Genomic DNA, 72089 nt, shown 5'->3' with positions numbered 1-72089 from the left:
GTGTTTCTTTGAAGAAGGGTCACCGGGCCTGTAACTATAACTTTGATGCCTTCCAATCATGTGTCCAGACTTGCTGAGTTTTTCTAGCAATTCCCGTTGTTTGATTCTGATTACGAATGGCCAAATGAGCTTCACTGCACTGCATGATTCGATAGAGCAACGATTCAGCCATTTCCATGTTACCTCTGTTGTCTAAACAGAAAATCCATCTGACTTCCCCTGATAACTCGCATATCGGTGGCACTTTCACTGTTGACATGCACTAGATGTGCGATCCAAAATTTTACAACGTACGCATCAAACCCATAATTGCTACGTTTCCATCTGAGTACCAATGTTTCTGATGCAGAGGAGAGAATGGGATGCCACGGCTTTCTGCAAAATTCTGAAATATCTTGAGCATTATGTAATGTTGAAAGTCATCTTGGAAAACTTGACAAGCATGAGGCTTGTTTCAATTAATGAAGAAAGCAACTTTTATTGTTTCACAGAGATCTATTAAATTGTTTTAGAAGAGTGATAGAAACCATAGATATTTGTTTATCTTGCACTTTCAATCAACATCTCACCTGCAAAATCGTGCATGGCCAATGATATACTTTTGAACATTTCATAACTACTATAATTCAGGATATTGCCCAGCCAATATTTGCACAAACCAGAGGCGATGATCATTATATAATATTTTCAGTGAGCTTGTTGTTTGTAGAATAAATATTGGCCCAGTGATCACTTGCTGCACACATCTCTGCTCCTCTTCAGAGTAATTTCCAGGCTCTCGTTTCCATCCAGCTGAACACACAGATAGAGAAACATGTCATTGTGTCTTCCAAATATGGCCCATCATCAGTCTGACATTGCAGAGGCAGAATTAGTCTTGCCCCTACTCCATGGAGTGAGAGCTTCATATCGGGATTGATTGATTCATGTGCGGTGAATAGAGCCAGAGGCGACTTGAATGCGTGGACTCAAATTATTTTCTTTATCATTTCAGGCAGATTTTAGAAGCTATTTCAACATGGGACGTCCTAATATTTCGCGAATTCGCCGACTATCGTTTTGAATCTGCCAAATATTTTTCTCGAATATAAGCTGCAACTGGTCGTTATTGAGCAGCGTTTACTATGGCATTGAAAGGAATATATTTGCATATATACTTGAATCATTGCATGCTGTGTGTTTTAATGAGTTAAAAGTGGGTATAAACAGAGTTCATCGGAGTTATTTTTTATGTGTGAATATATTATGTAATTCATTTCTCAGTGTGGAAGTTTGAAGTCACAATAGTGGACGATGGTCCTGTGGCTTGTCAATGAGGTATTGAGGAAATTCCATTTGTAATTGCTTTGCTTTCTCATACCGCATGAAAGAGGATTTTAAATTTGTCAAGCCAAAGAGTTCAATGAAGTGCTGTCTTGCTGTTTATTGAATGAAATGTTCTCTCCATTAACATATCCTCCATGAACTGGGAATATTTCTGAAAGTAATGTTGCAAAATGTAGGATACAATTCATCAATAAAAATGCAATGATTACAAGTATGTTTTGGGATTCTGAGTGCGTTTGTTGATGTCAGTGCCACAGTGTATGTGTGTGAGTGTCAGTGAGGAAGTGAGAGTGGTTGTAATTAGCCATGCTTGTGCAACTGCATCTTTGAATATGAGAACACTTGTGCTTCTGCCAGTGCATTGGAAAGCTGATTGCAGGAGGGAAGTACACAGGAAATGGAAGGGAACTTGGAAAGTTAACATACAGAAGGATCGTGGCTTACAATCTGCTTTTCTATAAATGTAGCAACGCAGGAAACTTTGGAAAGCTATGATTTGAGACACGGCATGTTTGAGTGTCAGAAATGTGTAGGATAATATTTTAATGTGTAAACAAGCAGGGAGTGGTGGGTGAGAAAGACAGAACGAAAAGGGAGAGACAGAGATTAAAAAAAAAGAGAACACATCAGGAGACGATATCTGAGCCTGTGTCTCTGTGCAGTGGAGTCTCTGTTTATTTTAGATGTTGAATGTGTTGAAATAGGGTTAAGCCATTCCCCACTTTCTCTCAGTTGTCACTTTTGTTCAAAGTGATGGAACACTCATGGTCATGTTGATGCGAGTTCCCTTTTGTGTGTCATTGCATTTTGTTGTGTTTGTACCAGTGTGTCTGTACCTGACTGAAATGCGATACACTTTATCCGGGAGGGAAGTTTGAATGAAACAATAAGCTAAAAAATGCGTGAGTCAAAGGCTTGGAAGTTCTCTCGCTTTCTCTCTCTAACCACTCCACCAACCCTGTCCTCCTCTTGTATTCCAAATGACACAAGCCAACCAATACGAGTCCATAAGCGGCAGATAGTTTTTCATGGATAAAGCATTCAAGCCTGTGAATTTCCCAGGTTACATTGAATCGTTGTTCTTCAAACCCTGCACTTGTAGAAATTTTGTTCAATCAATCTTGCCCCTGTGATATGTGCAGAAGGAGATGAACAGACCCAGTGTTGGCCTGACCCCCCTCAAATATTAAATTCTTCCGTCATTTAGAATCTGACTCAATAAATTACATAGAATTGTAAATTGCGCAAAGTGCATGAAAATTCATCGTGTCTCCTAATAAAAACAATTCAATTGGAGGTGCCTGAATGCAGTTGCGGGCAAATGTTCGATTTAATGTGTACAATGTCAGGAAACAGCCCAAAGATAAATCAATTCGACATTGCAGTAGAAACTCATAGATTTTCTCCACATAAACATCTTTCACTCTGAGGGAACCCGAAGTACAATTGCAATCATCTCACTAGTGTGCTAATATCTGTATGCCTGCATCTCTCTCTCTGATGGTCGCTTGATGGCTTTCACGCTGCAGCATCTCCTGTGCAGTGGCGTTGATCGGCCAGCAGAGGGCGGCGTTGTATCACTTTCAACACAAGGGAGCAATTGGTACAGAGTCATTTCTCTTCGCCTCTTTCTCTCTCTGCCTTCTTCTTCTTTCCTCTTCACTCCTCCATCTCTCTCTCTCTCCCTCTCCCTGTCCCACTCTCAGCTCGCTCTTCCTTCATTTCTCCCTTACTCCATGTCTCTCTCCATGTTTCCCGTTCTCCACACCCTCTGCCCCATCTTTAAGCCTTCCTCTCCTCCTTCTGATCCCGCACTGTCTCTCACTCTTTCACTTTCTCGTGTTCCTTTCTGCCCTGTCCCTCTTCCTCTCTCTCCCTGAGTATTTCCCGCAGAGCTGCTTGAGGTGATGTGCCACACGTCCATAAACCATGACCATTTTCCCACATGTCAGTCATGGCTCAACAATGGCGAGTTTGGCCCCTGATATACATTGATTCCAGTTTTGCAAGAGCTCCTTGATTCTACACTCGCTGGAATGTGGTTTTGATATCAGCGGTTATCACTCTCACCTTACTTCTGGAATTCAGCTCTTTCGTTTATGTGTGAACCAAGGCAGTAATGAGGTCAGAACCTGATTGAATCTGGGGGAACTCAAGCTGGGAGTGACTGCGTAGGTTCATGCTGGCAGGCACTGCTTTATTGTACTGTTGATGACGCTTAACATGACATTTACGATGATTGGAAGTAGGCTTAAGAATGGGAATGTCTTTTTCAATATCGCGTTTTGTTTTACATTGTCCGCAACCATGTGATGAAAACACATTCTGTGTAGTCCTTGTTTGAGAACATTGCGTCTGAAGTGGAGGAAAGATGGGTGTTATTTTTGTATTATGCAGAAATATATATTTTATTGATGAAGTCACAGAGTGATCTTCGAACAGCGAATTCACCAATTATAAAACCTTTTCATCTCTTCAGCCACACATCTTACCTAGCGTTAGAATTAGACCCGTTTTAAATGAGCTGAATAATGCACAAATTGAAGAATTGTTGTGGTTCTGTTCGCCGAGCTGGGAATTTGTCTTGCAGACGTTTCGTCCCCTGTCTAGGTGACATCCTCAGTGCTTGGGAGCCTCCTGTGAAGAAGTTTTGTGATCTTTCCCCCGGCATTTGTAATGGATTGAATCTGCCACTTCCGGTTGTCAGTTCCAGCTGTCCGTTGCAGTGGCCGGTATATTGGGTCCAGATCGATGTGCTGATTGATTGAATCTGTGGATGAGTGACATGCCTCTAGGAATTCCCTGGCTGTTTTCTGTTTGGCTTGTCCTATAATAGTAGTGTTGTCCCAGTCGAATTCATGTTGCTTGTCATAGGACAAACTGGAAGACAGCTAACGATCCGCATCCATGAACACCAACTAGCCATGAAACGACACGACCAGCTATCCTTCGTAGCCACACACGCAGATGACAAGCAACATCAATTGGACAGATGAATGAACAGGTAGAGGATAGAGAGAGAAGGAGACCATATGCATGCAAATGGAATCAGTTTAGAACAGCATCATGGTGGACACAAGCATATTGGGCAGAAAGGCCAGTTACTTTGGATGTCTGTCCTTTGTTCTATGTTGTGATCATATAATTCTGTGACATCAGTGCTCAATGTCTTTCTCCGTCTAATTCCCATTGCTTTATCCCTGCTCCGACTTAGTGCAACTTTCCCTCTTCTGCGTCTCTCGATGGTAATTATTTCCAAGTCTTGTTCATGCTTCATATCCCCTCCTGCCTGCCTGAGAGATCTGGACAGAGTAGATCGGGAGAAAGCATTCCCGAAAACAAATGGACAAGCAGCTGACAACAGTAGTTTAGAGATCTGCAAAAGCAGCGAAGATGGACGTTAGGATATGGAAGGCACTGCCTGGAAATTTGGGGAATGCAGATTGAAACTTGCCACAGCATTAGATGAATATGGAAGCAAGTATATACAAGGTTATCCGATTAAGACAGGATACTGGCATTAGGTAATTATGAGTGTTTGAACAGCCAGTACACACAAGATTGGCCGAACAAACTCATTCCAGTCTGTAACGCTACTGCAACTCAGTGATTCTGTGACAGACAGGCTGTCTTCAAACGTATAGCCTCAGTCTTTGACCCTAATTCACGTTTGTTCGCACTGATTGGACCTCAAACTGATCTTTTCTGTCACGCTGAATCATTCTGTTAGACGTTTGTTTACCAGTAACTAGATTACAGACATTTTGTGCGACCGTTCAGGATTTAAGGTGTTAACATATTTATAGATTCCCAGTTGACATGAGCCTGGAGCTGAGATGTGCTCTTCCATGATGAAGTACCCTTTGAGATTCTGTAGAGTCTCTACTCTAATTCCGAATTTACTGCTTTTGTGGATATGTTTTTTTTATTTTAAAGGAGAAACAGGCGACAACATTCGAGCACAGAATTTACCACGGTACCAGGTGTTTCCTGTTGTGTGAACAGAAAGGCAAGACGTGCAGTGACGGTTCTGTGGTTCTGCAGACTGAGAAGCTGCCTTTTAATACACTGAACCTTCCATAAATCTTGACAAATTCCAAATTATAATCTGTAGTAATATATGCTTCTGCGTGTTTTCTAACAACATGCTACGGCTCTTCGATGCAATTAATTCCTTGGTAATGTCCGGCATTTATGATATCAAAATGCGTGTTCATGCATATCTCCTCTGTCTGAAAGATCAGGTTTCTTCAGATGATTGGCAATTTGCCCTGTAAACCAACACAACCCATATATGATGTGAAATTCTGCAGCGCATCTGTGAGACATGGCTCAGGCGCTGTCCTGTCGATGAATAGTTCAAAACAGCACAGGATAAAACGGAAATCGTTGATAATGTGAATGAATGTAGTCAATAACGCTAAACTGGACCCAGTTTCGAAACCATGGCCACACGATCAAAGTTCTGATGGTGGAGGCAATCTGAATTAAGAATACAGAAGAACTGCGGAAACTTGGGGATAAATATGATTTTAATATTTCGAGTCCATTGACTGTTATTCCGACTTGAAGAGGGCTGGATAATGCTGATTTATGTGCAGTTCATCTGAGATGCTCAAGGGAAAGAGATGTGGAGAGTAAGCAGAGAATAAGACAGAGACGGGCCTTATAGCAGTAAAGGAGCGATGTGGATTCGAAATCGGTATTGATGATAAGTGTGACGATCAGGACGTCACTGATCAGAGCACATACAGTTTCATCCAAAACACTTATGTATATTACAAACAACTGAGTTACAGCACTGATGCTGTTGTAACAACATTGATCACAGACTTTCAGGGAGAGAAAATAACGCACACACTTCCACAACTTCATTTTGCATTCTGTGATCGTCCCATTTTGTTCCACGTATTTTGTGATCTGCACTTCCATAAGAAGTGGCCACCTGCAAAAGGGTAATTTGACACGATGACTTTATATCAATGTCTCTACACTTTTCATGTCCAGATGTAGTGCGGAAAATAGGCCAGACGTGTTCTTATGTTAACCACAGGACAAATCCAACCAGGCCAAATATTGTCGAAACCCGTTTACTCTCAGTCAGTAGTCTTGTGATTGAAGGGGGTCATCAACGATGCTGTCAAACAGGTACCACATGGCAATAGACTGCGCACTGATTCCTAGTCTGAGTTCCACCAGGGCAACTTATCTATATTTCAAACACCGAACATGCTGCAAATCTCACCATGTCTCGCTGCATCTGTGGACCGAAAAACTTAGTGATGGAATAATCCACAAAATGCCGGACTTGGTGCAGCTCCAACAAAACTCAATAACCTTGACAGCATCCAGAACAAAGCAGCCAAGTGACTGTGACCACATCCACAAACATCCACTACCATCACTCAGTAACAGCAATGTACACTATTTTCAAAAGACATTGAATAAATTGACCACGGCGCCCCAGACAGCAGTTTACAAACTCACGAGAAATTCTACCCAGAGAATAAGGCCGGCAGATATGTGGAACAGAACAAGTTCTCAACTATGCCATTCATTATCCTGACTTGGAAGTATTGTCGACATTTCTTCCTTGCCGTTGGTCAAAATCCTGGAAAATACCTTCCTCACGCCATTGTCGGTCGAACTTCAACATTTCGTGTTCAAAGTTTTAAGAACCCAGTTCATGACGAATTTCTCAAAGGGAAAAAAGCGATGGTTAAAAAATGCTGGCAGAGACAGCCCTGCCCGTATCCAGTGATAGAATTTTAAACAGAACCTGTGAAGTTGATTACAGGGAAATGGTCTGAGGTTCTGCATTCCATTCCACAATTGATTACACTAGAAGATCTGGATTATCCCTCTTTCTGCTCCACATGTCACAAAGTGCAATGAAAGAGTCAACTACTAATTCAGGGTTGATAGATTTAAGTCAGATGTCAGTGGCAGGTTCTTTACGCAGAGAGTGGGAAGAGCGTGGAGTGCCCTACCTGCTAATGTAGTCAACTCAGCCACATCAGGGAGATTTAAACAATCTTTAGATGAGCACATGGATGATTTTGGGATAGTGTAGGGGGACGAACTTAGAATAGGTCACCGGTTGGTGCAACACCGAGGACCGACCGAAGGGCCTGTTTGCGCTGTATTCTTCTATGTTCTAACTTTACCTTTTGCATTTAGCTTCCACAGTTTTCACGCTGGTAGGTAACTGATGCTTTTATTCTTGAATGTACCCAATGACATCCCAATCTTTTCGAGATTTCCACTCACAATTCCCTGAGTGACAAAATCTCTGAGCAACCCGACGAAATGGCAAATCTGTAACCCAAGACCATGACCCATTTTTCTTGATACCATAAGCCAGACGAACATCAAACCTGCATCCTGCATGTCAAGGCCGTTAGAATTATTTGTGTTTCAATGAGATACTCACCAATGATTGTGGACGCAATGAATACAATGTTTCCTTCCAGGACACATCTGCTCTGATAGAAATCAATCTGGTGGATTTCTTTGCAGCGATTCCAATGCAAGGCACTGTATCTTAGGCAAGGCGATCACAACGGCACATAATACTTCAACGGTCTCTGAAATGTCCTGTAGAAGTGTTTCTTTTAAAAAAAAACCTTTGTTTTTGGGCTGAACGTGTTTTTCACAGGTCAATTTCGCACGTACCTTTCAGTCCCGGCCGTTTTTTTTGCTCTTAGTTAATTGTGTCCCGGGTCATCATGTTTATCTTTGTTCATTATCACTAACATACCTTTAAATATTTATTTTACTCACTGGTGTTCTATTCTTTCCTGTTTTCTGTCCAATGTCGTTAACCTCACACTGATCCTAGTTAGATGGCATCTTTCACGCATTTGCTCTTTGACTCAACTTGTCTGGAAAGCCTTGAAGCCTGTTAGCATGGTTCTGATCAGCAAACCTCTCAAAGTCACATTTGATCGCCTCATCCAAAATCGCTGAAGTGCGTGTTACATAGCTAATGTCCCACCTTCGATTTCCCATACACTCCATTTATCACCTCTTTCCACTGAAAATGAACAACTTTTTCTCTCTGTGAGACAATTCTCTGTCCTGGCCTGTATGTCACATATGATAGCGCAGGCTTCAGTTCTGTACATCAACCTCTTGCGCTAGATTTGATCAGAAGTGTTCAAAGATCCATCGATACCTCATGGACCGATTCTCCCATATTCAATATAACAGTTAGCCCATCAAAATATTGTGGAGATCTCAAACCACGACTTCTCTTCCATAATTAATTTCAATTTTGTCTGCTCCAATTGATACTTGTTATCACATTGTTTATGGTGGGCACTACCATTTTCAGAATATTGCAATTAATCCGTCAGCCTGTACATCCCTGTTTCTCCCTTCCTCGAATTTAGAACAGACAGTTCATATTTTCCATTCCTATTCTTCCAGACTTGTTTCTTTTTCAGAATCTGGAACCTTTTGCATTGTGACAAACCAAAACATGTATTATACCTATTGCCATCTCAGTTAGTGACAACAAATGCAGTTTACCAGGCTCCACAAATTCCCAATGAAAGCCTTCAGTCTGAAACGTCGTTTCTTCTGCTCCTCGGATACTGTCTGACCTCCTGTGCTATTCCAGGGCCATACTGTTCGACTCTGGTCGCCATAATCTACGACCGCACTTTCTCTGATGAAGTGACAACCTTGTTGCATTTTTGTACAGCTTCGTCTACTCAGAGAGTTGTCGTGGCGTGGAATGCACTGCCTGTAACTGTCGCAGACCCGCCAACTTTAAGGGCATTTTAAAGGTCATTAGACAGACTTATGGATGAAAATGGACTCCTGTTGGATAGATTGATTCCACAGATCGGCTTCGGATTGATTCCACAAGTTGGCGCAACATTGAGGGTCAAAAGGACCTGTATTGCGCTGGAATGTTCGTTATTCTACGTTCTCTGCTCTGCTTGTACAATCACAGTTGCCATGATGTTAGGCCCTGCAAGTTTGAAAGATGAGGCCTATCAAGAGGAAATTTGATATTTGGCAAATTTGAATAATTGCGAAACATTGTTGTATTGCACTGTATCCGTCCCATAAGAGCTGACAATCCAAGGAGGGAAATCAACATGATTTGAAATTTGAGCAGATTTTGCATAGGGAGAGGAAAAGAAAACAATTATTCCCTCTCGCAACTAGGTTGGACAAATTCTACCGAATGATCCTGATGAGTTCAATATTGGAAGGTATAGTGATGGAGACGAGGGAGCATGTTTGCAGAAGAAACATAGAAAGTAAAACTGTATTAAAAATAAGATAAGAGTTTTGGGGAATTTTAAAAGTTTTTCTAAAAGTTAATTCAATGATTAACACATTTAGAATAACAGAAAGCTCATTTTTATAAACAAACAAGACCGACATTTAAAGAAAACAACAAGCTGAGCAGCATGTGTGGACACACAAAGCGAGTTAATATATTTTGAATCAAATGTGATTATTCTGGGTAATGACAGTTTTTAATACTGTGAACAAACCGGGGAGGAGACGAGACTGAAACAGATGGTCCGCGTGCTCAGAGGATAAGACAATGGACTGGTTGTTATAGTAATGGACAGAATTATGACTCAGAATAGGTGCTCAGGAGTGTTCCGAATGAGATGAATATGGGTCTGCTGTGTTGAGACGAATGTCGACAGGAAAGGAATATATAAAGCAGGAAAGGTGTTATTTGTAATCTAAAGGAAGGGTAGAGGTTCAGCTCTGAAGTTGTTAGTCTCCATTTTTAGTTCTGAAGAGTGTAAAGTGAAGAAATGGAAATTGAGCTCTTTCTCCAGCTGCTCGTGGAGATGTTGAGTTGCAGAGTATCTTCAAAGAATCTGAGACCAATAACCTCCTGTGGGTGTGTGATTCTGTGGTATGGATTCCGGAGTGGGGACTCGCTTCCAAGTCAAAATCGGAAACGTCATTGATCTGTTAAGATGAACTAGTGTTTGGAACCCGGTCTCATTGTACCCATTAATGGTCACATCATTTCTCATTGGTGGAGAGGACAGAGTTTACTTCATAGTCGGCTCACGTCAAAATGTATTGGTTGATGGAAAGAAACACAAGCCCCTGGACAAGCCCCTGATGAAGGAACCAACTGTTAGAGAAATCGAGGAGTCACTTGATATGTTAACTGCTGCTCAGTATCTGTGAGACAGCATTCAGCAAATATTCAGATTTGATCTGGAACCACCAGCTGGGACGATGTTTGTAACTCTGGTGAAATTACTTCTTCTGCAGCTATTGAACTGTGAGTTATGGTCTCTTGAATACATTTTCTTAACCATTGATAGGTCAATGATTAGTTACATACATGTAGCAAAAATATAATGATCAGTCTATGCGAGATAAAGTAGTGGCATAATCAGGAATGAAAATTATTTTGTCTTCATTATTTTCTGACTTTTTATGGAACTGTTTCTGAGGCTTCAGAGTTCCCCAACCACAACCCCCATTCACCCCAAATCCTTGCACTTATTCGTAGTTTCCGTACTGCTCACAGAGTTGAAAACCTCATCAGACAATTCGGGTGTGTTTGGAAACAGTGCCCATTGCTGCTTCAACAGTGTGTGTAGTTGGCAAACCTGTTGAACAATATCTACCCAATTTATTCGTCAATATTTGCGAGACTGTAAAATAGAAACTGATTATTTTTGCTTTTCTAGGAGATTGATTTGCCACTCGTTTTAGTTATTATTTCTTCTTTTTATATTCCAAAACTTTCTCGACACTGATGCATTTATACAGAGCCATTGCAATGTCAATGAAACAAAGGGACTCTGGGCCAATTTTGTATATTTTGTTGTTGAGATAGTTCTGCAAGTTTGGAACCGTGACAGGCAAATTCCTCTGAGGAAAGTGTAAGAAACATTGCTGTGATAAAGGGCTCAGTTGGCTGTTCACATCCTCAGTGGAACAAAGGCTGTGTGTTAGTTTGTTATATTTTATTGTTGAGACGTTTCTGTAACTTTGGAAATTACAGAATTTATTTCGAGAAATCTGTTCGAATTGTAGCTCTAATAAAAGGCACAGTTAACTGGTCATCTTCAAATTACCAAAGCAAACATTCACACTGCATTCTGTCTGCAAATGTTGCTAGATCTGCGAAGTATTTCCAGCTATTTCTCCTTTGTTTCTGATTTCCAACATACACAGTTCCTTTGTTTTCCAGTTTTGTTATTCACAGAATTTGGTCGAATGATTGACACTGGCCAAGCCATTATCAAAATCTCTTCTTCCTGTACTGGGAAAGGTGTTGAAGAAATTCAGTCAAATTACTCTAAACTTATTTTACAGAAAGATGCTTCTTTTCTCTCTCCAAATAAAAACTATATTTATAAAATCCATTTACATATATACCGAGTCACTGAAACAGATCACTACTGTACCGTCGTTAAAAAGTGTGGTGCTGGAAAAGCAGAGCCGGTAAGGCAGCACACGAGGAACAGGAGGTTCGACGTTACGAGCATAAAATCTTCATCAGGATAAAGATCTTATCCTTCAAACGTCGAAACTCCAGCTCCTCGGATTCTGCCCGGCCAGTTGTGCTTTTCCACCATCACCCTTTTAGACATTGATCTCCACCATCGACAGTCCTCACTTTCTCCGACTTCTGTACAATTCTGTATGAAGGACAAACAAACACTGGAATTTGACTCTCTACAGCAACACTCTAAAGGCATGTCTTACATGGACAAGATTGTAACTAAATATACTTGAGACATCAGGAGGGTCTGATAACTGAACGGACCCCCATATACCGTCTGCAGTAATACCTAAGACAGTAGTCTTTCTCCACTGCCTTAGTGGCAGCTGCCCCAACCTTTAATACATCCCTCAACACTTAGTCCTGGTCCTTGGAATGTGCCTCTGTGCAACCCTCGTTCGGGATCAAATCCTTGCTCTGGAATACCAAAGTGTTTAATGCCAACAAACGTGCATTCTTCAGCGATTTGGTGCTCTTCCAGGTGCAGTTGTTTGTTTCAGTGTCGGGTTGTGTCATGGGGAACAGACCGTAGAGCACTGTGTCCTGAGTCCTTCTAGCTTGTGAGTGTATGTTGCATTTTAATGCAGCAATGTAAGCAGCGAATGTCTGTTAATATCGCCGGGTTGGGTGTTGCTCACAGCTGTTACTCTTCAGGAGTCAGAAAGTGAATAATGCTGAAAATCTGGCACCTGTTCTCCACTTATAGTGAAAGGATGGGCATCCCGCTTCAGAATATTATATGGAGCAGCATGTCAGCTCAGGTGATTCCAGCCTCGGGCGAGTGACTGTGTGGTGTTCACACATTGTCCCTGTGTATGTCTGGCTCTCCTCCAGGTGCTCCGGTTTCCTCCCACAGTCCAAAGCTGTGCAGACCATGCCAAGTTGTCCACACTGCGTTAGGTGCATTAGTCAGAGGGAAATGGGTGTGGGTGTGTTGCTCTTCGGAGGGTCAGATGGACCTGTTGGGCCATTTGTCCTGTTTCCACTCGGTAGAAAGTCGAGCTGAAAAAGATTCTGTCTATGCTATGGCGTAGCATGTTAAGAGAGTTCGTGTACACAGAAATGTATTGCTTTTTGGTAAATTGGGCATCTCAATCTCTGGAAAATGTTCTCCTATTTATCCAGTGACATGAATTATTCAAGATATTGAAGCCTTCTTTTTCATTCTTCCCATGTACGTATTTCCATGTACATTAATGAATTAAGTGCTTGCATCAGAATCTTGTGGACTATTTTCATAAACCATATCACAGCGGTTAAATCAGCCTCTCGAGATCGAAATGACGGGTTAGAGTAACTGGTGTGCCAAGAGTCTATTGATGTACTGCATTTCGACAATTCATTTTACACCCAAATGACGGGTACAGTGACACTGAGAGTGAATTGCAGTTTATATCCAAAGACTAAACTGGTATTATTTCCTTTAAAGTTTAGTTGCTGTCTGTTTTGTCCTAAGATAAAAAAAAGACATGCACATCAACACTGCTCAAGTCGCTCAAAGACTCGATTCCAGTTTCAAAATTATTTTATAAGATGATATATGACCAAAAGAGGTTGAATATAAATTTATTAACATGAATTTTGTGGAGTACGCATAACCGCGTCATACTTTAAAGAAACTTCAAAAATGTTGGATGAAATCAGGAGATCTGTCAACATAAATGAAGAGGGAAACACAGAAATGTTTCGAGTCTGATACGATCGCTCAGAACAGAAGGATATAAAATAAGGAGTCACAACATAGTGACAATTTTAACTCTGTTCCTCTCTCTGCATGTGTTGGGGGTCTCCAGCATTCTCCACATTTGTTTCAGATTTTCAGTTTGCACTTTTCTTTTCTACCATCAGCCTGGTGTCTCAATTATGCTGGCTTAATTTGTAAAATTGTTTACGTTGTGAATTTGACGACCAGAGACAGTAACCTGACGTTGTTTCATATAATTTAAGAAAAAGCATTTCGGTTTCAGTTGGATGGAGACCCGATTGGGGACTGATGCAAGAATAAATTCCCACAGAAATGTAGGTTGCTCAGAACCATTGAAAGAAAGATTTCTGAGTTTAGTTTGTGTAACATCGAGATTAACAGTCTTAGTGGCTACTAAGAAGAGACAATAAATTTGAACGAGAAGTAAATTTACTCTGGTTCTGCATTACTTGGAGACTATTTGGTTTCATCGCATGCTTTGAAACTTTTCAATTTGTGAAACAGTGAGACAAATTGGATTGCTTCATCTCATATTAATTTATCTAGAAGTAACAACATTCTTGGATCAGATGATAGAGCACGAGATGGTGAAAGGCTCCCTCATGATGTTTTGTCGATCTTTGTTGAACAGGTGAGGTGCCGGCAGACTGGTGGTTGGCAAACCTGGTGCCACTGTTTAAGAAGGGCGGTAAAGATATGCCAGTGAACTATAGACCAGTGAGCCTGACCTCAGTGTTGGGCACGTTGTTGGAGGGAATCCTGGGGGGCAGGTTTCACATGTATTTGGAAAGGCAAAGACGGATTAGGGATATTCGACATGGCTTTGTGCATGAGAAATCATGTCCCCCAAACTTGATTGAGTTTTTTGAGGAAGTAACAAAGAAGATTGATGAGAGCAGAGCAGTAGATGTGACCTATATGCACTTCAGTAAGGCGTTCGACAAGGTTCCCCATGGAAGACTGATTAGCAAGGTTAGATCTCATGGAATACAAGGAGAACGAGCCAGTTGCATGCAGAACTGGTTCATAGGTAGAAGACAGAGTGTGGTGGTGGAGGTTTGTTTTTCAGACTGGAGGCCTGTGACCAGTGGAGTGTCACAAGGATCGGTGTTGGGTCCTCTACATTTTGTCATTTACATGAATGATTTGGATACGAGCATAAGAGGTCCAGATCGTAAGTTTGCAGATGACACCAAAATTGGAGTTGTCGTGCACAGTGAAGAGGGTTACCTCAGATTACAACAGGATCTTGACCAGATGGGCCAACAGTCTGAGAAGTGGCAGAAGGAGTTTAATTCAGATAAATGCGAGGTGCTGCAAATCTGATCAGGACTTTTACACTTCACGGTAAGGTCCGAGAGAGTGTTGCTGAACAAAGAGAACTTGGAGTGCAGGTTCATAGCTCCTTGAAAGTGGAGTCGCAGGTAGATAGGATAATGAAAAAAGCATTTGGTTTGCTTTCCTTTATTGGTCAGAGTATTGAGTACAGGAGTTGGGAGGTCATGTTGCGGCTGTACAAGACATTGGTTCGGATATTGTTGCAATATTGCATGCAATTCTGGTCTCCTTCCTGTCGGAAAGATGGTGTGAAACTTGAAAGGGATCAGAAAAGATTTACAAGGATGTTGCCAGGGTTGGAGGATTTGAGCTCTAGGGAGAGGTTGAACAGGCGAGGGCTATTTTCCCTCGAGCAATGGAGGCTGTGGGGTGACGTTGTAGAGGTTAATAAAATTATGAGTGGCATGGATAGTGTAATATGCAGTCTTTTCCCTGGGGTGGGGGAATCCAGAACTGGGGGGCATAGGTTTAGGGTGAGAGAGGAAAAATATAAAAAGACCTAAGGGGTAACCTTTTCACGCAGAAGGTGGTATGTGTATGGAATGAGTTGCCAGAGGAAGTGGAGGAGGCTGGTACAATTGCAACATTTAAGAGGCACTTCGATGGGGATATGAGTAGGAAGGGTTTGGAGGGATATGGGCCCAGTGCTGGCAGATGGGACTAGATTGGGTTGGGATATCTGGTCAGCATGGACAGGTTGGACCGAAGGGTCTTTTTCCATGCTATACATCTCTATGACTCTATGACCCTTATTAGGACAGTGCATGAAATATGAAATTGCAAGGTGCATAAACCGCTTCAATATTCACCTCGTGCCCAAGAAATGAATAGCTGACTTCTTAATCCACTATTGCCCTTTTATATATTCTATATTAGTCAAGAAGAAATGCAAGGATCACTCCCAGGCACCCATGTTCAACTCAATGTTTTCTGTTTTACTAAGACTTGAATTCTTTATTCGCGCCATATTTCTACTACTTCGGTAGACCATGAAATCTAATTGATCCTTTATGTAAAGAAAAATGGATGTTTGAAGTCATATCAAATTCGAGGTTAATGCATTGTTTAGTTTCTAAATTTAGTAATGAATATGTGTTCAGTTTTAATCTGCATACAGAAATGTCAAGTATTCTGCATTTTTGCTGCTGTCAATAATTTTGTTTCTTTATATTCCCTGTGTCGATTGACACTTAACTGAATTACAAAATCTCAGACAAATTCAGATTTTTTGAAATCTAAATGAACGCAACAGTAAAAGAAAAAATGGTATTCATGTCCCTCATGTGTAGTTGAAGCAGACTGGAAATCAACTTGCCTTCTTCCTCGATACAGCGAATCAGCTGGAAGTAGGCAGTAATCTGTCTTAGCTAAATAATGCACTGGCACTGGACAGGTTGTGGAGAAGGTTCACAGCATTGATTCTGGAGAGGACAGCTTGAGAAGACTAGGACTATATTTGGTATTTAGAAGAATGAGGGGCGAATCTTACAGAAAGATAGAAAATAATGATCGGAGTAGATATGATGGAACCATGGAGGTTCACCACACTAGTGGGTGAAAGTAGAACTTGGAAAGTAGCCTTAAAAAAAGGAGGATCAGGTTTCAGACTGAGATAAATAGGAACTTTTCCAGCCATTCTGTTGTGAATCTGTGGAATTCCCCGCCCAGTGAAGCAGTTGAGATTATCTTGTTGGATGAAATCAAACGTAGATTTATGGATTATTGAACAGTACTGGAATTATTGGTTGTTGAGAATCGGCGGGTAAGTGGAACTCAATCCACGAAAAGTACAGCCATGTTCTCATTGAATGGTGGTGCAGCCTTGATGGGTCAGATGGCCCACGCCTGCTCGACGTTCTTATGTCCTTACACAGGTGTGAAATATGTAGCATACTAATTGTACCGACTCTCACCTCATTCCTCGTTGAAAGTTGTGACCTCTGCAATGTTGCAAGAGAAATTTCATGTGAGCCAGTAAATGCTGCAAAAGTAATTCGAAAGGACATACGTGTTCATAACCAGACAGATTTATTCCACAGTTACATGTGTCTGAAACTGCGATGAACAGTCTTTCAGTAGATTTAGTTTGTACCAGTTCTGCCATCAGTTAGAATGTTCACAATGATGCCACTGATCTCATATGTGTTTGTTGTTTTCCAAAGCTCTCCAGTGAGTAAGGATCTTCAAACGTCTGATGATTGGGCCAGCGTGCAAGACATTGTTTTAGATTATTTTCTGTTCATTTTCTGTCATGCATTACATTAAAAAATAAAGATTTAACATTGAATTGTAGGGATATTGCACACGCATGATAAAGAGGTGAACGATCAGTCAAGTCGGTGAATGCAGTTTATGAGAGATGTTGTACAGCAGGGATTGAATAAATCCATAGTGAGCGACCATCTATTAACACATGTACAGATGACCCATGATGTGTAAAAATCGACATGATATTAATCTGAGATTGAAAACAAGCAATTCGAGGTTTATAGAATGTATAATAAATGTATGGAAAAGCTTTCACAAGAAGCTAAAAATCATCAAACTGTATCACACAGTGCGTGAAATTTGAACTTAACTAAAATTGAAAATATATGTCAGCTTGGGAGAGGGGGAAAATATATTGTGGTAACATCAATAACAGGACAAACTCAGTTGAGTCATAGAGATGTACAGCATGGAAACAGGCCCGTCGGACCAACCCGTCCATGCCGACCAGATATCCAAACCCATTCTAGTCCCATCTGCCAGCACCGTGCTCATATCCCTCCAAACTCTTCGTATTCATGTACCCATCCAAATTCCTCTTAAATGTTGCAAATGTGCCAGCATCCTCCACTTCCTCTGGCTGCACATTGCATACATGTACCACCCTCTGTGTGAAATAGTTGCCCCTTCGGTCTCTTTTATATCTTCACCCTCTCAACATAAACCTATGCCCTCTAGTTCTGGATTCCCCGACTCCAGGGAAATGATTTTGCATAGTTACCCTATCCACGTCCCTCATAATTTTGTACACCTCCATAAGGTCACCCCTCAGCCTCCGACGCTCCAGGGAAAACAGCCCCAGCCTGTTCATCCTCTCAATGTAGCTCAAATCCTCCAACCCTGGCAACATCCTTTAAATCTTTTCTGAACCCTTTCAAGTTTCACAACATCTTTCCAGTAGGAAGGAGACCAGAATTGCACGCAATATTTCAACAGTGGCCTAACCAATGTCCTGTACAGCAGCGACATGACCTCCCAACTCCTGTACTCAATACTCTGACCAATAAAGGAAAGCAAACCAAACGCCTTCTTCACTATCCTATCTTCCTGCGATTCCACTTTCAAGGATCTAGCAACCTGCACTCCAGGTTCTCTTTGTTCAACAGCACTCCCTTGGACCTTATGATTAAGTGTATAAGTCCTGCTGAGATTTGCTTTCCGAAAATGCAGCATCTCGCTTTTATCTGAATTAAACTCCATCTGCCACTTCTCAGCCATTGGCCCATCTGGTCAAGATCCTGTTGTAAGGTGAGGTAGCCCTCTTCACTGTCCACCACACCTCCAATTTTAGTGTCATCTGCAAACTTACTAACTGTACCTCTTATGCTCGCATTCAAATCGTTTATGTAAACAACAAAAAATGTAGAGGACCCAGCACCGATCCTTGTGGCACTCCATTTGTCACAGGCCTCCAATCTAAAAACCAACCCTCCAACACCACTCTCTGTCTTCTACCTTTGAGCTAGTTCTGTATCCAAATGGCTAGTTCTCCCTGTATTCCGTGAGATCTAACCTTGCTGATCAGTCTCCCACAGAGAACTTTGTCGAACGCCATACTGAAGTCCATATGGATCACATCGACCGCTCTGCCCTCATCAATCCTCTTTGTTCCTTCTTCAAAAAACTCAATCAAATTTGAGAGACATGATTTCCCACGCACAAAGCCATGTTGACTATTCCTAATCAGTCCTTGCCTTTCCAGATACATATATATCCTGCTACTAGGATTCCCTCCAACAGTGTGCCCACTACTGCCTCAGGCTCACTGGTCTTTCGTTCCCTGGATTGTCCTTACCACCCTTCTTAAACAGTGGCACCACGTTCGCCAACCAGTAAACACTTACAAAAAGTTTAAAGCGGGTTCATCACCATCCTGTCCCCAGTGCAGTTGAACGTGGGCTAAAAATGCTGAGAGTGATACTTTGTTGGCAATGACGATAGACATTGGAAGACATTACGCAGTGTGTTCAAAGAGGTAGCATCGGCGCCTTGTACCGAATGACCTTCTTCCTGTGTTGTGACCATAGAATGGTTTGTGGACAGTTACATATTGATCTTATTTTTTCAATCCATCATAAAATTTCATCTTCCAGAATTAGGGAAATGTATAATTCCTGCTGAATATTGTTGATGAGTGAATCTCGTAATGCTGTCGCCACGTAGATTGGGGAACATAATAAAGCCGTATATTAAAGATGGTAAACACTTTAAAAAATAAATATACTTTCGGGTGTTGGTTGGGAACTAAGCACTGTTCGACATTGTTTATTTAAGTATTGCTGATCGACTGAAGTTTCTAAACTGCTGAAAGCTTCGGCCGGGGGTGCCTTGCTTTTGTAACTGGGGAGTATTATCGCTCTTTCCGGGGATCATCACAATGTTGAGGAAGGTAGCAATGCAGTGACGAGCAGACCAGTCAGAGAGTTGGCAGCATATGTTCCTGTGTGGAAACAATTTGGTCAAAGTTAGAAGAAAACAGACAATATTTGATAATTGCAGTAATTATATTTCCTGCTTTTGTCACCATTGCATGAAATGAGGTTTTGAACTTTCCAGATATCATATACAGTCATAGTACGGACATAGGGCCTTTGTCCCAAACTGGTCTATGCTGATCAAATGTCAATCCACAAATGTCAAATCCATTTCCCTTCACATGACTCATATCATTCTCAACTGTTCCAATCCATGTAATTGTCCGAATATCTTTTAAGTGTTGTTACTGTACCCGCCTAAATCACTTCCACTCACAGCTTATTCCATATGCTTACCACCCACTGCGTAAAATATGATTATTTGGCTAACTAATGAAAATTATTGCCCGCATGTGTTGCATTTGTCTATTTTATTTCAACGTGCTAAATTGAATTTTCATCTCTCTATTTCAGACAGAGTTGCTGACACTCAGGCCGATAGTAAAGGTAACTGCATGCTCTTTTCATATGGAGTCGAATCTCGATATTCTGATGATTCTGTTCAAGCACGAAATTGTACGAAGAATCTCTTTGCCTTAAAATTCATGTTGAACCGCTGTCTGTTCATACCTAATGGGGGTGCATGACTTCTGAAGGTCTCTCATTTCAGGATTGCTGGGGAGTAGAGTGTGAAGGATCAGTTCCTCCGCACATTGCCATTCTCAGACAGAGACAACACATGGAGATACTGTGAAAATTCAGTTACACACACAGTGCTGCTTTCAGCAATGTATATAAACCATTTCACTCACTATTGAGCAGTGACATTGTGCTCACATGACCATACATCCCACAATATTTCGGGCTGTGACAGGCGGAAGTACTGTTTCATTTTCAGATGTTCGCAGGGAGGATCAGTTGTGTTTTTCTCGCCATTCATTGCTCCCATATGTCATGAATGAGTAATACAAAATCTCCTCACGTTGGCCAGGTTTAGAGGAATTGTTTCTGTGGGAACATTTTTCTGACCCTCGCTCTTTGTGAGTGAGCATCACTTCTAAAATGGCATTTCACCATCCACAACACGTATTGTGAGTTACATTGCGATAGCATGCATTTTTTGCCATGCCATCACTTCCATTGCATTGTGAGCTGGGAATGCAGACAGCAATTGGAGCTTTCACAATTGCACAGTATTCACTTTGGTTTCCATTTCTATACTTTACAGAGACGGTGAGGCTGAGACTTGCGAATGGGGGCAGTCCTTGCGCTGGCCGAGTGGAGATTCACTACAGGGGACAGTGGGGGACAGTTGATCATGATCTTTGGGACCTTCCGGATGCTGCAGTTGTGTGTCGGGAGCTGGACTGTGGGACCGCAGTCTCTGCCCCGGGCGGGGCTCACTTTGGACGAGGATCCGAACCCATTGTGACCTGGAATGTTCAGTGCAGCGGGACCGAGCGCGCTCTGAAGGAGTGTCAATCAGAGGAATGGGATCACTACGGCTACTCACACGAGTATGATGCTGGTGTCGTCTGTTCAGGTAAAAATCTATTACCATTTCTTTGGAGCTTTATCACAAGCCGGAGCTGCCTGAAACCAGAAAGGGATATGATAGCAGAGCGACAACTATCCAAATATTATTAACATGATCATAACTAAACGCCCAATTCATTCGGTACGATAATATAATGCGTGAATATTTGAAGACAATGGGAGAGGTGAATTCCCGTTACCGTTTCCAATCCGGTAAAGGGGCGCGACAGGTGACAATTGTGATGTCACTTGAAGCCACTTTGAGAGAACTGCGCTGCAGGAATGATCATATTTACAACCCAATGCATACTGAGATTCGACATTGAGTTGGATGGCAGAATCACTTTCTGTCATTTATCTTTAGGTTGAAAGTTGCTTTCTGTCTGAACAGTTGAGGGTTGGGGGTTATGGCTGAAAATGAATGAGATCGACAGGGCAGCAAACTGATTGGAGGAACAATTTATTTCCAGAAATGCCAGACCTGTAATTAATCACATAAATGTTTATCAGAAAATAATCTAAGTCGCGGTTGCTACAAATTGCTTTGATTCTGTGCTTTTTTAAAATCTCAGATCACAGAGCTCCGAGGTTGGTACCTCAAAATTCCCAATGCTTTGGCAGACTGGAGGTCCAGTTCGGTGACACCTGGAAAACAATGTGTGGGCTTGACTGGGATTTGAAAACCGCCGATGTGGTCTGTGCACAGCTTCATTGTGGAGTCGCAGTGTCTGTTTCAAGCGCGATGCATTCTGGAGGCAATGCTGTTCTCACGGCTACTGAGGTATTTAAATGTATGGGCAATGAGACTCAGCTGGAGAAGTGCCCTCGGTCTTCAACCACGCACCAGGATTGCACTGGACACAACAATGTCACCCTGATATGTTCAGGTGAGTACAAGCTTACCTAAAGGAGAAACACACATTTCCAGTTAATGTGCGTAAGAGTAATGGCTTTCCTGACATTGCTTTGACCGTGACAAATCTCAACTAATCCTCAAGATTCTCATCTTCCCTGGCACAAAAGTGATGAGGCAAAATTTACACGAAATTATTGAAAATTTACACATTTAAAAACTATGGCGTTTGGATTGGGATAGACATTTCTTCAACTGTCCACAGTCAATATCTGTTCGTGTGGACATTGACTAAACGTCGCTCACGGACGATAATATGAGTCGTTGGTCGATACAGAGACTTTGACGTGAACTTCAGACAGTTAAAGTTATGACAAAGCAATTGTTTATTTTCTGAATCTCCCTGACCCGGTTATATTTTTTTAACAATACTAACAGACTGTATGACATCATTGAAGATCACTCTTGCCAACAAATTTTTCAGCAAGAAGTTCCAGCTCACAAACACTGGTTGGCTGATAGATATGATTATGGTAATTTATTCACCTTTCTGCCCCTTACTTGCGACCCTTCTCAATCTCTGAACTTTCACGTTGCTGTAAATTTATCTTGCCTTTGTAACACGTTCTATTTTGCATGGTATATAAACTTTGTCAACAGTCTGATTCAGTATATTCCAATATGTAATACTGTACACCTGTTGTCCCAAATCATTACATTATTGCCTGCTACACTTTCGATGATCAATTGGCAGGTCTATTCATTCCTTTCGTTTGTTGCTTTGGTCAACAAGTAATATTATCGTATACCTCTATCTGTTCCAGCTCCATTGCTTCAATACGATCCATAACCTGTCCAATACTCATTAATCGAAAATAGAAGCCTTTTTGCGTATCTCTTCGAGTATGCACCTCCTCAAGATCCAGGACACACTTTATGAATTATGTGTTCCACATAATTATAAACAAGGTTTTCCTATCTTCCCAAATGCATAGTAATTATTTCTGTCTTTCTGCCCTAATTTCTTCTATTCTGAATTTTACGTTTAAGTTGCATTTCTGACTACTCTACCAAGTATTCTGTCAACTTGATGTATCTCAGTTTTTGAAGCTCCAGTACTTCTGTCGAAGTGCACTTATTCACAACATGAAGAGGGAAAAGGTGAAAACATCTCAATGCACGTTGTACGTCATTTTCCAGGCTGCCAAAATATACTGCCTCAAACGTCTTTGCTTAAAGTTTCATCTGTCACTTACTTATCTGTTCTGTTCTCTTTGCATGCTCTACTGAAGTTGGGAGAAGTCTTGAATCATGGTTTGAAAACATTGATGCATGGTACCGGGGCTAATTTTGAAGTGTTCCTCTGCATCTCAATGCAAATTCGGAAAAGTCCATGTCACATTCTACCGAACGATACACATTCACAGGTTATAATTGATTTCATTATTACAGGTTCAATGGGAGATGAAAGGTTAATAGTATTGAAACTGTATATTGCCGCCAGCATCTGATGCACTGGTCTTGATTTGGTCACCTGGACGCTCAACATCTTAGTGTACAAAAAAACTTTGAACATCCTAAATATCTCAATTGCCTCAAACTTGTAAGCTCATTTGTTGCCCATGTTTCAGAAATTGCCTTCAAAAAGAATTATTTAATACATTCGCCTGGTGAGCCGCACTGTATTGTAACACCCTGATGGAATCGCCTACCTCAGTGGGTTGAATGACTGGTCTTTGATATAAGGTAATGCCATCAGCGTTGGTTCATCCCCCCCCCCCCCACCCACCCCCCACCCACAATCTGAAGTTGCCATGATGGTCCTAACCTTCTGAACTCATCCCTCGGCTGACGAATAGTGACCATCAGGTTAAATCACCATCAACCATATCTCTCTAACGAGAATGCAGTCACGTATTCATCAATAAATTGAGTTAAGCATTACTGCATGATTGCAAAAGTCTAACCTTCACGAGCAATCGGTACTAAAAGTACACTGCTGTTATCAAACTATGGACTGCATCAAGTAAACCTTTACATTCTCGTTTCATATGTTTTCCAGGACTGAGGTAAATGATCATAATCACTATCTTGGGAATACCCTTTAACTGTGAATAGTGGAGAGAGTTTCATGAAATAATCGTAATTATTTTGAAGACATTGTAACTGTCATGTATTGTATTGGGCAATGGAGGATGAGATTTGATTTATTTTCTCTTTTGAATCTTGAACAAGTGCGTGGATGTTTGCAAACGTTTGTTTCTTTATTTGATCCAAAACAGGAAACAATGGGCCCCGATTGGTTGGTGGGGAGAACAGGTGCTCTGGGCGAGTGGAGGTCCTACATGGAGAGCAGTGGGGAACGCTGTGCGGTGTTTACTTTGGCTTACAAGACGCCAATGTGGTCTGTGAGCACCTTTTATGCGGGACTGCAAAGTCGATCCCGAGAGATGCTCGATTTGGGAGGGGAGCCCGACCAGTGTGGAAGGAAAACTATGAATGCCACGGAAACGAGCGACGGTTGTGGAACTGTCCAGTTTCACATGGGGAAAGCTTCAACTGTTCACATGGAAATATGGCCAATGTCATCTGCTCGGGTGTGTCCTTTATAGCAATTTTTCTTTTGCTAAACAGTGTTTCTGTGTACTTAAAGTTTGGAATTATTTTATTTATACCTTAATGGAATGTCACTGGTGAGCCCATGGCCTGTTGGCCTTTTGTGATTAATCTCGGTTTAACTGGTGCACTATGTTCACTTCAGGAAGTCATTACCTTTCAACTATATGGTTAATAATCCGCAGTCACATGTCAGTCAGAAAAGGTTAGACTGGCAGATGTCCTTCCACAAGGATAAGTATTATCCAGATGAGTTGTTAGGAGAATTGATGATCGTTAGACTGTCACCATCGCTAAGACTAATTTTCCGTTCCAGACGATTAACTCAGTTTGTTCTTTACCAGCTGCCATTCTGGAATTTCGGGCACCCTCAGCACCACCAGGTCTTAATTTCTCCCTCCACTTTGCAAATCAAGAGGCCATGTTTGATTTGGCACAATGATGTTCTGAGATGCAACACTTGAGTTTTCGGAAGTTAATTTGTATTAAATGTACATTATCTTTTTTAAAAAATTCTGAATGCCATCCAAGATGATAATTAATTTCCTAACTCTCTGCCGCATTCTTCAAATGTCAATCCCCTGTCTCTCCACAAATGCATCCATTCTGTCTGGGTTACTAATTCTGTGAGTGCTTCTCAACTCTCTGTACTGTTTTAGATTTGGAATATTTCACGAACATTTTAACGAGTACTATTCTGATACTTAGTGTTTCAGGGAACGCAGATGTGACCAGTGAGACTAGGTTTTGTACTGATGCCTGATTTCAGTTTAACCAAGTTTGTTTTACAGGCCTTTAGTTATGATTTTCTCACTCCTTTATGATCCTGAAGACCTTGTCGGGCCGATCAAATGTGGAAACCAGATTTGATTTCCTGTCAAACATTATGAGCTGCATGGGTTTTGTTTTCAATATTTCTTCATAGTTTCCCTGTTCACGAGCTGAAACTTGGCTCCAATTCATTAGCATACATTTTCCAACATTCCCCTAGAGAATGCATAACCCATCTGAAATACTCGTGTCAACATTTTTATGACATGACATTCTGCCCTCAACTCCTGGCAGGGAATATCAGAATCTGCAGAAATGGCGACGCAGAAATCAGATGTATTCGTACCTTCTAATAAAAGATTTTGACGTATCAATAGCGTGGAGACAATTTTCAAAAGAAAATGGTGAATATTAGCAGTTACGTTAGTGAGTGACAGTATCACGTTTTAAAATCTATGAGCTATCCCAAATTTTCACAAGTGTTTTGAATGTTATAATTCTCAAACAGACTTGTTCCTCAATCTCCATTATCTTCTTGACCGTTGCCTCAGTCATGTTGAAGGTCATTTGCTCAGTGCAACATGTTCTGCCGTCAACAATGAGAGTAGTGGCAACATATAAATGGTCAAAGCATACGAGTAGCATCTGCAGACTGAGAATCAGCCTGAATGAATGAGGTCGAGACTTTATATTCAACGAATGCTAGAATAGCAGCACTTTTATTTCCACGCCTCTCTCAATTTTGTTTAGAGAAGAAATGTGATGACATGATAGAAGTATTTGAAAACGTAAATGGACAAAATATCTTTGTGATTGCAAATCATACATTTTCCTGTGATTGTCAGTTCTCGAATATCTGTGTTCATGTCAATCGCTGTTCTCAGTAACTCTTACTTTGCAGATGAAAATTGGGCGCTAAGACTAGTGAATGGCGAGAGCCGCTGTGATGGCCGAGTTGAAGTTTACTATAATGGAAGCTGGGGCGGAGTGCAGGACACCGTGTGGGATCAGAATGATGCCAACGTTGTCTGCAGACAGCTGGGATGCGGTTATGCCTTAGAAATATATAATTCTTCAAAGTACGGGGAGAGTGATGGTGGTTCGAGGGTACATGTTGTCCAATGTCATGGACATGAATCACAGCTCCAGGACTGCAGAATCTCCAACACATTGAATTCGTCTGTCACCGAAGGCAGTGGCGTCGGGGTCCTCTGTTCAGGTAAGTAGAATCTCACATTTAAACCAGCTCAGATATATCAAGCCAAACATTCATCTACTGAGTAAATTGACAATGTACACCATTTGCTTGTCAGTGTCACTCAAACCATTTATTCATTGCTCGGATGAAAGCAGATCTGAGGTGGGAGGCGGGTGCAGAAGGATGAATATGAAAAATTAACACCATTTTGTTGTCAGATACAAGCATTACGTGGCAGGTCATGTGAATTGGCTATGCTAAATTGCCCAGAGTGTTATTTGCATCAGTCATAGTTAAATGGGTCTGGCTGAGTTAAATTTTGGAAGGTCGGTGTGGACTGGTTGGTCCAAAGGGCCACTTTCCACAATGGAGGGAATCGAATCTTAGATAAGATTAGATTGCTCGCTGGCACAGTGGTTAGCACTACTGCCTCACAGCGTCAGAAACGCGGGTTCAATTCCCAGCCTCAGGGAACTGTCTGAGTGGTTTGAACATTCTCCCCGTTTCTGCATGAGTTCGCTCCGGTTTCCACTCACAGTCCAATGATGTCCAGTATAGGTGAATTGGCCACGTTAAATTACATGTCGTGTTAGATGTAGGGGAATGGGTCTGGGTGGGTTACTCTTCGGAGTGTCAGTGTGGATTTGTTGGTCCGAATATCCTGTTTCCACACCGTAAGTAATCTAATCTAATTAGCGTTTCTTAACCCAAAAGTAAAGTTGACACACGTGCACAAAGAATGCGTTAGTTCAGGTAAAGAGTCACTCGATTTGAAATGGTCACACCACTTCCCAAAGAGGCCAGTAAAACTCCTGCATTTCACCAGCCATTTCTAATTTTGTGAGAGTGACGTTGGCGTTGCGATTTGAAATTTTGATGAGAATGAATATGAACAGATATTGATCAGACAGGCAAAAATGGCGAGGAGTGGGAGATGGAGTTTAATTTATTCTCAAACTGCAAGAAGCATGATTTGGAGCAGAGCAGAAAACTGTGTGCAGTTAAGGAATCCACATCAGAGGATGGATTGGACAGTCATGGAGACAACACAGGGGGAAACGTATGAGAGATTTTCTTGAGATGAACAAAATTTAAGTATGAAGACAGCGTGGTCATATTTGGATTCTTTTCCTTTGAACAGAGGCGACTGAGTATGGGCAGGATTGAGGTGTATAATGAGCAAGAAGGAATCTTTCCCCGATATTATGCAATTGCTTACCTTGCGGCATAGAGTTAAGGTGATGGACAGAAGGTTCAGAGGGACCTGAGGATATTCTTTTTCATCCACTCGGGGCGGGGGTGTAGTCTGTAACTCACTGCCTGTAAGTGTGGGAGAGGCAGAAACGTAAGTGAAATCTAAGATATATTTAGATGTGCACTTGTGATGCCAAGGAGTTAAGGACGAACTCAAGTGCTGTGAAATGAATTGGTGGGCCGAAGGTTCTTTCTCTGTGCTGAAGACTTCTTAAATCTGTGATTCTGTGAATTCGTTCTGGACCTTTATATCTAAGTACACGTGATAATAACCTGAAAGGACTTTTCGTGCCCTTTCAGTATTTACACTTCTAAAACTACTCAAAGTGCTATTGCTGTCACTCCAATATATATGTTATCTTTCAGTTATGTTCTCGTAAGTTATAGTATTCCCTTGTGCGCTGATGAATGAAAGCTGAGACGTTATTTATATTGGACGAACGTACAGATATGTGCACTATAAAATAGGGTGAGCATTAGACAAAGTAACGTGTGGACAGACATATACAGAGTGACAGGATAGAGAAAGCACAAATACAACTATTTTCAAAATATTTCAATGAACGTTCAATATAGAAAGAGAAACTGAACCTGGCAGTACCAAGTGCAATAAGATATTTTGAAACATTTATGTGCTGGACATTCGTGCTAAAAGGTTACACTTGATCGATTAGTTTTGTAAGAAATTATGTTTCAGCACATTAAGTACTTCTCATGAGAACATTTAAAACGGTCATTCCTGTATCTATACACTGTGTTGCCCTGAGTGATGAAGGGAATGTGCATTGAAAGTGTCATTGTTTCACAGAGCACTTTCAGCTGAGGCTGTCAGATGGTGGAAGCCCTTGTGCTGGTCGAGTGGAGATTTACTACAATGGAATATGGGGCTCGGTTTGTGATGATTTATGGGATGTGGTCGACGCTGAAGTCGTTTGTAAACAACTGGGTTGTGGAAAAGCACTGGACATGACACTCCCTTCCTCCTCTGGACCGGGCTCAGGCCACATTTGGTGGAAGGATATAAAGTGTTTTGGAAACGAATCATTTCTATGGGAATGCCCTTCAGTACCATTGGGTCACCAAGACGACTGTTCTCATAAAGAGGATGTGAGAATTATGTGCTCGGGTGAGGCCATTTTTCAATGCTTTTACTTTGCTCGAATGTTGTTGGTGAGACGTCATGCTGACACATGTTCACTGAATTCAAAAGAATGTAGAGCAGCGGCAGTAATTTAAAGAAACGATCTCTGATACTTTCATGCTGCACAGAAAGTGATAGAGCAATTCGTTTCTCTAATCTAAATTACTTTTCTGTCAGTTTGTTTCACCTTCTATTGATACAAATCGCGTTTGTCATGAAAAGTGTCATCTTTGATCTGATGTCACTACTCCAATTGGATGTCAATATTGATCTGTATTTCATAAAGGGTTTACCAAAGATTAATTCCAAATTTATGATCTTTATTTTTGTATCGAGCCACCAGAAATATGAGACCTGTTCGTGTGTCTATCGAACTTTTCGTGACTCGAAAATGAAGGAGTGATTTTTTTCTCTTTATGTTTCCGACCAGACTTCCCTGCATTAGACATAGCTCCTGTACATACCTGTACTGCCTATTTACTACTGTGCACTTGCGTTTTTCATGATTTTTCAGAACAGTAAAAATATTCCGTAATTTGCTTCCAACTGAGCAGTTTGAAACTTCCCTGGTGATACAAATTTAAAATTGATTGCATGTATATATAAAATTGTACAGCCATGATATCAGAACCAGTTCCAGTGGATCGTCACTTCTGCAAAGTGGACAATTTACTTTGTAACACAGGCTTTTTGTTTTCTGTCAGTTTCTGCTTCACGACCATTTCGGGTTCGCAAACAGTTCGCCAGATTCTAGTAGTGTCTTGGTGAAGTCTTTCTAACCTCCATGCACGATGCACACTTGGCTCACTCCTTTTTTCATTGCATTATGCTTTATTAAGAAAACTGATCACAACGATCCGCGGATGCTACGAATCTAAAACAAATAGGAAAATTTCTGGAAAAAGTCATATGTCTTTCAGCATCTGTCGAGACAAAGAGGAGTCAACGTTTCATGTTCAGTGACGCTTCCTCCAATCAGAATACACGTCACTGGACCTGAAGATTTGTCTGTGCTTTCTCTCTTCACAGATTCTGTTGAGTTCCTCCAGCAATTCCCTTTGTTCCTATCATGCATCCTGCTCGTTACGGCAATCACAGGACACACCAGAAACATGAACAATCTAACAATCTGGATATCTGTTATTGTTTGAACAGAACACAAGGAGCTGCGGCTGGTGAACGGAAAACATCGCTGGGAGGGAAGAGTGGAGGTGTTCTACAATGGGACCTGGGGAACAGTGTGTTCAGACACATTGGATTCACACGTTGCCAAAGTGATTTGTAAGCAGCTGCACTGTGGTGCGTTCCAGAATGTTGAATACGACGCTCAATCATTCGGAGCAGGAACGGGAACTATTTGGCTCGATGAGATGGAGTGTCTGTCCCACGAGTCGACACTGTGGCAATGTCACACAGATCCGTGGGGTCAACACGACTGTCAACACCGGGACGATGCTGGTGTAGTTTGTTCAGGTAACATGACAAGCCTTCTCAATGTTCGGGTGTCATTTCAAACATGAATTTCCAATAGGCTGAGCATCTTTCTCCTTCCAACAGAGAGCAATAGAACAAAGGAGCAGACCTTCAGTTCAACTTACTGCCATCAACAACTAGGTGCGTCTTCTTTCTCTTTGTGCCAACTCTTGGAGATTCTGCTTTGTACTGAATTCACTAATAATCAGTTCTGTACCACAGATACGCAAGACAGTGTGCACCTGCATGGAGGAAGCAGCAACTGTTCTGGAAGAGTGGAAATCATGTGCGATAAACGCTGGGGAACGCTGTGTGGCGATTCCTGGGATATAACTGATGCTCATGTTGTCTGCAGAGAGCTGGGATGTGGCTTTGCTGTATCAGCCCGAGATGCGGCCGTTCTCTCCCAGGAGAATGATGTTATCTGGCAGAATGATGTGAAGTGTAAGGGAAGAGAATTCTCTTTGTTTGACTGTCTCTCCGCAGCTCCAGCTAAAAGGAAGTGTCATCACAAGGAAATTGCCAGTGTAAAGTGTTCAGGTAAGATTGATGCTGACTGACTGGCGCCTGTCCGTGATCTTTCATGTCAAAAATCAGGGCAAATACTTGATTTCCTCAGTTACATTTCCTTCATAATTTTTCCTATTTATTGTTCCACAGGATCCGAGTTGGTGACGGCCTCCCCTTCACTTCCACCTGCAGGTATTTATGACTGATACTAAGATTAGTATTTGTTTTCGCGTTACTTTCCAGTAAAGTGACATTGATGCTGTTCGTACTTTCACGATTTGGAAGCTAGTGCCATTGTTTCCTTAATGATGATTATTGACAATTTTCCATGGCAGACCTTAACTGTGCTAAACCCATTTGTACTCCCTCCTTTAAGGGCAGGAAAGTCCACCTATTTCTATGCCTGTTGCCGTCTGTTCATCTTTGGGAGTCTTGTTAATCTGTGAGTTGGTCGCATTACTGGTGGTCATGCAGAGAAAATTGCAAACGAAAGGTAAGCATCACATCTACCGACTGAGCTAACACTGCGTCACTTTCACTGTTGCATATGTTCTCGGTGCTGTAGATTCTTATTGCACTTATCCAGCATTTGACTGAGGTGGTCACGATTGTGCGGCATTTCTTGGCTGTCTGTTTTCTTCGAGGGAGTTTGCCCAATGAAACGCTAAGTTTTAATAAACACGCAGATAAAATGCATCAAAACTGCAAATAGCAGATAAAAGAATATTCTAACTGTGTGAATTATTCACCAAGTCGTTCAATATATTTGGAGTGTAACTGAATTAACGTGTAATGTGGAGTTTCTCCAGTCATTATCATTGGGAAAGAAATATAAAGACTGCACTTTCTTATCTTTCAGTTAACATATACATGACATTCCAGAACAAGTTAATTAATACAGCAATATGTCTCCATTTCTTTGAGATATTTGCAGACTGCGTCCAAATATTTCTTCATTAGTTACTATTCATTTATGGTTCTTCAGTGTCTGGGTGCTGCAACCACAACCCAAGAACATTGAGAGGATTAAGGGTCCTTTTAAGGTAACTTTCAGTGAGGCAACAACTGGCTTCCCTTGACTGAGCAAATGATACTTCTATACTTTGCATAGTAATTTAAAAGCGTTGGCCTGGGAACCATTTTCCACGAGTTGGCAATGACAATCAACACTAAGAACAATCATTTTCTATCCTTTCACATGCTCTTAATTTTTCCTTTACATATAGCCACATAAACTGTGCACTTCGTCTATCACGATCAATGTCATCAAGATACACCTTATTTCATTCGTCTCACGGTTTGGTTTTTACCGAATTGTCATAACTATGCAATTGTTTAATGAAAGTAGTCCAATTCAAATAACATAATTATCAACCTTTTTTGTAAGCACCACAGGGTCTTGAGCATTAATTTGTAATCTCCTCAATGTTATCAAGTTTTTTAAAAGAAATATAGGTGAGGTGAGGCCATACTGGATTTGGTTCTGGGTAACGAACCAGGCCAGGTATTAGAACTAGAGGTACGTGAGCACTTTGGGGACAGTGACCACAATTCGGTGATTTTTACTCTAGTGATGGAGAGGGATAAGTGTGTACTACAGGGCAAGAGTTATAGCTGAGGGCAGGGAAATTATGATGCGTTGAGGCATGACTTAGGATGTGTGGATTGGAAAAGTAGATTCCAAGGCAAGAGCATAATTGATATGTGGAACGTGTTCAAGGAGCAACTATTGAGTGTCCTTGATAAGTACGTAACTATCAGGCAGGGAGGAAAGGGTCGTGTGAGGGAGCCGTGGTTTAATAAGGAATTGGAATCCCTTGTTAAATGGAAGAGGGCGGCCTCTGTAAAGATGAGGTGTGAAGGTTCAATCGGGGCGATTGAGAGTTATAAGGTAGCCCGGAAGGACCTGAAGAGAGAGCTAAGAGCAGCAAGGAGGGGACATGAAAGGTCCTTAGTTGGTAGGATTAGGGAAAACCCTAAGGCTTTCTATCGGTATGTTAGGAATAAAAGAATGACTAGGGAAGGAATCGGTCCAATCAAGGATATTAATGGGAAGTTGCGTGTGGAGGCTGAACAGATTGGGGAGGCACTGAATGAATACTTTTCGTCAGTATTCACTCAGGAACAGGACATTTTTGTCGATATGAATACTGAGGCACGATTAAGTAGAATGGATGGCTTTGAGATATGTAGAGAAGAGGTGTTGAAAATTCTGGCAAGGGTGAAAATAGATAAGTCCCCTGGGCCTGATGGCATTTATCCTAGGATTCTCTGGGAAGCAAGGGACGAGATTGCAGAGCCATTGGCCTTGAGTTTTGTGTCCTCTTTGTCTACAGGAGTAGTGCCAGAGGACTGGAGGCTAGCAAACGTGGTTCCCTTGTTCAAGAAGGGGAGTAGGGATAATCCTAGTAACTATAGGCCAGTGAGTCTCACTTCTGTTGTGGGCAAAGTCTTAGATAGAATTGTAAGCGATAGGATTTATGCACATCTGGATAAGAATGATGTGATCAAGGATAGTCAGCATGGTTTTGTGAAGGGCAGGTCGTGCCTCACAAACCTTATTGAATTCTTTGAGAAGGTGACTAAGGAGGTAGATGAGGGGAAAGCGGTAGATGTGGTATATATTGATTTTAGTAAGGCGTTTGATAAGGTCCCCCATGGTAGGCTACTGCAGAAAATACAGAGATATGGCATTGAGGGTGAGTTGGAGGTTTGGATTAGGAATTGGCTGGCTGGAAGAAGACAGAGGGTAGTAGTTGATGGCAAAGGTTCATCTTGGAGTGCCGTCACTAGCGGTGTTCCGCAAGGATCTGTTTTGGGACCATTGCTGTTTGTCATTTTTATAAATGACCTGGAGGAAGGGTTAGAAGGTTGGGTGAGCAAGTTTGCGGATGATACGAAAGTCGGAGGAGTTGTAGACAGTGAGGAAGGATATGGCAGGTTACAGCGGGATATAGAGAAGCTGCAGAGCTGGGCAGAAAGGTGGCAAATGGAGTTCAATGTAGCTAAGTGTGAAGTGATTCACTTTGGTAAGAGTAATAAAAAGATGGATTACTGGGCTAATGGTAGACTACTTGGCAGGAAGATCCTATGAGGAAAGGCTGAGGCACTTGGGGTTGTTTTCATTGGAGAAAAGAAGGTTTAGGGGTCACTTGATAGAGGTGTACAAGATGATTAGGGGGTTAGATAGGGTTGACAGTGAGAATCTTTTTCCACGTATGGAATCAGCTATTACAAAGGGGCATAGCTTTAAATTAAGGGGGGGTAGATATAGGACTGATGTTAGGGGTAGGTTCTTCACTCAGCGAGTCGTAAGCTCATGGAATGCCCTGCCAGTAGCAGTAGTGGACTCTCCCTCTTTATGGGTATTTAAGTGGGCATTGGATAGGTATATGGAGGATAGTGGGTTAGTGTAGGTTAGGTGGGCTTTGATCGGCGCAAGATCGAGGGCCGAAGGGCCTGTACTGCGCTGTATTCTTCTATGTTCTATGTTCTATGTTCTATAGGTTATTAACATTTTAGTTTGTTCATTGCATTAAAGAGTTTCATTTTCTGCACTCAACATTTTGACTCACATGCACCATTGTGAGCTGAAAATTTTCTTGAGTAAATATTTGAATCAGCAAAATTCGAACAAAATACCCATATTTATACCTACAAGTGCAACTCGCTCTTTCTGTTTAACATGCTAGGGTTCGGTAACTGATGTGACAAGGAAATTAATCATGGCGTGTTCATTTGTTTTTTCCAAGATCTTCTGCCTTCAGCGATCAGTTAACGTTGTGTGAAGATTCTAATCACCAGCATTGTGTGAACTCATTCTTCTCTCTAAAGGTTCTTCAGAAACAAAGACTTTGTTTCTGCGAGTGTTCAGCTACAAATGCTGACCAGTCTGTCTTTTATTCAACAGAACTTTACCTTGGTGGCAGAGGCTCAAGTCTTGGTTTGTACCAAGGAATCTATGAAGAAATTGAGAATGTGCCCCGTGGCAAGAGGACGGGTCACAAAAATGGACCAGGTATGTATTTCCTATTGTACAGTGAATCGTGACTGGATAAGTATAGCTTCCATTCAATTTGCAGTCTTACATGATGAATGACTGAATGAACATGATTAATAGTTAAAACACGGTCGTCGTGTGTGGGAAGCTATCTCATTAACTGTGTCTCTGTCCGCATTTAGTGAGATGAAGAATTTCAATATGATAATTCCCACTGCCCTACATTCCGGATAGATTATTTCTGGCATGTATTTGAAAAAGCAAACTGAACTATCAATTTCACTTCTAACCTGGTTCCACCCAAACCCCTGCAGAAAGCTGGACAACTAATCAATTCGTCATTGATTTTAAAATAATATAAAGTTTGCAATAAGTAGGGATCACACAGCACCAAAGAGTGGAAGCAAAATTGAGGAATCAATGTATAAACAAATATGATGAGTCACAGAAGATGAGTGGTGCTGAAAGTCTGCATATGACTCTGAAACTTTGCAGGTGTTCAGATACAGTGTAAATTAATGGAAAGAAAATGTCTGGTAGATGATAAATGTGAAATTATCCATTTTGTTTGGAATAATATTAGAAATGACTATTACTTGAACGGACATGGCCTGAAAAGTAAAGATAGCAGATTTAGGACTAAATTGAGGAGGAACATTTTCACCCACAGGATTGAGAATTTATGGAATTCCCTGCCTCATCAGATGATTTTAGAGCTGGGGTGAATGATGTTGTGAATATTAAAATCATGAGTAAGTCGAACTGAAGCCAAGAAAAGATCAGTTATGATCTTATTGAACGGCAGAGCTGGCTGGAACGGCCAGATGGAGTTCTCCTGCTCTTAGTTCTTATATCATATTCTTTCCCACAGTGGGTTCACTTGACATTATTCCAGAGATTTCTGCAGGCACGATTAAAGAACAATACTTTCTTTTGTCACCCTACAATTAATAACATAAAACCTTGAACTACAGTCCATAAGTCTACGACTTACAGGAGCAGAATTAGATCATTTGGCTCGTCGAGTCTATTCTGCCATTCAATAAGGGCTGATGTGCTTCTCAACCACTTTGCTTTGCCTTCTCTTTGGATGTTTGTATCCCCTTATTAATCAATAACCTGTGTAATTCTGTTTTAAGATACACACTGATTGGCCTCCATAGCCATCTGTGTTCCATAGATTCGCAAGCCTCTGGCTGAAGAATACTTGCCTTATTCTAAATCTTCGAGGAGAAAGTGAGGACTGCAGATACTGGAGATCAGAGCTGAAAATGTGTTGCTGGTAAAGCGCAGCAGGTCAGGCAGCAACTAAGGAGCAGGAGAATCGACGTTTCAGACATCAGCCCTTCCTCAGGACTCATGCCCGAAACGTCGATTCTCCTGCTCCTTGGGTGCTGCCTGACCTGCTGCGCTTTTCCAGGAACACATTTTCAGCTCATTCTAAATCTTCTTGGTCATGGCTTCTCTTGGAATTCGAGCTTGAAAATAACTGTCCATTTTTATTTTTAGTAATTTATGCTTCCATTGACTCACTCAATCGCATTGAATACTACACCAGCCACAACGTGACTGACATTAATCCCGGATCTGAAAATCTTGAGGTGGAATCCAACAGCATTCCAGGTGTGTATGGCTTCACTTTCTGTCAATTCATTTTTTGTCCTACATTGTCTACACTGTCCAACATTTAACGATGGCAACCCTCACAAGGTAATGTGACCACTGCATTCACACGATAGTGTGACCACTGGCTGTTTCATAAGGAGTGTTAGTTAAAGTGAAAACTGCTGTTTTGATACCACATAATCATGGGCATTGTCTGTCCGGCTCGTGTCGGCCAAAAACAACCAGGTTATCATTCTAATCGTATTTGCCAGCACACCTTGGCCCACAGCCTTGTATCTCTTGACATTGCAAGTGTACCACTAAATACTATTATGAGTGTCTTTTGCCTCTATCAACCTTCCTGGCAGAGAGTCGAATATTTCCTATTTACTTCTCCCATCACTTCTCTGAAATGTATGATCCCTGATCTTTGATCTCTCCACCATAGAGAATGTTCGTTCCTTTCTTCCCCAACTACAGTCGTTATCATTTCATGACTCATCGCAGCCATGCCAGCAACTGTGCATGCTCAGCTGCAAGTCAATCAATTGCAAGATAGATACAGCGGTAGGTCTCTCAGCCCTTCGTAACTCTTCCTGCATTCAATGAGATAATTCTAAACTCTGGTGTGGCCTAAATCCAGCTCCCTGCCTTTGAAACATGTCCATAAATACCTTTGACCAACATTAATCTCTGCCACATTGAAAATTAAGAATTGATCAGACATCAGCTAATGTTTGTGAAATATATTTCCAAACCCTTGTACAGCTTTATCCTTTCTTGACATCTTCACTGAACGGTCTGGCATTAATTCTGTGTATAACACCTCGAGCTAAAATAGTCTAATCACTTGAAGTATTTTTATTTGCATACCCTGTCTTATCCGGGTTATTGTCTTGAATAATTCGACCAGAAAACCTTTCACCTTCTCATTTCCAGGCAAAACAATCCCAAATTGCACCAACTCTGCTCATTCCATCACTTCAGAATTACGATGACCGACCTAACTCTTCTGGTCTCAGTTTCCAGCACTTGCCTTATCTGAGGCAGTAATCTCGTTTTCTAGTTATCGTTATTGTGTACTTCAATTTGTATCAGTGATGCTCATCTTTCCCACTAGGTCGAATTCGTGGTGAGTATGACGATGTTGAGACTGAAGATGCAGAATCTCATGATGGAAAGTTACAATTGGACAGTGATCGTGAAGAACCCCTCACACTTACAGATGATGATAGTGGTCTTTGTTCACTGGGTGAGTTGAATAACAGATACTCACATCTTTAACCAACTTTCTACGCATTCACACTGCCATAATTCCTTTCCATTCCATGATAATATTATATTTACTTGAAAATCCAAGAACAACGTCCAAAGCTACTAGTGCCTTATCCCCATGACTTGTCACTAAGAAAGAAATGTACTATTGGAGGAAAATTTTTATTTCAACAGCATAAGAACCGTTTTTAAAAAATGAATTCTATGCTATTCATCATACACTGCGTCGTGTCAGTTCTTCGAATCGCTGATCTTCACCCAATTTTGTATTTACAAATCTATAAAATTGCTGTTTCAATGCATCATCAACTGGCTGGATGGAGAATACGAAAGATGGGGTTTTCCGTGCTGAACATTTTGAATGGTTTAGTTCTTGTAGCTCACAGGGAATACAGAGCTTTGGACCTTTCCTTGTCATGTGCAAAGAGACGTGCGTTTGATGTGGTTGTTTTCAGGAACTGCACTCACACCCATTCCCGAAGACGAATACATCTCCTGACGCAGAACATTACAAATGCCAATAACTCACGGCTGTCTTTGAAACCCAGACTATCTGATCAGCTGCTTAACCATTTTAGTGTTTTCGAATGGCCATTTGGAAAAGAAAAGCTGCTCCAATGTTCCTTGTGTTCCCAATTATCCGCTTCCATTATTCTCCACCTTCTCTCCTTTTTCACAGAGATGATTAATTACTGTTGTGAGAACCCTCCTGTAACATGTAACAGTCACCACACTGACAACCAAGTTCCTGTGTTTGTTTGAAGAAGGGTCACCGGGCCTGTAACTTTAACTTTGATGCCTTCCAAACATGTGTCCAGACATGCTGAGTTTTTCTAGCAATTCCCGTTGTTTGATTCTGATTACGAATGGCCAAATGAGCTTCACTGCACTGCATGATTCGATAGAGCAATGATTCAGCCATTGCCATGTTACCTCTGTTGTCCAAACAGAAAATCCATCTGACTTCCCCTGATAACTCGCACATCGGTGGCACTTTCACTGTTGACATGCACTGGATGTGCGATCCAAAATTTTACAACGTACGCATCAAAGCCATAATTGCTACGTTTCCCTCTGAGTACCAATGTTTCTGATGCAGAGGAGAGAATGGGATGCCTCGGCTTTCTGCAAAATTCTGAAATATCTTGAGCATTATGTAATGTTGAAAGTCATCTTGGAAAACTTGACAAGCATGAGGCTTGTTTCAATTAATGAAGAAAGCAACTTTTATTGTTTCACAGACATCTCTTAAATTGTTTTAGAAGAGTGATAGAAACCATAGATATTTGTTTATCTTGCACTTTCAATCAACATCTCACCTGCAAAATCGTGCATGGCCAATGATATACTTTTGAACATTTCATAACTACTATAATTTAGGATATTGCCCAGCCAATATTCGCACAAACCAGAGGCGATGATCATTATATAATATTTTCAGTGAGCTTGTTGTTTGTAGAATAAATATTGGCCCAGTGATCACTTGCTGCACACATCTCTGCAACTCTTCAGAGTAATTTCCAGGCTCTCGTTTCCATCCAACCGAACACACAGATAGAGAAACATGTCATTGTGCCTTCCAAATATGGCCCATCATCAGTCTGACATTGCAGTGGCAGAATTAGTCTTGCCCCTACTCCATGGAGTGAGAGCTTCATATCGGGATTGATTGATTCATGTGCGGTGAATAGAGCCAGAGGCGTTTTGAATGCGTGGACTCAAATTATTTTCTTTATCATTTCAGGCAGATTTTAGAAGCTATTTCAACATGGGACGTCCTAATATTTCGCGAATTCGCCGACTATCGTTTTGAATCTGCCAAATATTTTTCTCGAATATAAGCTGCAACTGGTCGTTATTGAGCAGCGTTTACTATGGCATTGAAAGGAATATATTTGCATATATACTTGAAACATTGCATGCTGTGTGTTTTAATGAGTTAAAAGTGGGTATAAACAGAGTTCATCGGAGTTATTTTTTATGTGTGAATATATTATGTAATTCATTTCTCAGTGTGGAAGTTTGAAGTCACAATAGTGGACGATGGTCCTGTGGCTTGTCAATGAGGTATTGAGGAAATTCCATTTGTAATTGCTTTGCTTTCTCATACCGCATGAAGGAGGATTTTAAATTTGTCAAGCCAAAGAGTTCAATGAAGTGCTGTCTTGCTGTTTATTGAATGAAATGTTCTCTCCATTAACATATCCTCCATGAACTGGGAATATTTCTGAAAGTGAGGCGGCAAAATGTAGGAGACAATTCAACAATAAAAATGCAATGATTACAAGTTTGTTTTGGGATTCTGAGTCCGTTTGTTGATGTCAGTGCCACAGTGTATGTGTGTGAGTGTCAGTGAGGAAGTGAGAGTGGTTGTAATTAGCCGTGCTTGTGCAACTGCATCTCTGAATATGAGAATACTTGTGCTTCTGCCAGTGCATTGGAAAGCTGATTGCAGGAGGGAAGTACACAGGAAATGGAAGGGAACTTGGAAAGTTAACATACAGAAGGATCGTGGCTTACAATCTGCTTTTCTATAAAAGTAGCAACGCAGGAAACTTTGGAAAGCTATGAACATAGAACATAGAACATAGAACAATACAGCACAGAACAGGCCCTTCGGCCCACGATGTTGTGCCGAACTTCTATCCTAGATTAAGCACCCATCCATGTACCTATCCAAATGCCGCTTAAAGGTCGCCAATGAATCTGACTCTACCACTCCCACGGGCAGCGCATTCCATGCCCCCACCACTCTCTGGGTGAAGAACCCACCCCTGACATCTCCCCTATACCTTCCACCCTTCACCTTAAATTTATGTCCCCTTGTAACACTCTGTTGTACCCGGGGAAAAAGTTTCTGACTGTCTACTCTATCTATTCCTCTGATCATCTTATAAACCTCTATCAAGTCACCCCTCATCCTTCGCCGTTCCAACGAGAAAAGGCCGAGAACTCTCAACCTATCCTCGTATGACCTACTCTCCATTCCAGGCAACATCCTGGTAAATCTTCTCTGCACCCTCTCCAAAGCTTCCACATCTTTCCTAAAGTGAGGCGACCAGAACTGCACACAGTACTCCAAATGTGGCCTAACCAAAGTCCTGTACAGCTGCAACATCACCTCACGACTCTTGAATTCAATCCCTCTGCTAATGAACGATAATACTCCATAGGCCTTCTTACAAACTCTATCCACCTGAGTGGCAACCTTCAAAGATCTATGTACATAGACCCCAAGATCCCTCTGTTCCTCCACCTGACCAAGAACCCTACCATTAACCCTGTATTCCGCATTCTTATTTGTTCTTCCAAAATGGACAACTTCACACTTGGCAGGGTTGAACTCCATCTGCCACTCCTCAGCCCAGCTCTGCATCATATCTAAGTCCCTCTGCAGCCGACAACAGCCCTCCTCACTGTCCACAACTCCACCTATCTTTGTATCATCTGCAAATTTACTGACCCACCCTTCGACTCCCTCATCTAAGTCATTAATAAAAATGAGACACGGCATGTTTGAGTGTCAGAAATGTGTAGGATAATATTTTAATGTGTAAACAAGCAGGGAGTGGTGGGTGAGAAAGACAGAACGAAAAGGGAGAGACAGAGATTAAAAAAAGGAGAACACATCAGGAGATGATATCTGTGACTGTGTCTCTGTGCAGTGGAGTCTCTGTTTATTTTAGATGTTGAATGTGTTGAAATAGGGTGAAGCCATTCCCCACTTTCTCTCAGTTGTCACTTTTGTTCAAAGAGATGGAACACTCATGGTCATGTTGATGCGAGTTCCCTTTTTGTGTCATTGCATTTTGTTGTGTTTGTACCAGTGTGTCTGTACCTGACTGAAATGCGATACACTTTATCTGGGAGGGAAGTTTGAATGAAACAATAAGCTAAAAAATGCGTGAGTCAAAGGCTTGGAAGTTCTCTCGCTTTCTCTCTCTAACCACTCCACCAACCCTGTCCTCCTCTTGTATTCCAAATGACACAAGCCAACCAATACGAGTCCATAAGCGGCAGATAGTTTTTCATGGATAAAGCATTCAAGCCTGTGAATTTGCCAGGTTACATTGAATCGTTGTTCTTCAAACCCTGCGCTTGTAGAAATTTTGTTCAATCAATCTTGCCCCTGTGATATGTGCAGAAGGAGATGAACAGACCCAGTGTTGGCCTGACCCCCCTCAAATATTACATTCTTCCGTCACTTAGAATCTGACTCAATAAATTACATAGAATTGTAAATTGCACAAAGTGCATGAAAATTCATCGTGTCTCCTAATAAAAACAATTCAATGGGAGGTGCCTGAATGCAGTTGCGGGCAAATGTTCGATTTAATGTGTACAATGTCAGGAAACAGCCCAAAGATAAATCAAATCGACATTGCAGTAGAAACTCATAGATTTTCTCCACATAAACATCTTTCATTCTGAGGGAACCCGAAGTATAATTGCAATCATCTCACTAGTGTGCTAATATCTGTATGCTTGCATCTCTCTCTCTGATGGTAGTTTGATGGCTTTCACGCTGCAGCATCTCCTGTGCAGTGGCGTTGATCAGCCAGCAGAGGGCGGCGTTGTATCACTTTCAACACAAGGGAGCAATTGGTACAGAGACATTTCTCTTCGCCTCTCTTGCTCTCTGCCTTCTTCTTCTTTCCTCTTCACTCCTCCATCTCTCTCTCTCTCCCTCTCCCTGTCCCACTCTCAGCTCGCTCTTCCTTCATTTCTCCCTTACTCCATGTCTCTCTCCATGTTTCCCGTTCTCCACACCCTCTGCCCCATCTTTAAGCCTTCCTCTCCTCCTTCTGATCCCGCACTGTCTCTCACTCGTTCACTTTCTCGTGTTCCTTTCTGCCGTGTCCCTCTTCCTCTCTCTCCCTGAGTATTTCCCGCAGAGCTGCTTGAGGTCATGTGCCACATGTCCATAAACCATGACCATTTTCCCACATGTCAGTCATGGCTCAACAATGGCGAGTTTGGTCCCTGATATACATTGATTCCAGTTTTGCAAGAGCTCCTTGATTCTACACTCGCTGGAATGTGGTTTTGATATCAGCGGTTATCACTCTCACCTTACTTCTGGAATTCAGCTCTTTCGTTTATGTGTGAACCAAGGCAGTAATGAGGTCAGAACCTGATTGAATCTGGGGGAACTCAAGCTGGGAGTGACTGCGTAGGTTCATGCTGGCAGGCACTGCTTGATAGTACTGTTGATGACGCTTAACATGACATTTACGATGATTGGAAGTAGGCTTACGGGGTGGCAATATACCAGTTGCACACTCCTACCACCCTGTGTGAGAAACGTGCCTTTCACATCTCTTTTCAACTTCCCTATCTCACCCTAAATGCATTTCCCGAGTTTGATCCAGTTCAATTCCGGGAAAAAACGATTGTGATCATCAAGCCTACTTATGCATCTCATAACTGTACAGACTTCTATCGAGTGTCTCTCATCATCTGCCACTCCAGAGATAACAAGCCAAGTATTACTAGCCTCTCCTTCTAGTTCCTTCTAATTCAGGCAGCATGCTGGTAAACATTTTCTGAACCCTTTGCAAAACCTCCACAACCGCCCTGTAATGTAGTAACCAAAATTGAACACAGCATTCTTCGTGTTGCTGAACCAAGGTCTTGTAAAAATGCATTTTTTTTACGATTGAAAGAAAACCTGGACAAGGAGACCAGAAATCACGACAAGAAGAAATGATCGAAAGAATGGGAATGCCTTTTTCAATATCGCGTTTTGTTTTACATTGTCCGCAAGCATGTGATGAAAACACATTCTGTGTAATCCTTGTTTGAGAACATGGCGTCTGAAGTGGAGTAAAGATGGGTGTCATTTTTGTATTATGCCGAAATATATATTTTATTGATGAAGTCACAGAGTGATCTTCGAACAACGAATTCACCAATTATAAAACCATTTCATCTCTTCAGCCACACATCTTACCTAGCGTTAGAATTAGACCCGGTTTAAATTAGCTGAATAATGCACAAATTGAAGAATTGTTGTGGTTCTGTTCGCCGAGCTGGGAATTTGTCTTGCAGACGTTTCGTCCCCTGTCTAGGTGACATCCTCAGTGCTTGGGAGCATCCTGTGAAGAACTTTTGTGATCTTTCCTCCGGCATTTGTAATGGATTGAATCTGCCACTTCCGGTTGTCAGTTCCAGCTGTCCGTTGCAGTGGCCGGTATATTGGGTCCAGATCGATGTGCTGATTGATTGAATCTGTGGATGAGTGCCATGCCTCTAGGAATTCCCTGGCTGTTTTCTGTTTGGCTTGTCCTATAATAGTAGTGTTGTCCCAGTCGAATTCATGTTGCTTGTCATAGGACAAACTGGAAGACAGCTAACGATCCGCATCCATGAACACCAACTAGCCACGAAACGACACGACCAGCTATCCTTCGTAGCCACACACGCAGATGACAAGCAACATCAATTGGACAGATGAATGAACAGGTAGAGGATAGAGAGAGAAGGAGACCATATGCATGCAAATGGAATCAGTTTAGAACAGCATCATGGTGGACACAAGCATATTGGGCAGAAAGGCCAGTTACTTTGGAGGTCTGTCCTTTGTTCTATGTTGTGATCATATAATTCAGTGACATCAGTGCTCAATGTCTTTCTCCGTCTAATTCCCATTGCTTTATCCCTGCTCCGACTTAGTGCAACTTTCCCTCTTCTGCGTCTCTCGATGCTAATTATTTCCAAGTCTTGTTCATGCTTCATATCCCCTCCTGCCTGCCTGAGAGATCTGGACAGAGAAGATCGGGAGAAAGCATTCCCGAAAACAAATGGACAAGCAGCTGACAACAGTAGTTTAGAGATCTGCAAAAGCAGCGAAGATGGACGTTAGGATATGGAAGGCACTGCCTGGAAATTTGGGGAATGCAGATTGAAACTTGCCACAGCATTAGATGAATATGGAAGCAAGTATATACAAGGTTATCCGATTAAGGCAGGATACTGGCATTAGGTAATCATGAGTGTTTGAACAGCCAGGACAGACACGATTGGCCGAACAAACTCATTCCAGTCTGTAACGCTATTGCAACTCAGTGATTTTGTGACAGACAGGCTGTCTTCAAACCTATAGCCTTAGTCTTTGATCCTAATTCATGTTTGTTAGCACTGCTTGGATCTCAAACTGATCTTTTCTGTCACGCTGAATCATTCTGTTAGACGTTTGTTTACCAGTAACTAGATTACAGAAATTATGTGCGACCGTTCAGGATTTAAGGTGTTAACATATTTATAGATTCCCTGTTGACATGAGCTTGGAGCTGAGATGTGCTCTTCCATGATTAAGTACCCTTTGAGATTCTGTAGAGTCTCTACTCTAATTCCGAATTTACTGCTTTTCTGGATATGTTTTTGTTTATTTTAAAGGAGAAACAGGCGACAACATTAGAGCACAGAATTTACATGGTACCAGGTGTTTCCTGTTGTTTGAATAGAAAGCCAAGACGTGCAGTGACGGTTCTGTGGTTGTGCAGACTGAGAAGCTGCCTTTTCATACACTGAACCTTCCATAAATCTTGACAAATTTCAAATTATGATCTGCTGTAAAATATGCTTCTGCCTGTTTTCTAACAACATGCTACGGCTCTTAGATGTAATTAAGTTGTTGGTAATGTCCAGCATTTCTGATATCAAAATGTGTGTTCATGCATATCGCCTCTGTCTGAAAGATCAGATTTCTTCAGATGATTGGCAATTTGCCCTGTATCGCAACACAACCCATATATGATGTGAAATTCTGCAGCGCATCTGTGAGACATGGCTCAGGCGTTGTCTTGTCGATGAATAGTGCAAAACAGCACAGGATAAAACGGAAATCGTTGATAATGTGAATGAATGTAATCAATAACGCTAAACTGTACCCAGTTTCGAAACTATGGTAGCACGATCAAAGTTCTGATGGGGTTGGCAATCTGAATTAAGAACAGAGAAGATCTGCAGAAACTTAGGGATAAATATGATTTTAATGTTTCGAGTACATTGACTGTTATTCAGACTTGAAGAGGGCTGGATAATGCTGATTTATGTGCAGTTCATTTGAGATGCTCAAGGGAAAGAGATGTGGAGAATAAGCAGACAACAAAACAGAGACAGGCCGTTCAAGAGTAAAGGCGCGATGTGGATTCTAAATCGATATTGATGATAAGTGTGACGATCAGGACATCACTGATGAGAGCACTTACAGTTTCATCCAAAACACTTATGTACATTACAAACAACTGAGTTAAAGCACTGATGCTGTTGTAATAACATTGATCACAGACTTTCAGGGAGAGAAAATAACGCACACGCTTCCACAACTTCACTTTGCATTCTGTGATCATCCAATTTTGTTTCACGTATTTTGTGATCTACACTTCCATAAGGAGTGGTCACCTGCAAAAGGGTAATTTTGACACGATAACGTTATATCAATGTCTCTGCACTTTTCATGTCCAGAGGTCGTGCGGAAAATGGGCCACATGTGTTCCTGTGTTAACCACAGGACAAATCCAACCAGGCCAAATATTGTCTAAACCCGTTTATTCTCAGTCAGTAGTCTTGTAATTGAAGGGGGTCATCAATGATGCTGTCAAACAGGTTCCACATGGCAATCGACTGCACACTGATTCCCAGTCTGAGTTCCAACAGGGCAATCTAGCTCTTAATCAAACACCAAAAATGCTGCAAATCTCACCATGTCTCGCTGCGTCTGTGGACTGAAAAACATAGTGATGGAATACTCCACAAATGCCAGACTTTGTGCAGCTCCAACAAAACTCAATAAGCTAAAAAGCACCCAGAACAAAGCAGCGAAGTGACTGTGTCCACATACACAAACATCCAATACCATCACTCAGCAACAGCAATGTACATTTTTTTCAAAATCCTGAAAAATACCTTACTCACGCCATTGTCGGTCTAACTTCAGCGTTTCGAGTTCAAAGTTTTAAGAACCCAGATCATGACGAATTTCTGAAGGCTAAAAAAAGCGATGGGTAATAAATGCTGGCAGAGACAGCGCTGCCCGTATCCAGTGATAGAATTTTAAACAGAACTGTGAAGTTGATTAAAGGGAAATGGTCTGAGGTTGAGATCATGATCTGCATTCCATTCCACAATTGATTACCCTAGAAGATCTGGATTATCCCTCTTTCTGCTCCACATGTCACAAAGTGCAATGAAAGAGTCAACTACTAATTGAGGGGTGATAGATTCAAGTCAGATGCCAGTGGCAGGATCTTTAAGCAGAGAGTGGTAAGGGCGTGGAGTGCCCTACCTGCTAATGTAGTCAACTCAGCCACATTACAGAAATTTAAACAATCTTTAGATGAGCACATGGATGATTTTGGGATAGTGTAGGGGGACGAACTGAGAATAGTTCACCGGTCGACGCAACACCGAGGACCGAAGGGCCTGTTCCACGCTGTATTGTTCAATGTTCTGTATTCTAACTTTACCTTCTACATTTAGCTTCCACAGTTTTCACGCTGGTAGGTAACTGATGCTTTTTTTCTTGAATGTACCCAATGACATCACAATCTTTTCGAGAATTCCACTCACAATTCCCGAAGTGACAAAATCTCTGTGCAACCCTACGAAATGGCAAGCCTGTAAACCAAGACCATGACCCATTTTTCTCGATACCATAAGCCAGACGAACATCAAACCTGCATCCTGCATGTCAAGGCGGTTAGAATTATTTGCGTTTCAATGAGATCCTCACCAATGATTGTGGACACAATGAATACAATGTTTCCTTCCAAGACACATCTGATATGATAGAAATCAATCTGGTGGATTTCATTGCAACTATTCCAATGCAAGGCACTGTATCTTAGGCAAGGGGATCAAAACGGTACATAATACTTCAACGGTCTCTGCTATCTTCTGGAGAAGTATTTCTTTTTTTAAAAAACTTTGTTCTTGGACTGAACCCGTTTTGTCAAAGAAGGTCACATTAGCACTTACCTTTCAGTCTCGGAGTTGCTTCCTTGTTTTCAGTTAATGGTGTACCAAATCATCCATTTCTCTTTGTTCTTTATCACTAACATACCTTTAAATATTTATTTTACTCTCTGGTGTTCTATTCGGTCCTGTTTTCTGTCCAATGTCGTTAACCTCACACTGATCCGAGTTAGAAGGCATCTTTCACGCATTTGCTCTTTGACTCAACTTGTCCAGAAGGCCTTGAAGCCTGCTTGTATGGTTCTGATCAGCAAACCTCTCAAAGTCACATTTGATCCCCTCATCCAAAATCGCTGAAGTGCGTTTTACAATGCTAATCTCGCACCTTCGATTTCCCATGCACTCCATCTATCACCTCCTTCCACAGAAAATGCACATTTTTTTCTCTCTGTGAGACAATTCTCTGTCCTGGCCTCGACTTCTCTTCCATAATTAATTTCAATTTTGTATGCCCCAATTGAAGCTTGTTGTCACATTGTTTATGGTGGACGCTACCATGTTCTGAATATTGCAATTAATCCGTCAGCCTGTACATCCCTGTTTCTCCCTTCCTCAAATTTAGAACAGACAGTTCATATTTTCCATCCCTATTATTCCAGACGTGTTTCCTTTTCAGAATTTGGATACTTTTGCATTGTGACAAACCAAAACATGTACTAAATCTATTGCCATCTCAGTTAGTGCCAAAACATGCAGTTTACCAGTCTCCACGATTCATTCCGAATGAAAGCCTTCAGTCTGAAATGTCGATTCTTCAGCTCCTCGGATGCTGTCTGATCTCTTGTACTATTCCAGCGCCACACTGTTCGACTCTGATCTCCATAATCTACAGTCCTCACTTTCTCTGATGAAGCGACAAACTTGTTGCATTTTTTTATAACTTAGTCTACTCAGAGATTCGTAGTGGCTTAGAATGCATTGCTTGTAACTGTAGTAGACCCGCCAACTTTCAGGGCACTTTAATGGTCATTAGACAGACTTATGGATGAAAATGGACTCCTGTAGGATAGATTGATTTCACAGGTCGGCTTCGGATTGATTCCACAAGTTGGCACAACATTAACGGCCAAAAGGGCCTGTATTGCGCTGTAATGTTCGATATTCTACGTTCTATGCTCTACATGTACAGTCACAGTTGCCATGATGTCAGGCCCTGCAAGTTTGAAAGATGAGGCACATCAAGAGGAAATTTGATATTTGGCAAAATTGAATATTTGCGAAACATTGTTGTATTGCACTGTATCCGTCCCATAAGAGCTGACAATCCAAGGAGGGAAATCAATATGATTTGAAATTTGAGCAGATTTTGCATAGGAAGAGGAAAAGAAAACAATTATTCCCTCTCCGAACTGGGTTTTGACAAATTCTACCGAATGATCCTGATGAGTTAAATATTGGAAGGTCTGGTGATGGAGACGAGGGAACACGTTTGCAGAAGAGACATAGAAATTAAAACTGTAGTAAAAATAAGGTAAGAGTTTTGGGGATTTTTAAAAGTTTTTCTAAAAGTTAATTCAATGATTAACACATTTAGAATAACAGAAAGATGATTTTTATAAACAAACAAGACCGACATTTGAAGAAAACAACAAGTTGAGCAGCATGTGTGGACACACAAAGCGAGTTAATATTTTGAATCAAATGTGATTATTCTGGGTAAAAACAGTTTTTAATACTGTGAACAAACTGGGGAGGAGAAGAGACTGAAACAGGCGGACCGCGTGCTCAGAGGATAAGACAACGGACTGATAGTTATAGTAATGGACAGAATTATGACTCAGAATAGGTGCTCAGGAGTGAGGCGAATGAGATGAATATGGGTCTGCTGTGCTGAGACCAATGTCGACAGGACAGGAATATATAAGGGAGGAAAGGGGTTACTTGTAATCTAAAGGAAGGGTGGAGGTTCAGCTCTGAAGTTGTTAGTCTCCATTTTTAGTCCTGAAGAGTGTAAAGTGACGAAATGGAAATTGAGCTCTTTCTCCAGCTGCTCGTGGAGATGCTGAGTTGCAGAGTATCTTCAAAGAATCTGAGACCACTAACCTCCTGTGGTTGTGTGATTCTGTGGTATGGATTCCGGAGTGGGGACTCGCTTCCAAGTCAAAATCGGAAACGTCATTGATCTGTTAAGATGAACCCGGTTTCATTGTACCCATTAATGGTCACATCATTTCTCATTGGTGGAGAGGACAGAGTTTACTTCATAGTCCGCTCACGTCAAAATCTATTGGTTGATGGAAAGAAACACGAGCCCCTGGACAAGTCTTGGTGAAGGAAACAACTGTTGGAGAAATCGAGGAGTCACTTGATATGTGAACTGCTGCTCAGTATCTGTGAGACAGCATTCAGCAAATGTTCAGATTTGATCTGGAACCACCAGCTGGGACGATGGTTGTAACCCTGGTGAACTTACTTCTTCTGCAGCTGTTGAACTGTGAGTTATGGTCTCTTGAATACATTTTCTTAACCATTGATAGGTCAATGATTAGTAACATACATGTGGCAAAAATATAATGATCAGACTCTGCGAGATAAAATAGTGGCATGATCAGAAATGAAAATTATTTTGTCTTCAGTATTTTCCGACTTTTTATGGAACTGTTTCTGAGGCTTCAGAGCTCCCCGACCACAACCTTCATTCACCCCCAAACCTTGCACTTATTCGCTGTTTCCGTACAGCTCACAGAGTTGAAAACCTACTCCGACAATTCGGGTTTGTTTGGAAACAGTGCCCATCGCTGCTTCAACAGTGTGTGCCTTCGGGAAACCTGCTGAACAATATCTACCAAATTTATTCGTTAATGTTTGGGAGCGTGTAAAATAGAAACTGAATATTTTACCATTTCTCGGAGCTTGATGTGCCACTGATTTTAGTTATTATTTCTTCTTTTAATATTCAAAAAGTTTCTCGATAGTGATGCATTTATACAGAGCCATTGCAATGTCAGTGAAACGAAGGGACTCTGGGCCAATTTGGGACATTTTTTTGGTGAGACAGTTGTGTAATTTTGGAAACGTGACAGGCAGGTTCCTCCGAGGAATCTAAGAAACATTGCAGTGATAAAGGGCGCAGGTAGCCGTTCACATCCTCAGTGAAACAAAGGCGCTGTGTGGTAATTTGTTATATTTTATTGTTGAGACAGTTCTGTAATTTTGGAAGTTACAGAATTATTCCGAGAAATCTGTTAGAATTGTCGCTCTCATAATAGGCACAGTTAACTGGTCATCTTCAAATAACCAAAGCAAAACATTCACACTGCATTATGTCTGCAAATGTTGCTAGATCTGCGAAATATTTCCAGCAATTTTTCCTTTGTTTTTGATTTCCAACATACATAGTTCGTTTGTTAGCCAGTTTCGTTATTCACAGAATTTGGTCGAATGATTGGCACTGGCCAGTTCAGTATCAAAAGCTCTTCTTCCTGTACTTGGAAAGTTGTTGAAGAAATTCAGTCAAATTACTGTAAACTTATTTAACAGAAAGATGCTTCTTTTCTCTCTCCAAATAACATCTGTATTTGTAAAATACATTTACATTCATACGTAGTCATTGAAACAGGTCACTACTGGACCGTAGTTAAAAAGTGTGGTGCTGGAAAAGCAGAGCCGGTAAGGCAGCATACGAGGAATAGGAGGTTCGATGTTAAGAGCATAAAATCTTCATCAGGATAATGATCTTATGCTTCAAACGTCGACTCTCCAGCTCCTCGGATTCTGCTCGGCCAGTTGTGCTTTTCCACCACCACCCTTTTTGACTTTGATCTCCAGCATCTCCAATCCTCACTTTCTCCTCCTTCTGCACAATCCTGTGTGAAGGACAAACAAACACTGGAATTTGACTCTCTACAGAATACTCTAAAGGCATGTCTTACATGGACAGTTTTTAAACTATACATACTTGAGTCATCAGGAAGGTCTGATAACTGAACGGACCCCCATATACCTTCTGCTCTAAGACCTAAGACAGTGGTCTTTCTCCACTGTCTTAGTGGCAGCTGCCCCAACCTTAAATACATTCCTCAACACTTTGTCCTGGTCCTTGGAATGTGCCACTGTGCAACCCTCGTTCAGGGTCAAATACTTGCTCTGGATTACCAAAGAGTTTAAGGGCAACAAACGTGCATTTTTCAGCGACTTGGTGTCCTTCCAGGTGCAGTTGTTTGTTTCAGTGTCAGGGTGTGTCATGGGGAACTGACCGTAGAGCACTGTGTCCTGAGTCAAAGATTTGCTTGTGAAGACCCTCGACAGAAAGTACTACATCTTTCTCCAGACATCCTTTGCAAAGGACCATTCCAGAAGGATATACTTTAAGTCCCTACCGGTGTCCCCGCCCCCCTTCCAAACCCCGCATTCACTGAGAGAGCAGTGTGTGCAGCCGCACACTAGCTAGGTGTACATGAGAGATCTCGCAGTTTGTGCCCTTCCCAAGTGATATCTTCCTGCTTGTTAGAACGTTCTAATGGTGAAGCATTCTGCCAAATGACTTGGACAGTCTGATGAGTGAGCAACCCGACAGTAATATCATTTTGTTGGCAGAGTTAACTCTTTGAAAATTTGAACTCACTTTAAATGTATCTCCTATTCTCTGGTGAGAGTTGTACCCATTCTCTGATGAGAGTTGTGCTAGACTTACTTTCAGACATGATCTGAATAGGAATATGGAGGCAGTTTAGGCGTCTTATCTTGGTTTGAAAGTTTGTTTTGCTGACGATGTTATCACTGATGGAAAGCCAAGAAGGAAGAAATTTTCAATCTTCTCAAGAAATTCTGAACAGCTGTAACGGTTGTCTGTTATATTTGGGTCCACCGGGTTCTGGGCTAACAGTGAATATGGTGTCAGTAACACACCAGTCAACACCGTGTCACCATTGATTCAACTCACGCACAAATGGATTATACTCTCAGATGAAACCTGTGATCTGTGTGACCGTTTTGTGATATTATTCATGGAACTAGGTGACTTTTATGTGGAGGTGCCAGTGCTAGTTTCGGTTGGACAACGTTTAAAATCACACAACATCATGTTAGAGTCCAACAGGTTTATTTGGAAGCACTAGCCTTCAGAGCGCTGCCCCTTCATCATGTCGTTGTGCTGATAGAGGAGCAGCACTCTGCAAGCTAGTGCTTCCAAATAAACTGGCTCGACTATAACCTGGAGTTGTGATGTTTACATCTGTTACTTAATTTACGTTCGCCGCATTCGAGAATTTTTGTATGATTTGATGTGGAATTAATATGTTTACCTCAATATTGTTTTACATCACAATTTTCATTACGCAAGCCTTTCAAAAATGAAATATCCAAAACAAATCCTTTTCAAACTTTACTCTCAGTGACAAATGGGAGAGGTGAAAATCATTATTAGGATATTTATTTCACGACTCTTTTTCTTTTTGTTCAAAACTGTGGGAATGTCTGGTTTGGTCAATGTTACAGAAAATCCAACCAGGCGGCGGTGACCTGAACTCATGGTCCACTGCATTAGTTGAGGCTCGGTACATCATCATATGTGAGGAGAGAATTACAGAATCAGGATCAAGTATCAGTGAAGGAACAAGAGCGCCATTCCAATCAGGATGGGAATTCGTAAGTGTTGGTACTTTCCATTTTCTGTGCACCTTGTCAGCTGGTGCAGGTGCAGTTTTGTTCGGTTGTGTGAAGGTGTTTAGTTGAGTTGTTGCCATTAACATTGATGGCGCAACATCTGTGGCTGAATCTTGGTGGTGAATGCTTCAAGTTGTTCAGATAATGGGCGGTGTGTAAATGAAGCCGATTGCTTTGTGCGAAGTGCCTTCCAGCTTGGGAGTGTATGTTGCAGTTTAATGCAGCAAAGCAAGCAGCGAATGTCTGTTAATATCGCTGGTTTGTGGGTTGCTCACAGTTATTACTCTTCAGCAGTCAGAAAGTGAATAATGCTGAAAATCTGGCACCTGTTCTCCACTTGTAGTGAAAGGATGGGCATCCTGGTTCAGATTATTATATGGAGCAGCTCAGTTGATTCCAGCCTCGGGCGAGTGACTGTGTGGTGTTCACACATTGTCCCTGTGTATGTCTGGCTCTCCTCCAGGTGCTCCGGTTTCCTCCCACAGTCCAAAGCTGTGCAGACCATGCCAAGTTGTCCACACTGCGTCAGGTGCATTAGTCAGAGGGAAATGGGTCTGGGTGGGTTGCTCTTCGGAGAGTCAGCATGGACTTGGGCCAATTGTCCTGTTTCCACTCCATAGAAAGTCTAGCTAAAAAATATTCTGTCTATGCTATGGCGTAGTATGTTAAGAGAGTTCATGTACACTGAAATGTATTGCTTTGTGGTGAATTAGGTTTCTGAATCTCTGGAAAATTTACTCGTATTTATCCAGTGACATGAATTATCCAAGATATTAAAGCCTTCTTTTTCATTCTTCCCATGTACGTATTTCCATGTACATTAATGAATTAAGTGCTTGAATCAGAATCTTGTGGATTATTTTCATAAACCATATCACAGCGGTTAAATCAGCCTCTCGAGATCGAAATGACGGGTTAGAGTAACTGGTGTGCCTAGAGTCTATTGATGGACTGCATTTCGACAATTCATTTACACCCAAATCACGGATACAGTGACACTGAGAGTGAATTGCAGTTTATATCCAAAGACTAAACTGGTATTATTTCCTTTAAAGTTTAGTTGCTGTCTGTTTTGTCCTAAGATAAAAAAAAGACATGCACATCAACACTGCTCAAGTCGCTCAAAGACTCGATTTCACTTTCAAAATTATTTTATAAGATGATATATGACCAAAAGAGGTTGAATATAAATTTATTAACATGAATTTTGTGGAGTACGCATAACCGCGTCATACCTTAAAGAAACTTCAAAAATGTTGGATGAAATCAGGAGATCTGTCAACACAAATGAAGAGGGAAACACAGAAATGTTTAGAGTCTGATACGATCGCTCAGAACAGAAGGATAGAAAATAAGGAGTCACAACATAGTGGCAATTTTAACACTGTTCCTCTCTCTGCATGTGTTGGGGTTCTCCAGAATTCTCCACATTTGTTTCAGATTTTCAGTTTGCACTTTTCTTTTCTACCATCAGCCTCGTGTCTCAATTATTTTGGCTTAATTTGTAAAATTGTTTACGTTGTGAATTTGACGTCCAGAGACAGTAACCTGACGTTGTTTCATATAATTTAAGAAAAAGCATTTCGGGTTCAGTTGGAAGGAGACCCGTTTGGGGACTGATGCAAGAATAAATTCCCACAGAAATGGAGGTTGCTCAGAACCATTGAAAGAAAGATTTCTGAGTGAGTTTGTGTAACTTCGAGATTAACAGTCTTAGTGGCTACTAAGAAGAGACAATAAATTTGACCGAGAAGTAAATTTACTCTGGTTCTGCATTACATGTACACTATTTTGTTTCATCGCATGCTTTGAAACTTTTCAATTTGTGAAACAGTGAGACAAATTGGATTGCTTCATCTCATATTAATTTATCGAGAAGTAGCAACATTCTTGGATCAGATGATAGAGCACGAGATGGTAAAAGGCTCCATCATTATGTTTTGTCGATCGTTGTTGAACAGATGAGGTGCCAGAAGACTGGATGTTGGCAAACCTGGTGCCACTGTTTAAGAAGGGCGGTAAAGGTATGCCCGTGAAGTGTAGACCAGTGAGCCTGACCTCAGTGTTGGGCAAGTTGTTGCAGGGAATCCTGAGGGGCAGGTTTCACATGTATTTGGAAAGGCAAAGACTGATTAGGCATAGACGACATGGCTTTGTGCGTGAGAAATCATGTTTCACAAACTTGATTGAGTTTTTTGAGGAAGTAACAAAGAAGATTGATGAGAGCAGAGCAGTCGATGTGACCTATATGCACTTCAGTCAGGCGTTCGACAAGGTCCCCCATTGAAGACTGATTAGCAAGGTTAGATCTCATGGAATACAAGGAGAACTAGCCAGTTAGATGCAGAACTGGTTCAAAGGTAGAAGACAGAGGATGGTGGTGGAGGGTTGTTTTTCAGACTGGGTGCCTGTGACCAGTGGAGTGTCACAAGGATCGGTGCTGGGTCCTTTACTTGTTGTCATTTACATGAATGATTTGGATACGAGCATAAGAGGTACAGTTAGTAAGTTTGCAGATGACACCAAAGTTGGAGTTGTAGTGGACAGCGAAGAGGGTTACCTTAGCTTGCAACAAAACCTTGACCAGATGGGCCAATGGTCTGAGAAGTGGCAGAAGGAGTTTAATTCCGATAAATGCGAGGTGCTGCAAATCTTAGCAGGACTTTTACACTTCACGGTAAGGTCCGAGAGAGTGTTGCTGAACATAGAGAACTTGGAGTGCAGGTTCATAGCTCCTTGAAAGTGGAGTCGCAGGTAGATAGGATAATGAAAAAAGCATTTGGTTTGCTTTCCTTTACTGGTCAGAGTATTGAGTACAGGAGTTGGGAGGTCATGTTGCGGCTGTACAAGACATTGGTTCGGATATTGTTGCAATATTGCATGCAATTCTGGTCTCCTTCCTATCGGAAAGATGGTGTGAAACTTGAAAGGGATCAGAAAAGATTTACAAGGATGTTGCCAGGGTTGGAGGATTTGAGCTCTAGGGAGAGGTTGAACAGGCGAGGGCTATTTTCCCTCGAGCAATGGAGGCTGTGGGGTGACGTTGTAGAGGTTAATAAAATTATGAGTGGCATGGATAGTGTAATATGCAAAGTCTTTTCCCTGGGGTGGGGGAATCCTGAACTGGGGGGCATAGGTTTAGGGTGAGAGAGGAAAAATATAAAAAGACCTAAGGGGTAACCTTTTCACGCAGAAGGTGGTATGTGTATGGAATGAGTTGCCAGAGGAAGTGGAGGAGGCTGGTACAATTGCAACATTTAAGAGGCACTTCGATGGGGATATGAGTAGGAAGGGTTTGGAGGGATATGGGCCCAGTGCTGGCAGATGGGACTAGATTGGGTTGGGATATCTGGTCAGCATGGACAGGTTGGACCGAAGGGTCTTTTTCCATGCTATACATCTCTATGACTCTATGACCCTTATTAGGACAGTGCATGAAATATGAAATTGCAAGGTGCATAAACCGCTTCAATATTCACCTCGTGCCCAAGAAATGAATAGCTGACTTCTTAATCCACTATTGCCCTTTTATATATTCTATATTAGTCAAGAAGAAATGCAAGGATCACTCCCAGGCACCCATGTTCAACTCAATGTTTTCTGTTTTACTAAGACTTGAATTCTTTATTCGCGCCATATTTCTACTACTTCGGTAGACCATGAAATCTAATTGATCCTTTATGTAAAGAAAAATGGATGTTTGAAGTCATATCAAATTCGAGGTTAATGCATTGTTTAGTTTCTAAATTTAGTAATGAATATGTGTTCAGTTTTAATCTGCATACAGAAATGTCAAGTATTCTGCATTTTTGCTGCTGTCAATAATTTTGTTTCTTTATATTCCCTGTGTCGATTGACACTTAACTGAATTACAAAATCTCAGACAAATTCAGATTTTTTGAAATCTAAATGAACGCAACAGTAAAAGAAAAAATGGTATTCATGTCCCTCATGTGTAGTTGAAGCAGACTGGAAATCAACTTGCCTTCTTCCTCGATACAGCGAATCAGCTGGAAGTAGGCAGTAATCTGTCTTAGCTAAATAATGCACTGGCACTGGACAGGTTGTGGAGAAGGTTCACAGCATTGATTCTGGAGAGGACAGCTTGAGAAGACTAGGACTATATTTGGTATTTAGAAGAATGAGGGGCGAATCTTACAGAAAGATAGAAAATAATGATCGGAGTAGATATGATGGAACCATGGAGGTTCACCACACTAGTGGGTGAAAGTAGAACTTGGAAAGTAGCCTTAAAAAAAGGAGGATCAGGTTTCAGACTGAGATAAATAGGAACTTTTCCAGCCATTCTGTTGTGAATCTGTGGAATTCCCCGCCCAGTGAAGCAGTTGAGATTATCTTGTTGGATGAAATCAAACATAGATTTATGGATTATTGAACAGTACTGGAATTATTGGTTGTTGAGAATCGGCGGGTAAGTGGAACTCAATCCACGAAAAGTACAGCCATGTTCTCATTGAATGGTGGTGCAGCCTTGATGGGTCAGATGGCCCACGCCTGCTCGACGTTCTTATGTCCTTACACAGGTGTGAAATATGTAGCATACTAATTGTACCGACTCTCACCTCATTCCTCGTTGAAAGTTGTGACCTCTGCAATGTTGCAAGAGAAATTTCATGTGAGCCAGTAAATGCTGCAAAAGTAATTCGAAAGGACATACGTGTTCATAACCAGACAGATTTATTCCACAGTTACATGTGTCTGAAACTGCGATGAACAGTCTTTCAGTAGATTTAGTTTGTACCAGTTCTGCCATCAGTTAGAATGTTCACAATGATGCCACTGATCTCATATGTGTTTGTTGTTTTCCAAAGCTCTCCAGTGAGTAAGGATCTTCAAACGTCTGATGATTGGGCCAGCGTGCAAGACATTGTTTTAGATTATTTTCTGTTCATTTTCTGTCATGCATTACATTAAAAAATAAAGATTTAACATTGAATTGTAGGGATATTGCACACGCATGATAAAGAGGTGAACGATCAGTCAAGTCGGTGAATGCAGTTTATGAGAGATGTTGTACAGCAGGGATTGAATAAATCCATAGTGAGCGACCATCTATTAACACATGTACAGATGACCCATGATGTGTAAAAATCGACATGATATTAATCTGAGATTGAAAACAAGCAATTCGAGGTTTATAGAATGTATAATAAATGTATGGAAAAGCTTTCACAAGAAGCTAAAAATCATCAAACTGTATCACACAGTGCGTGAAATTTGAACTTAACTAAAATTGAAAATATATGTCAGCTTGGGAGAGGGGGAAAATATATTGTGGTAACATCAATAACAGGACAAACTCAGTTGAGTCATAGAGATGTACAGCATGGAAACAGGCCCGTCGGACCAACCCGTCCATGCCGACCAGATATCCAAACCCATTCTAGTCCCATCTGCCAGCACCGTGCTCATATCCCTCCAAACTCTTCGTATTCATGTACCCATCCAAATTCCTCTTAAATGTTGCAAATGTGCCAGCATCCTCCACTTCCTCTGGCTGCACATTGCATACATGTACCACCCTCTGTGTGAAATAGTTGCCCCTTCGGTCTCTTTTATATCTTCACCCTCTCAACATAAACCTATGCCCTCTAGTTCTGGATTCCCCGACTCCAGGGAAATGATTTTGCATAGTTACCCTATCCACGTCCCTCATAATTTTGTACACCTCCATAAGGTCACCCCTCAGCCTCCGACGCTCCAGGGAAAACAGCCCCAGCCTGTTCATCCTCTCAATGTAGCTCAAATCCTCCAACCCTGGCAACATCCTTTAAATCTTTTCTGAACCCTTTCAAGTTTCACAACATCTTTCCAGTAGGAAGGAGACCAGAATTGCACGCAATATTTCAACAGTGGCCTAACCAATGTCCTGTACAGCAGCGACATGACCTCCCAACTCCTGTACTCAATACTCTGACCAATAAAGGAAAGCAAACCAAACGCCTTCTTCACTATCCTATCTTCCTGCGATTCCACTTTCAAGGATCTAGCAACCTGCACTCCAGGTTCTCTTTGTTCAACAGCACTCCCTTGGACCTTATGATTAAGTGTATAAGTCCTGCTGAGATTTGCTTTCCGAAAATGCAGCATCTCGCTTTTATCTGAATTAAACTCCATCTGCCACTTCTCAGCCATTGGCCCATCTGGTCAAGATCCTGTTGTAAGGTGAGGTAGCCCTCTTCACTGTCCACCACACCTCCAATTTTAGTGTCATCTGCAAACTTACTAACTGTACCTCTTATGCTCGCATTCAAATCGTTTATGAAAACAACAAAAAATGTAGAGGACCCAGCACCGATCCTTGTGGCACTCCATTTGTCACAGGCCTCCAATCTAAAAACCAACCCTCCAACACCACTCTCTGTCTTCTACCTTTGAGCTAGTTCTGTATCCAAATGGCTAGTTCTCCCTGTATTCCGTGAGATCTAACCTTGCTGATCAGTCTCCCACAGAGAACTTTGTCGAACGCCATACTGAAGTCCATATGGATCACATCGACCGCTCTGCCCTCATCAATCCTCTTTGTTCCTTCTTCAAAAAACTCAATCAAATTTGAGAGACATGATTTCCCACGCACAAAGCCATGTTGACTATTCCTAATCAGTCCTTGCCTTTCCAGATACATATATATCCTGCTACTAGGATTCCCTCCAACAGTGTGCCCACTACTGCCTCAGGCTCACTGGTCTTTCGTTCCCTGGATTGTCCTTACCACCCTTCTTAAACAGTGGCACCACGTTCGCCAACCAGTAAACACTTACAAAAAGTTTAAAGCGGGTTCATCACCATCCTGTCCCCAGTGCAGTTGAACATGCTTTAAAAATACTGAGAATGATACTTTGTTGGCAATGACGATAGACATTGGAAGACATTACGCAGTGTGTTCAAAGAGGTAGCATCGGCGCCTTGTACCGAATGACCTTCTTCCTGTGTTGTGACCATAGAATGGTTTGTGGACAGTTACATATTGATCTTATTTTTTCAATCCATCATAAAATTTCATCTTCCAGAATTAAGGAAATGTATAATTCCTGCTGAATATTGTTGATGAGTGAATCTCGTAATGCTGTCGCCACGTAGATTGGGGAACATAATAAAGCCGTATATTAAAGATGGTAAACACTTTAAAAAATAAATATACTTTCGGGTGTTGGTTGGGAACTAAGCACTGTTCGACATTGTTTATTTAAGTATTGCTGATCGACTGAAGTTTCTAAACTGCTGAAAGCTTCGGCCGGGGGTGCCTTGCTTTTGTAACTGGGGAGTATTATCGCTCTTTCCGGGGATCATCACAATGTTGAGGAAGGTAGCAATGCAGTGACGAGCAGACCAGTCAGAGAGTTGGCAGCATATGTTCCTGTGTGGAAACAATTTGGTCAAAGTTAGAAGAAAACAGACAATATTTGATAATTGCAGTAATTATATTTCCTGCTTTTGTCACCATTGCATGAAATGAGGTTTTGAACTTTCCAGATATCATATACAGTCATAGTACGGACATAGGGCCTTTGTCCCAAACTGGTCTATGCTGATCAAATGTCAATCCACAAATGTCAAATCCATTTCCCTTCACATGACTCATATCATTCTCAACTGTTCCAATCCATGTAATTGTCCGAATATCTTTTAAGTGTTGTTACTGTACCCGCCTAAATCACTTCCACTCACAGCTTATTCCATATGCTTACCACCCACTGCGTAAAATATGATTATTTGGCTAACTAATGAAAATTATTGCCCGCATGTGTTGCATTTGTCTATTTTATTTCAACGTGCTAAATTGAATTTTCATCTCTCTATTTCAGACAGAGTTGCTGACACTCAGGCCGATAGTAAAGGTAACTGCATGCTCTTTTCATATGGAGTCGAATCTCGATATTCTGATGATTCTGTTCAAGCACGAAATTGTACGAAGAATCTCTTTGCCTTAAAATTCATGTTGAACCGCTGTCTGTTCATACCTAATGGGGGTGCATGACTTCTGAAGGTCTCTCATTTCAGGATTGCTGGGGAGTAGAGTGTGAAGGATCAGTTCCTCCGCACATTGCCATTCTCAGACAGAGACAACACATGGAGATACTGTGAAAATTCAGTTACACACACAGTGCTGCTTTCAGCAATGTATATAAACCATTTCACTCACTATTGAGCAGTGACATTGTGCTCACATGACCATACATCCCACAATATTTCGGGCTGTGACAGGCGGAAGTACTGTTTCATTTTCAGATGTTCGCAGGGAGGATCAGTTGTGTTTTTCTCGCCATTCATTGCTCCCATATGTCATGAATGAGTAATACAAAATCTCCTCACGTTGGCCAGGTTTAGAGGAATTGTTTCTGTGGGAACATTTTTCTGACCCTCGCTCTTTGTGAGTGAGCATCACTTCTAAAATGGCATTTCACCATCCACAACACGTATTGTGAGTTACATTGCGATAGCATGCATTTTTTGCCATGCCATCACTTCCATTGCATTGTGAGCTGGGAATGCAGACAGCAATTGGAGCTTTCACAATTGCACAGTATTCACTTTGGTTTCCATTTCTATACTTTACAGAGACGGTGAGGCTGAGACTTGCGAATGGGGGCAGTCCTTGCGCTGGCCGAGTGGAGATTCACTACAGGGGACAGTGGGGGACAGTTGATCATGATCTTTGGGACCTTCCGGATGCTGCAGTTGTGTGTCGGGAGCTGGACTGTGGGACCGCAGTCTCTGCCCCGGGCGGGGCTCACTTTGGACGAGGATCCGAACCCATTGTGACCTGGAATGTTCAGTGCAGCGGGACCGAGCGCGCTCTGAAGGAGTGTCAATCAGAGGAATGGGATCACTACGGCTACTCACACGAGTATGATGCTGGTGTCGTCTGTTCAGGTAAAAATCTATTACCATTTCTTTGGAGCTTTATCACAAGCCGGAGCTGCCTGAAACCAGAAAGGGATATGATAACAGAGCGACAACTATCCAAATATTATTAACATGATCATAACTAAACGCCCAATTCATTCGGTACGATAATATAATGCGTGAATATTTGAAGACAATTGGAGAGGTGAATTCCCGTTACCGTTTCCAATCCGGTAAAGGGGCGCGACAGGTGACAATTGTGATGTCACTTGAAGCCACTTTGAGAGAACTGCGCTGCAGGAATGATCATATTTACAACCCAATGCATACTGAGATTCGACATTGAGTTGGATGGCAGAATCACTTTCTGTCATTTATCTTTAGGTTGAAAGTTGCTTTCTGTCTGAACAGTTGAGGGTTGGGGGTTATGGCTGAAAATGAATGAGATCGACAGGGCAGCAAACTGATTGGAGGAACAATTTATTTCCAGAAATGCCAGACCTGTAATTAATCACATAAATGTTTATCAGAAAATAATCTAAGTCGCGGTTGCTACAAATTGCTATGATTCTGTGCTCTTTTAAAATCTCAGATCACAGAGCTCCGAGGTTGGTACCTCAAAATTCCCAATGCTTTGGCAGACTGGAGGTCCAGTTCGGTGACACCTGGAAAACAATGTGTGGGCTTGACTGGGATTTGAAAACCGCCGATGTGGTCTGTGCACAGCTTCATTGTGGAGTCGCAGTGTCTGTTTCAAGCGCGATGCATTCTGGAGGCAATGCTGTTCTCACGGCTACTGAGGTATTTAAATGTATGGGCAATGAGACTCAGCTGGAGAAGTGCCCTCGGTCTTCAACCACGCACCAGGATTGCACTGGACACAACAATGTCACCCTGATATGTTCAGGTGAGTACAAGCTTACCTAAAGGAGAAACACACATTTCCAGTTAATGTGCGTAAGAGTAATGGCTTTCCTGACATTGCTTTGACCGTGACAAATCTCAACTAATCCTCAAGATTCTCATCTTCCCTGGCACAAAAGTGATGAGGCAAAATTTACACGAAATTATTGAAAATTTACACATTTAAAAACTATGGCGTTTGGATTGGGAAAGACATTTCTTCAACTGTCCACAGTCAATATCTGTTCGTGTGGACATTGACTAAACGTCGCTCACGGACGATAATATGAGTCGTTGGTCGATACAGAGACTTTGACGTGAACTTCAGACAGTTAAAGTTATGACAAAGCAATTGTTTATTTTCTGAATCTCCCTGACCCGGTTATATTTTTTTAACAATACTAACAGACTGTATGACATCATTGAAGATCACTCTTGCCAACAAATTTTTCAGCAAGAAGTTCCAGCTCACAAACACTGGTTGGCTGATAGATATGATTATGGTAATTTATTCACCTTTCTGCCCCTTACTTGCGACCCTTCTCAATCTCTGAACTTTCACGTTGCTGTAAATTTATCTTGCCTTTGTAACACGTTCTATTTTGCATGGTATATAAACTTTGTCAACAGTCTGATTCAGTATATTCCAATATGTAATACTGTACACCTGTTGTCCCAAATCATTACATTATTGCCTGCTACACTTTCGATGATCAGTTGGCAGGTCTATTCATTCCTTTCGTTTGTTGCTTTGGTCAACAAGTAATATTCTCGTATACCTCTATCTGTTCCAGCTCCATTGCTTCAATACGATCCATAACCTGTCCAATACTCATTAATCGAAAATAGAAGCCTTTTTGCGTATCTCTTCGAGTATGCACCTCCTCAAGATCCAGGACACACTTTATGAATTATGTGTTCCACATAATTATAAACAAGGTTTTCCTATCTTCCCAAATGCATAGTAATTATTTCTGTCTTTCTGCCCTAATTTCTTCTATTCTGAATTTTACGTTTAAGTTGCATTTCTGACTACTCTACCAAGTATTCTGTCAACTTGATGTATCTCAGTTTTTGAAGCTCCAGTACTTCTGTCGAAGTGCACTTATTCACAACATGAAGAGGGAAAAGGTGAAAACATCTCAATGCACGTTGTACGTCATTTTCCAGGCTGCCAAAATATACTGCCTCAAACGTCTTTGCTTAAAGTTTCATCTGTCACTTACTTATCTGTTCTGTTCTCTTTGCATGCTCTACTGAAGTTGGGAGAAGTCTTGAATCATGGTTTGAAAACATTGATGCATGGTACCGGGGCTAATTTTGAAGTGTTCCTCTGCATCTCAATGCAAATTCGGAAAAGTCCATGTCACATTCTACCAAACGATACACATTCACAGGTTATAATTGATTTCATTATTACAGGTTCAATGGGAGATGAAAGGTTAATAGTATTGAAACTGTATATTGCCGCCAGCATCTGATGCACTGGTCTTGATTTGGTCACCTGGACGCTCAACATCTTAGTGTACAAAAAAACTTTGAACATCCTAAATATCTCAATTGCCTCAAACTTGTAAGCTCATTTGTTGCCCATGTTTCAGAAATTGCCTTCAAAAAGAATTATTTAATACATTCGCCTGGTGAGCCGCACTGTATTGTAACACCCTGATGGAATCGCCTACCTCAGTGGGTTGAATGACTGGTCTTTGATATAAGGTAATGCCATCAGCGTTGGTTCTTCCCCCCCCCCCACCCACCCCCCACCCACAATCTGAAGTTGCCATGATGGTCCTAACCTTCTGAACTCATCCCTCGGCTGACGAATAGTGACCATCAGGTTAAATCACCATCAACCATATCTCTCTAACGAGAATGCAGTCACGTATTCATCAATAAATTGAGTTAAGCATTACTGCATGATTGCAAAAGTCTAACCTTCACGAGCAATCGGTACTAAAAGTACACTGCTGTTATCAAACTATAGACTGCATCAAGTAAACCTTTACATTCTCGTTTCATATGTTTTCCAGGACTGAGGTAAATGATCATAATCACTATCTTGGGAATACCCTTTAACTGTGAATAGTGGAGAGAGTTTCATGAAATAATCGTAATTATTTTGAAGACATTGTAACTGTCATGTATTGTATTGGGCAATGGAGGATGAGATTTGATTTATTTTCTCTTTTGAATCTTGAACAAGTGCGTGGATGTTTGCAAACGTTTGTTTCTTTATTTGATCCAAAACAGGAAACAATGGGCCCCGATTGGTTGGTGGGGAGAACAGGTGCTCTGGGCGAGTGGAGGTCCTACATGGAGAGCAGTGGGGAACGCTGTGCGGTGTTTACTTTGGCTTACAAGACGCCAATGTGGTCTGTGAGCACCTTTTATGCGGGACTGCAAAGTCGATCCCGAGAGATGCTCGATTTGGGAGGGGAGCCCGACCAGTGTGGAAGGAAAACTATGAATGCCACGGAAACGAGCGACGGTTGTGGAACTGTCCAGTTTCACATGGGGAAAGCTTCAACTGTTCACATGGAAATATGGCCAATGTCATCTGCTCGGGTGTGTCCTTTATAGCAATTTTTCTTTTGCTAAACAGTGTTTCTGTGTACTTAAAGTTTGGAATTATTTTATTTATACCTTAATGGAATGTCACTGGTGAGCCCATGGCCTGTTGGCCTTTTGTGATTAATCTCGGTTTAACTGGTGCACTATGTTCACTTCAGGAAGTCATTACCTTTCAACTATATGGTTAATAATCCGCAGTCACATGTCAGTCAGAAAAGGTTAGACTGGCAGATGTCCTTCCACAAGGATAAGTATTATCCAGATGAGTTGTTAGGAGAATTGATGATCGTTAGACTGTCACCATCGCTAAGACTAATTTTCCGTTCCAGACGATTAACTCAGTTTGATCTTTACCAGCTGCCATTCTGGAATTTCGGGCACCCTCAGCACCACCAGGTCTTAATTTCTCCCTCCACTTTGCAAATCAAGAGGCCATGTTTGATTTGGCACAATGATGTTCTGAGATGCAACACTTGAGTTTTCGGAAGTTAATTTGTATTAAATGTACATTATCTTTTTTAAAAAATTCTGAATGCCATCCAAGATGATAATTAATTTCCTAACTCTCTGCCGCATTCTTCAAATGTCAATCCCCTGTCTCTCCACAAATGCATCCATTCTGTCTGGGTTACTAATTCTGTGAGTGCTTCTCAACTCTCTGTACTGTTTTAGATTTGGAATATTTCACGAACATTTTAACGAGTACTATTCTGATACTTAGTGTTTCAGGGAACGCAGATGTGACCAGTGAGACTAGGTTTTGTACTGATGCCTGATTTCAGTTTAACCAAGTTGGTTTTACAGGCCTTTAGTTATGATTTTCTCACTCCTTTATGATCCTGAAGACCTTGTCGGGCCGATCAAATGTGGAAACCAGATTTGATTTCCTGTCAAACATTATGAGCTGCATGGGTTTTGTTTTCAATATTTCTTCATAGTTTCCCTGTTCACGAGCTGAAACTTGGCTCCAATTCATTAGCATACATTTTCCAACATTCCCCTAGAGAATGCATAACCCATCTGAAATACTCGTGTCAACATTTTTATGACATGACATTCTGCCCTCAACTCCTGGCAGGGAATATCAGAATCTGCAGAAATGGCGACGCAGAAATCAGATGTATGCGTACCTTCTAATAAAAGATTTTGACGTATCAATAGCGTGGAGACAATTTTCAAAAGAAAATGGTGAATATTGGCAGTTACGTTAGTGAGTGACAGTATCACGTTTTAAAATCTATGAGCTATCCCAAATTTTCACAAGTGTTTTGAATGTTATAATTCTCAAACAGACTTGTTCCTCAATCTCCATTATCTTCTTGACCGTTGCCTCAGTCATGTTGAAGGTCATTTGCTCAGTGCAACATGTTCTGCCGTCAACAATGAGAGTAGTGGCAACATATAAATGGTCAAAGCATACGAGTAGCATCTGCAGACTGAGAATCAGCCTGAATGAATGAGGTCGAGACTTTATATTCAACGAATGCTAGAATAGCAGCACTTTTATTTCCACGCCTCTCTCAATTTTGTTTAGAGAAGAAATGTGATGACATGATAGAAGTATTTGAAAACGTAAATGGACAAAATATCTTTGTGATTGCAAATCATACATTTTCCTGTGATTGTCAGTTCTCGAATATCTGTGTTCATGTCAATCGCTGTTCTCAGTAACTCTTACTTTGCAGATGAAAATTGGGCGCTAAGACTCGTGAATGGCGAAAGCCGCTGTGATGGCCGAGTTGAAGTTTACTATAATGGAAGCTGGGGCGGAGTGCAGGACACCGTGTGGGATCAGAATGATGCCAACGTTGTCTGCAGACAGCTGGGATGCGGTTATGCCTTAGAAATATATAATTCTTCAAAGTACGGGGAGAGTGATGGTGGTTCGAGGGTACATGTTGTCCAATGTCATGGACATGAATCACAGCTCCAGGACTGCAGAATCTCCAACACATTGAATTCGTCTGTCACCGAAGGCAGTGGCGTCGGGGTCCGCTGTTCAGGTAAGTAGAATCTCACATTTAAACCAGCTCAGATATATCAAGCCAAACATTCATCTACTGAGTAAATTGAGAATGTACACCATTTGCTTGTCAGTGTCACTCAAACCATTTATTCATTGCTCGGATGAAAGCAGATCTGAGGTGGGAGGCGGGTGCAGAAGGATGAATATGAAAAATTAACACCATTTTGTTGTCAGATACAAGCATTACGTGGCAGGTCATGTGAATTGGCTATGCTAAATTGCCCAGAGTGTTATTTGCATCAGTCATAGTTAAATGGGTCTGGCTGAGTTAAATTTTGGAAGGTCGGTGTGGACTGGTTGGTCCAAAGGGCCACTTTCCACAATGGAGGGAATCGAATCTTAGATAAGATTAGATTGCTCGCTGGCACAGTGGTTAGCACTACTGCCTCACAGCGTCAGAAACGCGGGTTCAATTCCCAGCCTCAGGGAACTGTCTGAGTGGTTTGAATATTCTCCCCGTTTCTGCATGAGTTCGCTCCGGTTTCCACTCACAGTCCAATGATGTCCAGTATAGGTGAATTGGCCACGTTAAATTACATGTAATGTTAGATGTAGGGGAATGGGTCTGGGTGGGTTACTCTTCGGAGTGTCAGTGTGGATTTGTTGGTCCGAATATCCTGTTTCCACACCGTAAGTAATCTAATCTAATTAGCGTTTCTTAACCCAAAAGTAAAGTTGACACACGTGCACAAAGAATGCGTTAGTTCAGGTAAAGAGTCACTCGATTTGAAATGGTCACACCACGTCCCAAAGAGGCCAGTAAAACTCCTGCATTTCACTAGCCATTTCTAATTTTGTGAGAGTGACGTTGGCGTTGCGATTTGAAATTTTGATGAGAATGAATATGAACAGATATTGATCAGACAGGCAAAAATGCCGAGGGGTGGGAGATGGTGTTTAATTTATTCTCAAACTGCAAGAAGCATGATTTGGAGCAGAGCAGAAAACTGTGTGCAGTTAAGGAATCCACATCAGAGGATGGATTGGACAGTCATGGAGACAACACAGGGGGAAACGTATGAGAGATTTTCTTGAGATGAACAAAATTTAAGTATGAAGACAGCGTGGTCATATTTGGATTCTTTTCCTTTGAACTGAGGCGACTGAGTATGGGCAGGATTGAGGTGTATAATGAGCAAGAAGGAATCTTTCCCCGATGTTATGCAATTGCTTACCTTGCGGCATAGAGTTAAGGTGATGGACAGAAGGTTCAGAGGGACCTGAGGATATTCTTTTTCATCCACTCGGGGCGGGGGTGTAGTCTGTAACTCACTGCCTGTAAGTGTGGTAGAGGCAGAAACGTTAGTGAAATCTAAGATATATTTAGATGTGCACTTGTGATGCGAAGGAGTTAAGGACGAACCCAAGTGCTGGGAAATGAGATTAAAATATTTAGGAGCTTGTTTTTGACAGAAACAGAATTGGTGGGCCGAAGGTTCATTCTCTGCGCTGAAGAATTCTTAAATCTGTGATTCTTTGAATTAGTTCTGGACCTTTATATCTAAGTACACGTGATCATAACCTGAAATGACTTTTCGTCCTCTTTCAGTATTTACACTTCTAAAACTACTCAAAGTGCTATTGCTGTCACTCCACTATATATGTTGTCTTTCAGTTATATTCTCGTAAAGTATAGTATTCCCATGTGCGCTGATGAATGAAAGCTGAGACGGTATTTATAATGGACGAACGTACAGTTATGTGCACTATAAAATAGGGGGAGCATTAGACAAAGTAACGTGTGGACAGACATAAACGGAGTGACAGGATAGAGAAAGCACAAATGCAACCGTTTGCAAAATATTTCACTGAATGTTCAACATAGAAAGAGAAACTGAACCTGGCAGTACCAAGTGCAATAAGATATTTTGAAACATTTATGTGCTGGACATTCGTGCTAAAAGGTTACACTTGATCGATTAGTTTTGTAAGAAAATATGTTTCAGCACAATAAGTACTTCTCATGAGAACATTTAAAACGGTCTTCCCTGTATCTATACACTGTGTTGCCCTGAGTGATGAAGGGAATGTGCATTGAATGTGTAATTGTTTCACAGAGCACTTTCAGCTAAGGCTGTCAGATGGTGGAAGCCCTTGTGCTGGTCGAGTGGAGATTTACTACAATGGAATATGGGGCTCAGTTTGTGATGATTCATGGGATGTGGTCGACGCTGGAGTCGTTTGTAAACAACTGGGTTGTGGAAAAGCACTGGACATGACACTCCCTTCCTCCTCTGGACCGGGCTCAGGCCACATTTGGTGGAAGGATGTGAAGTGTTTTGGAAACGAATCATTTCTCTGGGAATGCCCTTCAGTCCCATTGGATCACCAAGACGACTGTTCTCATAAAGAGGATGTGAGAATTATGTGCTCGGGTGAGGCCATTTTTCAATGCTTTTACTTTGCTCGAAGGTTGTAGGTGAGACGTTGTTTTCACGTTCTATTGATACAAATCGCGTTTGGCATGAAAAGTGTCATCTTTGATCTGTTGTCACTACTCCAAGTGGATGTCAATATTGTCCTGATTGTCATAAAGGGTTTACTAAAAATTGATCCCACATTTATGATCTTTATTTATGTTTCGAGCCACCAGAAATATGAGACCTGTTTGTGTGTCTATCGAACTATTTGTGACTCGATAATGAAGGAGTGATTTTTTTTCTCTTTATGTTTCTGACCACTCTTCACTGCATTAGACATAGCTCCTGTCCATACCTGTACTGCCTATTTATTACTGTGCACTTGCGTTTTTCATGATTTTTCAGAACAGTAAAAATATTGCGTAATTTGCTTCCAACTGAGCAGTTTGAAACTTCCCTGGTGATACTAATTTAAAATATATTGCATGTAAATATAAAATTGTACAGCCATGATATCAGAACCACTTCCAGTGGATTGTCACTTCTGCAAAGTGGACAATTTACTTTTAACACAGGCGTTTTGTTTTCTGTCAGTTTCTGCTTCTCGACCATTTCGGGTTCTCAAACAGTTAGCCAGATTCTAGTAGTTATCTTGGTAAAGTCTTTCAAACCTCCATGCACGATGCACATTTGGCTCACTCCTTTTTTCAATGCAATATGTGTCATGATGAAAACTGAACACAACGATCCGCGGATGCTGCGAATCTAATACAAAAAGGAAAATTGCTGGAAAAACTCATATGTCTAACAGCAAACGGAGAGATAAAGAAGAGTCGACGTTTCATGCCCAGTGATGCTTCCTCAATTCAGAATACACGTCACTGGACCTGAAGATTTGTCTGTGCTTTCTCTCTTCACAGATTCTGTTGAGTTCCTCCAGCAATTCCCTTTGTTCCGATCATGCATCCTGCTCGTTACGGCAATCACAGGACACACCAGAAACATGAACAATCTAACAATCTGGATATCTGTTATTGTTTGAACAGAACACAAGGAGCTGCGGCTGGTGAATGGGAAACATCGCTGTGAGGGAAGAGTGGAGGTGTTCTACAATGGGACCTGGGGAACAGTGTGTTCAGACACATTGGATTCACACGATGCCAAAGTGATTTGTAAGCAGCTGCACTGTGGTGCGTTCCAGAACGTTGAATACGACGCTCAATCATTCGGAGCAGGAACGGGAACTATTTGGCTCGATGAGATGGAGTGTCTGTCCCACGAGTCGACACTGTGGCAATGTCACACAGATCCGTGGGGTCAACACGACTGTCAACACCGGGACGATGCTGGTGTAGTTTGTTCAGGTAACATGACAAGCCTTCTCAATGTTCGGGTGTCATTTCAAACATGAATTTCCAATAGACTGAGCATCTTTCTCCTTCAAACAGAGAGCAATGTGTCTAAAGAGCAGACCCTCAGTTCAACTTACTGCCATCAACAATTAGGTGCGTCTTCTTTCTCTTTGTGCCATCTCTTGGAGATTCTGCTTTGTACTGAATTCACTAATAATCAGTTCTGTACCACAGATACGCAAGACAGTGTGCACCTGCATGGAGGAAGCAGCAACTGTTCTGGAAGAGTGGAAATCATGTGCGATAAACGCTGGGGAACGCTGTGTGGCGATTCCTGGGATATAACTGATGCTAATGTTGTCTGCAGAGAGCTGGGATGTGGCTTTGCTGTATCAGCCCGAGATGAGGCCGTTCTCTCCCAGGAGAATGATGTTATCTGGCAGAATGATGTGAAGTGCAAGGGAAGAGAATTCTCTCTGGTTGACTGTCTCTCCGCAGTTCCAGCTAAAAGGACGTGTAATCACAAGGAAATTGCCAGTGTAAAGTGTTCTGGTAAGATTGATGCTGACTGACTGGCGCCTGTCCGTGATCATTAATGTCGAAAATCAGGGCAAACATTTGGTTTCCAAAG

At 41.5% G+C, this 72089-nt stretch overlaps 1 protein-coding gene across 1 annotated transcript; it reads left to right on the top strand.

Moving 5' to 3' along the window:
* Positions 1–30690: 30690 nt before the first annotated feature.
* Positions 30691–65729, top strand: LOC140460140 (scavenger receptor cysteine-rich domain-containing protein DMBT1-like). The gene is made up of 10 exons (XM_072554537.1): positions 30691–30946; positions 31067–31108; positions 31293–31409; positions 34827–34934; positions 36426–36539; positions 37642–37773; positions 61959–62273; positions 62839–63153; positions 64195–64280; positions 65400–65729. The coding sequence occupies exons 1-10, from the start codon at positions 30691–30693 to the stop codon at positions 65727–65729; spliced, it is 1815 nt and encodes a 604-aa protein (XP_072410638.1).
* The last annotated feature ends 6360 nt before the right edge of the window (positions 65730–72089 follow it).

This window comes from Chiloscyllium punctatum, chromosome 36, assembly GCF_047496795.1.
Source record: "Chiloscyllium punctatum isolate Juve2018m chromosome 36, sChiPun1.3, whole genome shotgun sequence".
Classification (NCBI taxonomy): domain Eukaryota; kingdom Metazoa; phylum Chordata; class Chondrichthyes; order Orectolobiformes; family Hemiscylliidae; genus Chiloscyllium; species Chiloscyllium punctatum.
The sequence above is the reverse complement of the archived record's forward strand: the minus strand, read 5'-3'. Positions and strand labels throughout refer to the sequence as shown.

Bases quoted from the DNA above. Each gene is read 5' to 3' on its own strand.
- LOC140460140 (XM_072554537.1), top strand. From the start codon at position 30,691: ATGTGCGATAAACGCTGGGGAACGCTGTGTGGCGATTCCTGGGATATA. The intron at 36,540-37,641 runs GTGTGTATGGCT...CTTTCCCACTAG, and splicing joins GGAATCCAACAGCATTCCAG to GTCGAATTCGTGGTGAGTAT. The intron at 37,774-61,958 runs GTGAGTTGAATA...TATACTTTACAG, and splicing joins TAGTGGTCTTTGTTCACTGG to AGACGGTGAGGCTGAGACTT.